The sequence below is a fragment of the Lathyrus oleraceus genome, chromosome 4, assembly GCF_024323335.1.
Source record: "Lathyrus oleraceus cultivar Zhongwan6 chromosome 4, CAAS_Psat_ZW6_1.0, whole genome shotgun sequence".
NCBI lineage: Eukaryota > Viridiplantae > Streptophyta > Magnoliopsida > Fabales > Fabaceae > Lathyrus > Lathyrus oleraceus.
This window is the reverse complement of record NC_066582.1, coordinates 35,476,083-35,548,171: the sequence shown is the minus strand read 5'-3', so window position 1 is coordinate 35,548,171 and position 72,089 is coordinate 35,476,083. Positions and strand designations below refer to the sequence as shown.

The window sequence follows — 72,089 nt, the reverse complement described above, 5'->3', positions numbered from 1 at the left end:
TACATGAAGATTTAGAAGTATACCTCAATGCAAATTGCTTATACAAGCAAAGCAAAGCAAAAGTTCACAAGGAACTGAGCAACTAAAAGCACCTGAAATAGTCAAGCAGACATTAGTATACAACTTCAAAACAAAGCAAAAGGAAACAGACATCAACAGTTAATCATAAGCAAGTGAATGTGCAAGGCACAAGGCTCAAGGCATGTGAGCCAAGCAACCTACAAAAAATAACATGTTAGTCATGATAAACAAGCAAGTTCAATCAAAAAGAATTGGTCTCATTGGCCATTTGTTGGTCAACCTGAAAACATGAACTCAAATGTGAGTAACAGGACCACTAGGGCAAGCCTAAGGTCAAAAGTGAATGAGAAAGTTAAAACAGCAAAGGGCAAGTATCCAAAATCATGTTCAAACAATCAAGAAACAAAACCAATTGGGTTCACATTCATATCAATCATCATTATCATTTCATAAGCAAAAGAAGTCAAAGCATGGCAAATGAAAGCTCATAGAAGTCAACAGCAAGACTTAGCTCAAAACCAATCATAATCAATTCCAAAAATCATCAAATAAATCATGATCAAACATAATCCATAACATGACATGCATATAAAATTTCAGCTCATTTGGATCATGGGAAGATGGTCAATGAAAATCAGAAAGTCAAAGCAAGTTTAAGCATGCTCAAAGAAGTCAACCAAACATGTATCAACTTGAAAGAATCATAAGTCAGTGATAACATATGAGAAATGAATGGGATCAACACCATGGCAATGCTTGAGATGTCTACTAATCACATGTAAAATTTCATGTTCATCCAATTAGGTATGAGAATTTCACAAATGAAATGGCAACATGTATCACACAAGTCAACATTTTGGTCAAACAGGGGAGAAAATCTCAAACAATTAGGAAATGCCACAATTAATTCCAAGAAAAATCACATGTAAACTAGACATACACAAGTAGGTTCATGCAAAAATTCAGATCAATTGGAGGTCAAGAAGCATGGTAAAGAAAATCATGAAGTTGCACATCAATGGTGTGACACAAATTGTCACACCTTACTTCAAAAATTCACAACTCACAATCCAGAAATGAGAAATTCACAAACTCTACATCAAAATAAACATGAATGTGTCTAGTTTGTGCTCAAAAGGTTTCAAGTCCATAGGATAAGTCATGACCATTTCACAAAGGTTTTGGTGGAATGTGCAAAAAATGAACACATGTTACAAATCAATATGCCAAATAAAATCCAATGATCATAAAAATCTGGAAAAAATATGATAAAAAAGTAGAGATCCAGATGAACACAATGCAAAAATTCCCATGACATTTGGATTTAAAATGAAGATGTTATGATTTTTACAAAATGATGTATCAATTGAAATAAACATTGAAGAAATAAACATTATTAATTAAATAATTTGGTCACAATGGCAAACTTGTAATTATTTGGACCGGTTATTGAAACGCGGCGTTTTGCACATGGAAAGGAAATGTTTTGATTGGTTCATGTGGATGGAACAGTAGCAAGGCATGCAGCACACGTGAACAGTTCTGGGCAAATATGGAAATTAGGGTTTTTGAGGCTACAGTGATCTTCATCATTTCCAACAATCGCTTATGAACAAATTTCCCAGATAATGAAATTAAACACACCATTCAACTCATATAATCATGTACAAACACAATCCAACCCTAATTTCTATCAAATCGAGCTATTAAACAAGAATCAAGCAAAAACATATTTCAATATCAATCTTGTTCAAGAACGATTTTCCCAGAAATGAATAATAAGCATACCATCCAACTCAGCAAACCACATACATTACAAATCCAAACATCATTTTCTATGAATCAAGCTAATGAAAGAGAATCGAACAAAAACTCATGTGAACACCAACTTTCATTACAGCATAACTTCATAAATACTCAACCATTTTTAATGATTTAAGTTTCAGAATGACCAGCATAGCAAGCTCTACACAAAGCATAGCATCATTTCAAGAAATGAGAGAATCGAGTTCTTACCAGAAGTGAAGTGCAGTCGTGATTTAGAGGTTCTTTGCTTGCAAATGCTCAAAACAGATGTACATGAAGCTTCTAAAAGATGGATGGAGGAAGGACTTTGGCTCAGCAGCGTGGATTCCAGCTCAAAACATGATCTGCCATTGTTGGAAGCTTGAAGCAACAGTCATGATTCCTTGATTTCAGTTGAGATTTGTGCTTTGAAAAAGACTCAGAAATGAGAGGAATGATGAAGCAAACCAACCAAGCTCGGGTTCCTTGAGGGTTTTTGGCAGAATTTCCAAAATGAAGAAAATGGGATTTTGAGAGAAATGATTTTCTATTTGTGTAATGTTGGCTGCTAGGGTTGCATACTGACCAGAAAATGAGTTTTTATTGTCTGTTTAAGGTTCCCTTAATGAAAGGTTAAGCACACTTAACTTAATGAAGCAAATTGCTAATTGGTCATTTTGGTGCACATGGTGAGGTGTGGTGGTAGGAGCACGAATTTTGGGCCTTCCACAAGTCACAAATAGCATTTTAAATCATTCCCAATTGGCCATTCTGATGGAAAGTGCTTAATTCAAAAATTCAATTTTGTACCACACTTGAAATTTAAACATGATAGTGAAAAAATGCCATTTTGATCCATAGGGTTTTGGTACATGAAAGTTACATTTTTGGAAAGAGGAGGTTAAATATGACTTGTTGGAAAAAACCTCACCAAATTTGGCCAAATGGTTTGAGAGATATGGCCTTTTGAAGTTCAAGAATATTTGAAAATGAATTGATCATATCTTGCCAACCATACATGGGAATTGAGAGTTCTTGGACTTTTTGGAAATGGGAGAACAAGATCTTCAACTTTCATGTTGGGAAAAAATTCATTTGAAGCTTGTATCATGATGTAAGTTTGGGATCAAGAAGTTTCCATTTTTGGCAGTTAAAATTACAGGTCCAGTTTCTATTTTTGGAAATTTCTGATTTGGCTTCAAATTCTTCAATGATGATGTTTGCCATGATATATGAGGCCTATTTGGACATGAATAAGCTCTCTCAAACCAAATCCATCCATCAAAACCATAAAATCAGTCACAGTTGACCAAGTTTGACTTTTTAGGGGTTCTGACTGATTGTGCATTGAATGATGACCTCTGAACATCCAATCTTTGACCTAAACACTTCAAATGGATCCCCAAGTCATGTGAACATGTTGTACCAACCCTAGGGCCTTGGCTCAATGGAGATTGTACTTGTTTGCTTGACTGACTGGTCTCCTGATCAGTTTGACCTAATTCTCCTGACTGGCTTGCACTTGGGCAAAAGGGACAATGCAATGTTATGCAGTGGACCATGTTATGCTATGACCTAATATGAGAATGTATGTACAATGATAGGTGCAAATTTGAGGTGCTACAGCTTGAAACTCAAAGTTAATCCAATCCACCCGCCAAGGTGATTTTTCCTTATACACAAGAACTTAATCCACTATGATCAAAAGATTACAATAATCACAAAGAATGACCCTCTTTGTCTTCTCAAGGATCCAACTAAACCTTAGTCTCCTTAAGGACTCACAAAGAACAACCTTATTTGTCTTCTCAAGGATAACCTCTTTAAGGAATCAAACAAACAGTTTGAACAATATTCTGTGTGTTACAAGATGCTTCTATACAAGCAGATTTTACACAAATGAATAACAAACACTTAAAGAAAAATTATGTACAAACAAATGATAGCTTTTCACAAAGAAAAAGGGCTTCTCAAAATATTGTGTCACCAGCGCTTTTCTTCAAGTCTCCAAATCTTACTTATTTAGCATAAGTATAAGACCGTTGAAGGGAAAAGGGGGGAAAACTCATTTGAGCAGTTGTCCACTGTTGGATGGGAAAAGAGTGATAGTACGTATTGTTCTTCACCCACAAAGTCAGTGACAAGTGTGATGTATAGTAATGTCCTTGCCTATGAAATCAGGTAGTGGAAAGGATGTTCAATTTGTACTATGTACTATTTGATCACGTTCCAATTTTGATCTTATCTTCAAGTTCATTGGCTTCTGATGAAAGTTGATGAAGCATGAAATGAAGAAACTTAAAGTTGTATTCAGAAACTTCAGAACCTTTGGTCAGAACCTTGACAGCGTTAGTAGTCTGGCTTGAGATCTTCAGAATCTTCAGAGTCATCAGAATCTTCAATCAGAATCTTGATAACTTCAATCGTCTGGCTTGAGATCTTTAGAATCTTCAACTATATAACACAACTTCAGAAGCTTTCCATTCTTCAGAAGTTTGGTGATCAAAAACATGTATAGAAGCATGAACTGAGAGAATATTAGAGCAACAACATAGTGTCTCCTCAAAAGCTTCTCATGATTGAATCATCACAAAAGCAGAAAGATCATTGCAACAACAATATTGAACATCTTTCACAACTTCTAATAGCTGGCGTAGAAGTAGATTTGGAACACATAGTTCATAAACTGATGACATTGCACATTATATATTCAGAACCAGAACTGGCTATTAAAGTTACACAATAGTAAACCATTAGGGTATTAAAATTATTCTCACACAAATACAATATTGTTATCATCAAAACTCAAGGTATGGATGCAAAACCAAATCTTGTTCTAACATTAGTTTCATGATCATACAACTCAATCTCCTCCATCATCCTTTCCAAATCTATAAATTCAGCCATCTGAACCTCAGTTCCTCCTATTCTATCAGTGACCTTTAAGATATTACTAAAGTCTCCTATAATTATCCAAGGTCCTTTTATGATTTTCTCTCTTCCCTTTATCTCATCACACATGACTTTTCTCTTGACAAGTTGATTGTGTGCATAGATCACAGACATGTGATGGGAGAAGGTTCCATTTGTCTTATAAATCTCATTATGTATAACTTGCTCAAATGTGCAAATTGGTTTCACAATCCAAGGGTTAGGTTTTCACATCAGCCATATCCTTCCATTCAAATGGTTATTATAGTTGTCAATATAGCTCCAATAAGTATCTAATTTCTTTCTAATATGTTCGACATTCTTTATTTTGACCCTAGTTTCTAGTAAAGTAATACAATTTATCTGTAACTTTATGAGGTGGGCTCCAAGCTCAATACCTTATTCTTTTCTATTGAGCCATATCACATTCCATCTTAGTATCATGGGACTTTATTGTCAAACCCTTCAGAGAATTCTCCACCTCTGAGAGCCTCGAACCAATTTGTACAGTCAATTATCTAGTTCTTGAACATGGGTTATTTTCCTATATTTTTTCTTACAGACCTCACTTGTGTCCAGGCTTCTACTTCATCTTCCCCTTCTTTTGTCTTCTCATTTTTATTTTCCATGTTATTACTGCTCTCTACCTGTTTTGTTGTGGTTCTATTCATGTTGTTATCTTTTTTGGCCTTCCATGTTTTCTTCTTTTCTTGTACTCTTTTTGGAGGTTCCTCCTTTCTTTTGCATTGATGCCCAACTTTGTTACATGTGCTACAAAATGGTGGTCTCCACTCATAACCCATATGTTGTATCAATTTGTCTCTTTGTGGATCTCTAATTATGATCTGATTTTTCAGCTCCATGGTAACATCCACCTCAATCAAAACTCGAGCATATTACACACTCAATTTTGTTATTATGCATCCATTTGTCATCAAAGGCTTTCCAATTTCACTTGTTATTCTTCCTATGCTCTTGTCCCTCCAATATATTAATAGTAGTTGAGGGAAGATAACTTATATTGGCAGAACGCGTAGCACATCATCCTTCAAAGTAAAACTAGGTCCATTCATGTAATAACATTGATTTCTTATATATAGTGTATGGCCCCCTCATAAGGATTACATCCCTATCTTCTTTCGACCAAAATCAAATGACAAATTACCCATCTTCATTATAATATAATTTTGGTAATGTGACAAAATTCCATTAATTAATCATGAATTTTCTTACCGCATTCATAGACAGTTCATCTCCTAGGGCATACATTATGAGTGCATTCTCCTAAAATTTCATCTCATATGCCACATTTTGCTCTTCAATCATGACCTATACTTCACCATTCACAATCAGTGGCATGGTGTATGCAATTTCGATGCCATTAGATTACCCTTTATGACATCCATCCATAGTTGTGGTTGTTCCTGGTTTTCTTCTTCCTTTTGTCCATCTATTTATATTTTCGCTTCAACTATTGTCTCTAAGACTGGTATCTCTGTTGTGAGTTCTTCCCTTATGTTACTAGTGTTTCTATTTTTCTCGTTAGAGTTTACTCCTGGCGAGAAAACCCTTACTCTCGTTAGTGGTGTCATCGCCACCTTTTTCCTCGGTCGGCCGCGCCCATCACAAACCCTAGAAATTTTGATTTACCTTTAATCATTTGCTTCTCCCACCGATTTGGTCCCTAATTCGAGGATTAGGAGTTTAAACCATCTCAGTAGGGAGGTTGTCATGGAAACCTTAGTGTTTTTGCCAGAAATCGCCTTCGTCGGAAATCGCCCTTGTCGCCACTAACTATTAGTTTTTATTGGATATTGTGATTATTTAACTAAAATAATGGCGGGACAAAGAGAAGAATTGTGGGAGAAAGGCCAGAGAATTTTTTTGAAAAAGAAGAGGTAAAGAAACTGGAGGATGAAAAATAAAGAGAGAAAAACAAAGATATAAAGTCAAAATGAATAAATAAACAAACTTTAAACTCAATCTTTTTATGTTTCTTAATGTTGGATAACTTGGATTACAAGTTATTTTCAAATTGAAATAATTTAGAAGAATAAAGAGCAATCGAGAGAGAGGAGTATTATTGGAATGACATTAATGGAATTAATTTTTACAAACATGTGTTACATTCTTTCTATAGGATCATACTAGTAACTAAATAACTTCTAGTTAGTAACCACATACATAGTTAGCATTAACCACATGTATAACTAGCGTTAAACACAGGCAAGTTATCAATAACTATATGTTGGACTATTAGTAACCGAAGGTTCAAAAACACAAGAAATTGGGATTTGAGTTAGGTTTCTAGGTTTAAAACTCTTTGCAACCCAAGAACTCAAACAGCAAAGATAAGATAAAGATAAACAACACGAATATTCTTATCCTAGTTCATTGTTAACGAAGCTACATCCAATCCACCCACCTGAGTGATTTCTCCTTCTCAATAAGGATTTAATCCAATAATCAAAATGATTACAAAAACTCAAAGATAACATGTCTAAGACTTCTTGATAATTCTGACTATAACCTAGTCTCTCAAGGAAATACAACTCAAAGACTAACTGTCAATGACTTCTTAAGAATTCTGATTAACCTAGTCTCTCAAGGAAATTAACCAAAGGTTAAGATAACACAAGGATGTGCTTACAAGATGATTCTAAAACGAGTAGATACACAAGTTTAATACATATATTACACTTAAGAAATATTTCAGAAAATGTTCTAAGTGATAGAATGATAGAGTTCTTAGTGTGAAACATTTTTCTTTTTATTTTCTCATGTATGGGTGTTTGATCAAAATGTTTCAGTGTTGTATTGTGTTGTTGTTTTCTTTCCAAGCTTCCCAGACTTCTTTATATAGGGAATAACAGATCTGTTGGAGAGTGAAGTTGGAATATTGTAGATGTTTGATTGGCTGCATTTTATATTAAAACACTAACTGGACTCTAATGTCTTGACTGATGTCATGACATACTTTGGAGATGTTTGATTGGCTGCATGTTGTGTTAAAACACTAACTGTACTCTGATGTCTTGACTGATGTCATGACATACTTGAGTAGTATGCTGCAGGTTTAGCTAATACAAGATTCACTGAATGTCAAACTAGATGTTATGACATTCATCCCTGACAGCAGATACTGAGGTATAGAACAGTTGGTAGTCTGTTATAACTCAGTATTTAGTTCAGTCTGTTTATCAAGGGAATAACAGACCTGGCATAAGGCCTATTATTTGAATGTCAAACTGGATGTTTTGACATTCATCATTGTCAGCATATACTGAATAATAGGCAGGTTGGTTTTTCTGCTACAGTTCAGTATTCATGTCAGTTTGTTTATCAGGTGAATAATAAACCTGACATAGGACCTATTGTGTAAATGTCAAACTGAATGTTATGACATTTATCTCTGACAACTGATGCTGAAGTATATACTGGTTGGTCTCTCTGTAACAGTTCAGCATTTAGTGCAGTCTGTTTTTCAGGAGAATAACAGACCTAGCATATGGTTTATGTTTTGGACGTCAAACTGAATGTTATGACATTCATTCCTGACAGCATATGCTAAATTGTAGGATGGTTAGTTTTTCTGTTTCAATATTTTTCTCAGGCTATTTTTCAGGAATCCAACAGCTGAGCTAAAATCCAGGAAACTAACAACTGAGCTACATTTAATGAACCTAACAAATAGCCTATTTGTTAGCACCCTAATATGTGGGAATTAGGTTAACTTGCTTAACCTTAATTTTAGGGAATACAAGTACAAGGCCCAAGTGCTGCAATATAAAAGGATGGCAATCCTTCTTTCAGAACTCAGGGGTTTGAGGCGTGAAGATTTTATTGTTCCATCATACTTCACTGCTGTATTTTTGTGTGTGTCTTGTATTAGGTTTATCTTGTGAGCCAAGCAATTATCACCTAGATGATTGCATTGGACTAGGGTGTTCATTGAGTTGTAAGTGTTGTGTCACTCTAAGCTTTTAAGCGTGAGTGCTGTGTATCTTGATTAAAGTTGTTAAGCACAATCAAGAGTTGTTTGAAGTATAACTTCACCATTAACTTTAATCTAATTAAAGGTTGTAATCACTGAGGTGATTGAGAGGGAGTGAGTAGGAACGCTGATCTTAGTTTAAGATTGAAATTGCATTGGGTAGGTATTAAGTGATAGGATTAAACAGGTGGTTTAAGGCCTGAATTAATACTGCTAATAGTGGATTTCCTCCCTGGCTTGGTAGCCCCCAGACATAGGTCTGTGTGACACCGAACTGGGTAAACAATTCATTGTGTTATTTACTGCACTTACATTTACCTGTTGTTTACATTCTTGTCTACACAGAATCGGATGTCATAACATCTTGTGTGACATCGATAGTCTGTTAACTAGAATTTCAATTGACATCAGAGCAGGTACCCTGCCTGTTAATTTCTGGGTGAGATCTAGGGACGTTACTTTCTAGTACCATGGACAAGGATGTAGGATACTCAAATAGACCACCCATGCTGGATGGTTCTAACTATGATGATTGGAAACCTCGTATGATAGCCTTCTTGAGGTCTCTAGATAGCAAGGTCTGGAGAGTTGCCAACAAAGGATGGGAACATCCAACGAAGACAGGTAAAGATGGAATTATTTTACAAATTCCTGAAGAAGAGTGGGACAAGGAGCAAGAGGCACTAGCCCTTGGAAACTCTAAGGCCTTGAATGCACTGTTCAATGGAATAAATAAGAACATCTTCAGACTGGTGCATCATTGTGAACTGGCTAAAGAAGTTTGGGATACTCTCAAAACAACTCATGAAGGTACATCCAAGGTGAGGATGTCTAAACTTCAGATGCTGACCACCAAGTTTGAAAATCTGAAGATGAAAGAGGAAGAGACTATTCATGACTTCCACATGAATATTCTTGAAATTGCCAACACTTCTGGTGGCTTAGGAGAGAAAATGGCTGAAGAAAAAATTGTAAGAAAGATTCTCAGATCATTGCCAAAGAGATTTGCCATGAAGGTCACCGTTATAGAAGAGGCTCAAGATATCTGCAATATGAAGGTTGATGAGCTTATTGGTTCTCTCCAAACTTTTGAAATGGGCTTGTGTGAGAATGTTGAAAAGAAGAACAAAAGCATAACTTTTATATCAAATACCGAAGAGGATTCAGAAGAGGGGGGTACTGGAGGTGATGAAAGCATATCAGAAGCCATAGCCATGCTTGGGAGACAGTTCAACAAGTTCATAAAGAAGATTGATCAAAAAGGTAGACCTAATGTCAAGAACATTTCGTCTGACATCAGGAAAAGATCAACATCTGAAGAAAAGTTCAACCAAGGCAAGGGAATCCAGTGTCATGGATGTGAAGGTTTTGGACATGTTAGAGCTGAATGTCCTACTTACCTCAAGATGCAAAAGAAGGGGCTATCTGTCACCTGGTTTGAAGGTGATTCTGAGAGTGAATCTGAAGGAGAATCTGCTAAACATGTCACTGCACTAACCAGTGTATGTGCCTCTGATGATGACTCAAGTGGAGATGAACTGACTTTTGAGGAACTTGCTGCTTCATATAAAGAGCTATGTGTCAAAAATGCAGAAGTGTGTGTACAAGGAGAAAAGCAGAAGAAACTCATCAAGGAGCTGGAGGATGAGAAAAAAGAAGCATCTGACAGTCATATATGGTCTAAATGGTGAGATAACCTTGCTGACCTCCAAGCTAGATCAAATGACAAAATCCATCAGAATGCTAAATAAAGGAACTGACACGTTGGAAGAGATCCTAAAAGTGGGACAGAAGTCAGGAACCATGTCTGGTTTAGGCTTTGTGAAGAAATCCTCTGCTGAACTCAAACGCTCAAAGGCTGAAGTTCATAAAGTCAAGCAGAAGTCATAACCAATGTCTCAACATCAGGGAAGCAGGATGAGTAACCATCAGAAGAAGAAATTTCAGAGATGGAGATGTCACTACTGTGGTAGATTTGGTCATATAAAAGCCTTCTGCTACAGGTTGCATGGTTATCCTAACCAAACCCCTCATGTCAGACCTAAGCATAAGGCATATAAGCATAATGCCCCCATCAAGAAACGACAATGGGTTGCTAGGTTAGCTCACACAGCTCTAAGGGCATCTACCAGAGAAGACTGGTACTTTGATAGTGGCTGCTCAAGACATATGACGGGTATGGAGAATTTATTGGTGGACATACAACCTCACACTACCAGTTATGTGACCTTTGGTGATGGTGCTAAAGGAAGAATCAAAGGTGTGGGTAAGTTGGACAGTTCTGGAGTTCCATAACTGAATAATGTGTTGTTAGTAAAAGGACTGACTGCTAATCTCATCAGCATAAGCCAGCTGCGTGATCAAGGGTTCTATGTTCAGTTTACTAAGGAGCTATGTGTTGTGACGAATGGAGATAATCAGGAAGTTATGAGAGGATCCAGATCCAAAGATAACTGCTATCTATGGGAACCTAAAGTCTCAAACTACTCCACAATTTGCTCCTCAGCCAAGGAAGAACAAGAGGTGAAGTTGTGGCATAGACGTCTTGGTCATCTTCATTTAAGGGGAATGAAAAAGATCATATCCAAGGAAGCAATTAGAGGAATCCCAAAGCTGCTTATTGATGAAGGAAGAGTCTGTGGAGAATGCCAGGTTGGCAAGCAAACCAAGATGTCACATCCTAAGCTGGGACATCCTACAACATCCAAAACTCTGAAACTTTTTCACATGGACTTAATGGGACCTATGCAAGTTGAAAGTCTGGGTGGAAAGAGATATGCATATGTGGTTGTTGATGACCATTCCAGATACACATGGATAAGCTTCATCAAAGAAAAATCAGATGCATTTGATGTCTTCAAAGATCTGTGCATCAGACTTCAAAGGGAAAAGGATAGTTGTGTTGTCCGAATTAGGAGTGACCATGGGACGGAGTTTAAAAATTCCAAGTTTGATGGGTTCTGCTCGTCTGAAGGGATAAGTCATGAGTTTTCCTCTCCTATAACTCCTCAGCAAAATGGGATAGTTGAAAGGAAAAACAGAACTATTCAAGAATCTGCCAGGGCTATGATTCATGCAAAGAAGCTTCCTATGCATTTTTGGGCCGAAGCTATGAATACAACTTGCTATGTTCACAATAGAGTTACCTTGAGAAAAGGAACCTCTTCCACTCTGTATGAAATATGGAAAGGCAGAAAACCCACTGTGAAGTACTTTCATATCTTTGGAAGCAAATGTTACATTCTTACAGATCGTGAACAGAGAAGGAAAATTGACCCCAAAAGTGATGAGGGTATATTCCTAGGATACTCAACTAACAGCAGAGCCTACAGAGTGTTCAACTCCAGGACCAATGTCCTAATGGAATCCATAAATGTTATTGTGGATGATAAAGAGGAAGGAGCCAATGTCATAGAGGATGTTGGAACATTCCTTGATACTTCAACAGACATACCAGTCAAGACTGAAGAGGTACAGGAAACTCCTCCTGAATGTGATGTAGATGCATCCAACAAGGTGCCTTCTATCAGAATTCAGAAAGATCACCTTAAGGATCTTATCATAGGGGATCCCAATAGTGGTGTGACTACCAGATCAAGGGAGAATAGCTCAAATTCCTGTTTTGTATCCAAGGTTGAACCAAAAAATGTGAAAGAAGCCCTGACTGATGAATATTGGATCAATGTCATGCAAGATAAACTGGAGCAGTTTAAAAGGAATGAAGCGTGGGAGTTAGTTCCACGACCTGAAGAGACTAACATCATTGGTACCAAGTGGATCTACAAGAACAAGTATGATGAGAAAGGAGTAATCACTAGAAATAAAGCAAGACTAGTGGCACAAGGATATACTCAAGTTGAATGGATTGATTTTGATGAAACTTTTGCACCAGTTGCAAGGCTTGAGTCAATAAGATTGTTGTTAGGTGTTGCCTGCATTCTGAAGTTCAAATTGTTCCAAATGGATGTGAAGAGTGCCTTTTAAACGGCTACTTGCATGAAGAAGTCTATGTGGAACAACCTAAAGGGTTTTGTGATCCTAACCTGCCAAAACATGTGTACAAGTTGAGGAAAGCTTTGTATGGGTTGAAGCAAGCTCCTAGAGCTTGGTATGAAAGGTTGACTGAATTTCTAACCTCTAATGGGTACAGAAAAGGAGGGATAGATAAGACCTTGTTTGTGAAGGATGAAGATGGCAAAATCATGATTGCCCAAATTTATGTGGATGATATTGTCTTTGGTGGAATATCAGGGAAAATGGTGAAACATTTTGTTCACCAGATGCAATCTGAGTTTGAAATGAGTATGGTTGGGGAATTGACTTATTTTCTTGGACTGCAAGTTAACCAAATGGAGGATTCTATGTTTCTCTCCCAAAGCAAATATGCCAAGAACATAGTTAAGAAGTTTGGTATGGATAATGCTAGTCACAAAAGAACTCCTGCACCTACTCATTTAAAATTAACTAAAGATGAAGGAGGTTCTAGTGTTGATCAATGCTTGTATAGAAGCATGATAGATAGTCTACTATATCTAACTGCCAGTAGACCTGATATTGCATATGCAGTTGGTGTGTGCGCTAGATACCAAGCAGAACCCAAAGTGAGCCACTTAAATCAAGTCAAGAGGATTCTCAAGTATGTCAATGGGACTTGTGACTATGGTATGCTATACTCTCATGGCTCTGAGCCTGTCTTATCTGGGTATTGTGATGCTGATTGGGCTGGGAGTGCTGATGACAGAAAAAGCACATCAGGAGGATGTTTCTTCTTAGGAAACAATCTCATATCATGGTTCAGCAAGAAACAGAACTGTGTATCACTATCCACTGCAGAGGCTGAGTACATAGCAGCTGGAAGCAGTTGTTCCCAACTGGTGTGGATGAAACAGATGCTGACTGAGTACAATGTCTCTCAGAATGTCATGACATTGTTCTGTGACAATCTCACTGCCATCAATATTATAAAGAATCCCATCCAACACAGCAGGACCAAACATATTGACATTAGACATCACTTCATTAGAGATCTGGTGGAAGACAAAGTGATTACCTTGGAACATGTAGCTACTGAACTATAACTTGCTGACATATTCACAAAGGCTTTGGATGCTACTCAGTTTGAAAACTTAAGGGGCAAATTGGGAATATGCCTTTCTGAGGATTTATAGCAACCAAGGATGTTTGGAATGTATTGTTTAATAATTCTAACTATTAAACAATTGAAAGTGTGCTTTGATTGGTCAACAAATCATAGCTATTTCACTTGCTGCAAGTGTGTTAACAAGATGTTAAGGGGATATCCTAACATGAGACAACCTATGTACCTGCTGAAGTTCAAGCAGGAGTGGTTCAAGATTTCATACACAAAGTCATGGAATTTGATATACCGGCTGTGAAGGCAGAGTGTGTGTCTACTTGATCAAAGTTGTGAAGCAAGATCAAGTAGATGTTGTCTTGATCAAGGCTGAGAAGCAAGATCAAGATTGGGTTTCTGACAAGTTTGTGTGTAATTCTGTTTTATTTTGGTCTGTAATTTTAAGTGTTGCTTTGGCAACATTTTTGACAAAAAGGGGGAGTAACACCTGTGGTGCCCCAGGACAACAGATTTGCTATGTGCTTGAACATATATTGAAGATCCTCTAATCCAGAGGTTGTGCTGCAGCTTGATGTTCAACTCCTATGTGTGATGAATGTGAGTGTGTTGATGTGTGCATTCTGTATGTGTGCTGCTGTTTGAAGTTTTTATTTAACTTCTGTGTGTGCTGCTGGTTGAAGTTTTTAGTTAACTTCTATGTGTGTTAAGTGTGTTGCTGCTCTGAGTGTATTAGCTAGGTTAACTTCCCTGCTAAATTTGTGTTTTCCGCTGCTGTGAACTCTGTTGTGATGCCAAGTTGTTTTAGCCAAAAATTTGCCAAAGGGGGAGTTTGTAGATGTTTGATTGGCTGCATTTTATGTTAAAACACTAACTGGACTCTAATGTCTTGACTGATGTCATGACATGCTTTGGAGATGTTTGATTGGCTGCATGTTGTGTTAAAACACTAACTGTACTCTGATGTATTGACTGATGTCATGACATACTTGAGTAGTATGCTGCAGGTTTAGCTAATACAGGATTCACTGAATGTCAAACTAGATGTTATGACATTCATCCCTGACAGCAGATACTGAGGTATAAAACAGTTGGTAGTCTGTTATAACTCAGTATTTAGTTCAGTCTGTTTATCAAGGGAATAACAGACCTGGCATAAGGCCTATTGTCTGAATGTCAAACTGGATGTTTTGATATTCATCATTGTCAGCATATACTGAATAATAGGCAGGTTGGTTTTTCTGCTACAGTTCAGTATTCATGTCAGTCTGTTTATCAGGTGAATAACAAACCTGACATAGGACCTATTGTGTAAATGTCAAACTGAATGTTATGACATTTATCTCTGACAACTGATGCTGAAGTATAGACTGGTTGGTCTCTCTGTAACAGTTTAGCATTTAGTACAGTCTGTTTTTCAGGAGAATAACAGACCTAGCATATGGTTTATGTTTTGGACGTCAAACTGAATGTTATGACATTCATTCCTGACAGCATATGCTAAATTGTAGGATGGTTAGTTTTTCTGTTTCAGTATTTTTCTCAGGCTATTTTTCAGGAATCCAACAGCTGAGCTAAAATCCAGGAAACTAACAACTGAGCTACATTTAATGAACCTAACAAATAGCCTATTTGTTAGCACCCTAATATGTGGGAATTAGGTTAACTTGCTTAACCTTAATTTTAGGGAATACAAGTACAAGGCCCAAGTGCTGCAATATAAAAGGATGGCAATCCTTCTTTCAGAACTCAGGGGTTTGAGGCGTGAAGATTTTGTTGTTCCATCATACTTCACTGTTGTATTTTTGTGTGTGTCTTGTATTAGGTTTATCTTGTGAGCCAAGCAATTATCACCTAGATGATTGCATTGGACTAGGGTGTTCATTGAGTTGTAAGTGTTGTATCACTCTAAGCTTTTAAGCGTGAGTGCTGTGTATCTTGATTAAAGTTGTTAAGCACAATCAAGAGTTGTTTGAAGTATAACTTCACCATTAACTTTAATCTAATTAAAGGTTGTAATCACTGAGGTGATTGAGGGGGAGTGAGTAGGAACTCTGATCTTAGTTTAAGATTGAAATTGCATTGGGTAGGTATTAAGTGATAGGATTAAACAGGTGGTTTAAGGCATGAATTAATACTGCTAATAGTGGATTTCCTCCCTGGCTTGGTAGCCCCCAGACGTAGGTGTGTGTGACACCGAACTAGGTAAACAATTCATTGTGTTATTTACTGCACTTACATTTACCTGCTGTTTACATTCTTGTCTGCACAGAATCGGATGTCATAACATCCTGTGTGACATCGATAGTCTGTTAACTAGAATTTCAAATATCCTCAATATAACATTTGTATGAAGGTCACTTCATTTTTCAACATTAGAGTGGCACTTACAACATAAAGTTGGTGAGGGTGATGGGACATGAGTAACCTACAAGGTATAAAGTATAATCCTTTTCCTACTTTTCAGTGGAAAGGATATTTGCTTTTGTACTTTTGTTACATCTTTCAGTCGTTGACTTATAGACAATAAATTCTAGTCAGTGGCTTTTAATATAAGTTGATGAAGTTTGAATACAGTTCAAAGCATGTCTTCATAATCTTATGAGAATTAGACTTCAGAGTCTATGGGTATCATAACCCTAAGACTACAAATACTTGAATTATCATATTCAAACAGGATAGTTTCTGTACATAAGCGTTGACTTGGTAATCCAAATGCCTGACTTGTTTGTTCTCTATACAAAATAAGCTTTGTTATTATCAAAACTCAAGGATAGTTGCAAAACCAAAAACTTTCCAATAGTAACCATATGTTTAACTATCATAAACTACATATTGAACTATCAATAACCATATGATGAACTATCAATAACCATGTGATGAACTATCACTAACCATTTATTGAACTATCAATAACCACATGTTGAACCATAAGAAATCACATGTTGAACTATCAATAACCACATAATGAAAACTGAATTGCACATCTAACACCCTTCTTAATTTAGATTTATTAAGTTCCTCATTTTCATAAATCTTTTGAGGCCTTCAAATCTTACTTGCTTCAAGGTCTTTGTTCAAATGTCAACCAATTGTAATTCAATCTCGCAATACTCAATTCTTAACCTCTTTGTACTAACTTGGCCCCTAAAGAAATGGTACCTCATTTCTATGTGTTTTCTCCTACCATGGCTCATAGGATGATTTTTGCAAATCAATTGTTGACTGATTATTCACTCTTCACTTGACTTGCTCACAGTTGCTCACATTTAACTCTTCACACAACATCTACAACCAAATTGCTTGACAAGTAACAAATGAGGCTGCAACATACTCTGCCTCACATTAATACAAAGCCATAATTTCTTTCTTCTTTGAACTTCGTGAGATTGGTGATGATCAAAGCATGAACAAGTAACCAATTGTGCTATTTCTATCATCTTGATCACCATTCCAATCAGAATAATCATACCCTTTGTATCACCACTCCAAGGTCTATTGCACCTTTAATGTGCCTTAGGATCCTCTTTGATGCAAGTAGATTACATAACTTTGGTTTCTCCATGAATCTACTAACCAACCCAACATTATGGCAAATATCATGTCTTGTATTGCAAAGATACCTCAATAAGATAATGATTCGCTTATACAAAGTGTTATCCACCAATTCATCATCTGTCTCCTTATTCAATTTGGTGTTGGTCTTTATAGGCGTGATTGCAGGATTTGAAAATTCTCATCTTAAACCTTTTCAAGATGTCTTATGCATATTTCTTATGATGCATGAAAGCTCCATGGTTGGTGTTCATAATTTCCATTCCTAGGAAGTAGGCCAAATTTCCTAAGTTTGACATCTTAAACTCATTCTCCATGCTTACCTTGAGCTTTCTAATTCATCTTCATTAGACCCCATGATTAATAGATCATCCATATAAAGACATATGATAACTTGGTCTTCCTCACTTGAGCCTTTCACATAAAGGTGCCTTCAAAATTTATGGTCTAACATGTTGATCATGATCTTGAATGTCTTGTTGGTTGATAAAGGTGCCTTTAAAATCATCTTAGACATTTCATCAAACACCTTGAGCTCCCTTTCTTATAACCTCATTTTATAGTCTTTATCAAGCAATTAACCCAAAATGATCAAGTTGCTTGCCATAGAAGGAACATACAAGACATAAAAAATGATTGCTTCTTCTTAATTCTTTTTCACAATAATGTTTCTTATTCCTTCTGATGTAACAATGCTTTTATCAGTAAATCTGATGGATCTACTCACTAATTCATCAATATTGATAAACCAGTTTTTTTACCTGTCATGTGATTGCTACAACTAGTATCAAGGTACCACACATTTGCTTTCTCTTTAGTCAAACGTGTTACAACCAATAAAATGACCTCTTCTGAATCACTACCACCAGCATGTGCAAACTGAGCCACACCCTTGTCACCACCATTGGACTCTTTATTGAAGTAGAAATCTCAAGCATATAATGACCAAACTTCTGAAGACAATAACATTGAATCTCCTTCATATCAACCTTCTTTTTCAATTTCTAATTCTGAGTTGCACCATTCTTGTTTGCCTCACTCTGAATTCTTAAGTTCTTGCCTGCATTGTCACCTTCTTTCCACTTCTTCTTCTATTTGTCTTTAACTTTGTTGTTCTTTGAGGAATCTTTTTTTGTTTTCTTGAAGATTTTGAATTGCAAAGCTTGTTCAGACACCTTCTTTGAATTTCTCTATTTCAACCTCAATTCATGCACTTTAAGAGATGCTTGCAATTCTTCAAGCTTCATCTATGAAAAATCTCTAGACTCCTAAATGGCCACAAAAATGTAATCAAACATGGAAAGAAGAGCTCTTAGAGTCTTATTACCTTTCTACAATTCAGAGGTCTTCTCTCCACACGACTTTATTTGGTTTTGTCAAAACGACCAACTTTGGAAAGAACTCATAAATGGATTCACCATTATTCATCTATATATTCTCATACTGTTTCCTCAAAGATTGCATATTTACTTTCTTCAATTTCTCATCCTCACCATACAACTTCTTGAAAGTATCCCACACATATTTAGTAATTTATTGCTCAATGTTCTTCTCAAAGATATATGAATCCACATAATGATGGATCAAGAACAAGACTTTCTCATCTTTCTTTCTCATTTCACGATGATCATCTCTTTGCGCCTTAATTACATTTGCCTCTAATGTCAAGAAACCATCATTCAAGATTTTAAGCACGTCTTGAAACCTGAATATCACTTTCAGTTGTGCACACCATCTATCATAGTTTCTCCCTTAAAAACTAGTATATTGGTTCTGAACTAATTGGAGGTTGTGGTCCCGTTTGCCATGGATGAAGAAGATCGAACATGGCTCTGATATAATTTGTTGGAGAAATTGAACTATAAGTTATTTGCAAATTGAGAAAAATAGAGAAGAATAAAGAGCAATTGAGAGAGATAAATATTATTTAAATGGAATTGATGGAATTATTTTTTTTACAAACATTTGTTATATCCGTTATATAGGATCATACTAATAACTAAGTAACTTCTAGATAGTAACCACATACATAGTTGTTAACCACATGCATAACTAGCATTAACCATATACATAATTCTCGGTAACCACGTGTTGAACTATCAATAAACACATATTGAATTGTCAATAACCACATATTGAACGATCAATAACCACATGTTGAACTATCACTAACCATTTACTGAACTATCAGTAACATGTTAAACTTTCAATAACCACATGTTAAACTATCAGTAACCACATGCTAAAAATTAAATTACACATATAATACTCAAATTAAAAAATAGAATATATATTATGCAGTATGGATGCAAATCAAGAATATTTTATTAAGAATTTAAAAAATGGGTTGTAGTGTACAATTTGACACAATATTATGTTATAGAGCACAATGTGTTAAAGAATATTAGGTGTTACTGTTTAGTGAATTAATTGATTAAAAAATTTACTAAATTAAATCTTCATCTTCGATGAAAATCGAATTCCTTCCTTTTTTTTCTTTCTTTCTTGATATAGTAACTATTTAATTAAGAGAATTGCATGGTCTTTCTTCGGCTAGTTTTTACTTCATCTTCTTTGATTTCTTGGCAATTAAGCAATTGTTGATAGAATTGCATGGCAATAACAAGAAATATGAACTTTTTAGTCACTCACTTATATATAGAGAATGTAGCATGCTTTCTATTGCTTCCAACCTCCGTCGTAACAAATTTGGTTTTTCTAAGTTTAGATTTAAATAAATTTTAGAGATTGTAGATAATTGTTCTCTTTTTATACATATATTTTTTTAGTTGCATGTTTCTGCCTCCTAGTTAAAGAAAAAAAGAAAATGATCAAAGATATAAAAAGAATAACGGTGGAAAATATTGAAAAAATAATTGGTGAAGAAAAGAAGTAAAAGGATGAAAAGTAAAGAGAGAAAAATAAATAAATAAAAAGTTAAAATAAAATACTTTAAACTACATCTTTTTATATTTCTTAATATTAAAAAAAACAAGTTTTGGCGCAAGACAATTGTTTTAAAAAGCTATTTTAAAATTCCTAACTAATCTAGAGACCTACAAATTTATTAAAATTCAATAGTATTGCCTTTATTAAAAAAAAGTACTTTCTATAAGTATTTGTAAATGTAAGACACAAAATAATTAACATTTTTCCATTTCAATGTAATAATGATTGTTATTTTTAATTATATCATGTAATTAATATTATATATATTATTTTAATGTTTTCCATTTGTAATATTAAGAAAATATTTGTGAGAGAGAGTATAATAAATAATATAATAAGAAAAGGAGATAGTGTTGTTGACCAGAATAATTCTAGATATTTAAAATTGATTTAGACATTTATTATTTTTTAAAAGTAGAATTACATTTATTTGAAAATAAAAAATTACAGTTTCTTATTTTAGTATTGATTTGTATAAACAAATTTGTTATTCAACTTATTTTTATATAAATATATTCAAATATAAATCATTTAATTTTTAATTCGGACTTTATCAATTTCACTAATTTAAAATCCATTTTAATCATCGTAAATTTATATTGACTCATTTAATGTAATAATAGTTATCTAATAGGAGTTTTATCTTTATGTGTTTAAATGAATTTGGTGCGTGGGAGTTTCAATTAAAAATTAAAAAAAAGACACGCGCGGTAGGTACGATTATGTAAGAAAAGAACAGAGTGTGTAAAAAGTTGTACGTACCGCGCGTGCGGGTGTTCTTTTCAGAACTCACTTAACTCACCCCACATATTTATTTATACACCAATTATTACATGAAATAGCTTTATACACTCCATTGCCTTGAAGTTAATAAAACTACTCTTTTCAAAAATAACATTGAATTTATTTCATGATGGATACCCCTCTTTTTATGTGTCATTATTGAGTGATTGATTCTTCAGAAATGGTTGTGTTAAAAGGTTTTTCGTGAGGTCGATCACTCTTATAAACGAAACTTTTATGTGATTAGTTTCATGTCTTGAGTCCATTGTATATGATCGAATTGAATTAGTATTACTTGTTGATTTTGATCCAACATGCCGATGACTATCTTTCATAAACAAATAAGTAATGTCTTTTTAAATCCTTTTCATAAGAATTTAGTTGAACTTTAATGAATTTGATTAATATGTTTTATTGATTTGGAACTTTGTTAATGTTTAGATTTATTGATTATGTGTGTTTAATTTCTTTCTAACCAGCAAAATTTGTAACATGTTCAATTTTTTGGTATTAGCTTATGAGATTAATACATAAAAGATATGTCATTATGAAAGTGCAGGCATGACAACAGAGTGGGTCAGGGACAATTTTTACCTTTTCCAAATCCGAATTTCCAAACAATTTTCGTTCTCCACCCCAAATCCAAACGGAGATGGAGAATTAAAACTCAAACTTGTTCCAAACAGGTCCGGGTTGGATTCGGGTATCCCCGCCCCGCCACCATCCATTTAGTGAAATCAATTTTTTTAAATAGAATTATTTATTCTTTAAAAAATAAAATTACATTACAAATAATAAAATAAAACAATCTAAAAAAATTCCTTTCATACATTTCAAATATTTAAATAATTAATACAAATCAAAATATTAAAACATTGGCAACTTATTTAATATTCTAAATCATCAAAAATAAATAATAATATATATAATAAAATAAACGTGGCAGGTTCGGGGTGGGTACTAGTGTCCCCATTATCCGATTCATCCCCATATTTTATAATCGGGGAAAACTCAAACCCAAACCCAAACTCAATCAAAGTGGATTTTTCCTGTCAACTTCGGTGCAGATACAAGTTATGTTGTCATGCCTAGTAATGTGGATATGAGGTAGATATAAGTGTTTAATGTAGGTAGTTAAGGTATGTCTTTCGACACCAAACCACAAGATTCGATAAGAAATGTTTTTGAAAGAGGCAGTTAGAGAACTTGAAGACACTTTCGAGTGTGATAGCAATTTGAGGTAGTTCAAGAACCAAAGACACGTGGAAGTACATCACAAGACAGAAGCCAACGTAATAAGATACATGTGAAGGAGTAATTGTTTCCGATAGTTAATAATGTACATATTATATAAATAGATTTGGTATCTGGTGCAAGGGTTTGCATTTCATTTTATTCTATAGAATTCAAACATCTGAGTCACAAAGATACATAAATTCTTAGAAATGTATGAACTTATGTCCAACTTTTAAATTCAAACATTTTTATCCAATTGCATTTGTTCTTCATTTACTTTATTTTTTTAAGGACTTATTGTTTACTGTGGATTTTAGTAAACAAGAACAAGTTTGATTTCACTTAAGGGATTAAACTCGGAAATATCCTAGGACATATTATGCAAAAATTGAGTTTGAAACTTGTTGACATTTAAAATCGAAAATAAAGGATTTGAAAATAAACTTCAAGAAAAACAATAAGTGACTTGAAAGTAAAGACATTAATTCATAAAACAACATACATTCTCAGAGCACTATTTTCTCGCTGACACTTGGATACTTTGAGTTTTCAGAATTTGTATACAATTGTGGACCCCTAAAACTACAAGTGAACACTACTTATATACCAGTCCTAACATAATCGTCTGTAATGGTTGACACAGAAAATCACGCTACGTATTTGATTCCACGTAATCTTCGCTCTCGAAAACCTTCCACGTGTCCTTAAATAACTGTCTGATCTTATCCACTCGTTTCGTTCGAGCGTGGTAACATCATGTGTAAAAACTTATAATTTCACTAATTCCAAAAACTAATAAATACACGGTCTCTAACTGCTTGGAAATTCGACCAAGGTTAGCAACATCATCCGACATAAATCAGTATTTGTCGAAAAACGCACGCTTGATCTCATGGTCAAATGGCAATTTCGACCTAAGAAGAACCCAAATCATCAAAGTGTTCAAAAACTTCCAAATTCTTAAAATCTATGGCAAACTCAAATTCTTTGTGACAACAAATCACGAATGTCATTTGGAAACACATATGAAAACTCACACACCACCGACAGATCAATAATCACATCTTTAGTCTCGACTTTCAAAGAAGAAAACATAGCAAACACTTGAACCTCATCTTTCAATAACTCATCCACTTGGTTAGCAAATATAAACCTTGAATCTTCCTTTTTACCAAACTCATGAAACAACACTGACTTGTTGAAACAATTGATATGAACATGGTTGAACTCCAATCAATTTATTCCTAAAATAACATCAAGTTGACTCAAATGAAAACATATTAAGTTAATCACAAAGTCCTTACCATAAATTGTCAAAGGACAACTCAAACATACCATCATAGTAGTAACTGAACCATTAGTTGGAGTATCAATAAACATACTAAAAATCATAAAAGACACCACAATATTCAACCTTTCCACACAGTCAAGAGATATGAACGAATGTGTCGTATCTGTATCAATAATAGCAATAAAAATGACATCATTAATGTAACACGTACCTCGAATCATGTTATCGGACCCATAAGTTTAGCCACTCAAAGGAAATACATTTCCACTTGATTGAGCTTGCTTTGGTTTCTGGAACTGAGTACGGATATGACCTTGTTCTCCATAGTTGAAACATGTCATAACCTCACTCTTGAATTCATTAGCATGATGATCCACTTTACCAAACTTAAAAGACTTCACGACAGTACATTCTGAAGCATGTTGTTTCCCTGCTTCAACTCAAGGAACTCAACCTCTTCATTACAACAAACATCTGCCAAAAATTACTTCTCCAAAAACTCGCACTTGAATTTCTCCCAATTGATCTCAATACCTCCAGCTTCCAACCTCCGACAGTCATTATTCCATAAATACTCAGCCTCCTCTGACAGCATATACGTCCCGAACATAACCTTTTGAGCATTCGTGTAAGCCATAATCTGGAAGATCTTCTCGATTTCCTAAAGCCAACTCTGAGCACCCTTCGGATTATACCTCCCCTTAAAGGTATGCGGATTGTTCCTATGAAACTTTCCCAACCTATAAAATTCATCAGCTACACCATGTTGATTCTGACTCGCCTGCAAAACTACATTTTTTGCGTCATCACATGAGCCATTGCTTCCAAAGCATCAACAATTACACGGTCATTCCTTCCAGCCATTTCTTTCTGCATAATTAGCCAAGACAGGTGAACTAATCATAAACAATAAAGCAAACAATGATTAACGAAATAAGTATTGACAATGTTCACACACATGTCACTTACAAGGGAACAAATTAGTTACAACCTAGGCCGAATGGACCAACCTGCTCTGATACCAACTATGTAACACCCTAAAACTCAAAAACTCTTAATTAAATAAAAACATACAATTTTCATATTTATACAGCAAGGATGTCACACATCTCTCTCAAATAAACATGCTTCTAAAAAAACTTTATAACAAGGCAGCAAAAATTCAAGTCATTTTATATCAATTGAAAAACATCTCAACATAATCAAATAAATCCATAAATATCAAAAAATTACAAATCATGAAACTCATCCCGATATTACACTATCAGAGCGACACCGTAGAAAACTAAATTTAAAACAGTAAATTTAAATAAGTCGACATTTCCACCAATCCTTCACAATAAGTAGCAAATAGTGCTCATTTACCCGAGTATCTGCAGTATCAGCATAACGAACAACACATCAACAAAAAGGGAGTGAGAATAACTTCATAGATGTTATCGGTGTATTAAACAACAATGATAGTTTTCAAATAACAATAACACCAACACATATATTAATTCACACCCATAATCAATTACAATGCGAATGAAATGATGTATCATTCTCCTCTAATATGCATGCGGTACCAAAGTTTGGATGTCAGAGGTATGTTACTAAACTATCCATGTCTCTGGTTCCTCTCTGAACCTGAAACTATCATTGGTTCCTCTATTAATCGTGACCTCGTCAGACCGAAGTCCTACCTAACTCCTATATACATGAATGCATGAATACCAACAAGCAACAAGCACAACACAAAATTAACAAAAATACATGCATATCTCATACTCAACAAGGTTCCTCTCTGAGCCCACAAGTTTGCCAATGTAAGGCCAACTCTGTAGTTCTTCTCTGAAATACTCAACGCAAAATATGTTATCTAATTATATCTCAATCACATAATCATATAATATTCAAACATACTTATCAACATAGCAAAATTATTACTCATGTAAGGCCATCAACAGGGTAAGAAAAACAATTACTCACATGCAAACTCTAGCCTTAACAAAATAACTCTAAACCCATCAGATGACTCAAATTTAACTCTAGCAACTCAAAATTTAACCTTTTTAGTTGGGCACCCTTAAACAAATAAAAATATACTCAAAAAACAACTCTAACTCAAGTGTATCATATACTCTCAACTTCAACTCTAAACAACTCAAGCAACTTTGACAACTCTATAACAACTCTAACAACTCTAATGTAACAAATATGACTCTTAAACTTATTAAATAGGTAAATAAAGGTCACCAAACTCGAAATTGCTCAAAAACTCGCCGAACTGGACAACGAACCCGAAACGCCAACCCTATTTTCTGACTTTTTTGACCAAAAACACGTATCATCAGCCACAGATAAATTATATACCATATTCCGAATTATTATAATTTCACCACAAGACATAATTACAATACATTATACAATAACAATTCATCAACAAGTTAAAAAGGCACAAAAGAGAAACATACACATTTATATGAATTTGCCTTATACAAGGTATAAAACATTCTACAAGGATTCAAGTGAAACAATACAATAGTACTCAAGAATCAAACATAAGGGTTTGAGGCAAACCCTTTAGCCACAAACATACGCTATTGATACATAATAGAGAATAAAAAAGATAGAAGGGTAAGAATCCCTCACTATCTAACTGTCTAAACCCCCACATGTAAATAATTTCCCCTTTACCTTGAAATTGCAGATTAATGAACTTTTTTTTGCCTTTTGGGGATTATTCCTCTCTCCAAGGTTTCTCATAGACCTGCCTCTTTCTGACTCTTCTCCAACTTTTCCATGTGCAATGCATAAATTATTTCAACTTAACTATTGAAATTAAACTAAATATCCCAAATGCTTCTCTCACCCCTCAAATCTCCCTATACCATATTCTTGTTATTTCTCTAAAATTCCAAATTCTATTATTTAATTTAAATAAATAATAATCTAATTTAATTATTTCTTCAACTCTCACCACACCCTTAACTCTTACTTAATTCATCCATCATTCCTTAATTTTAATAAAAATTCTATTTTCTTCCAACTCTAAAATATCTCTAATATTAATTAAATTAAATACATTAGCAATAATTTAAATAAAACGCATACATCACTCAAATAAATAAAATACCATAATATAAATTTAATTAAAAATAAATAACTAAAATTGGGGTGTTACAACTTCCGTTTGATTCGTCCCCGAACCATATTGTAATGGGAGAAGTCTGCTCTGATACCATTTGTAACACCTCAGTCTGCTTTCAAGATTATCGACTGGTCCCACAAACCAACACGAGTCTTTTCAGCACGTTTTGTCACCCATCCAAATACTACTCAAAGTCAAGCACACTCAACTATGTAATTCCTATTTGTTAGGCTACCAAAAAGAATATGAATCTTTTGGTATATGTAGTACCAATAAATCCTTATAATCCTTCCTTCAACCATGAAGTCCCATACTTGCACATCCTCAGAATCCCTCTCATTTCGTTGTGAATTCATTTTTTGCCTAGAAGCTTCTAGGAGCTGCTCATTGTCATGTCTTGTGCACCGACGACCACTCTCTGTCCTTGTCGGCCTCGGTGTTACACTTTTGGCGCCTTCTCGTCCGTGCATGTTACGCTTTTCCGCCAGTTTAGAGGGTTCACCCTCCCATATTTCTTGAGGTGTCCCTCATGTATCAACTTTTCTATTTCTTTCTTAAGTTGGTAGTGATCCTTAGTATGATGTCCCTTGATTTTATGGAACTTGCACCACCTTCCGAGCTCATATCCCATCACCTCGTCCTTGGGAGTAGGCGATGTTAGGATGTTATGCATGTGGAGTACCTTGCGCCAGATCTGTTCTCAATGGGTATTTACAGGCTTGAAGCTTTCCACCACCTTCCCCACTCTTTTAAATATGGACTTGTCCTTCACAAGCAAGGTGTAATTGTTTTTCCTCTGAGGGTTTAAACTCTCGACGTCAGGGACACACTCCTTGACATCGCGAGCTTTCTTTTTGGCATTGATATCCTCGCCTTTGACGTAGCATTCTACCCTGATGACCAACTCGGCCAATGTGAGTGCCGACTTTTGGGTGATGGACTCATTGAAGTGTCCCGCCTTAAGTCCATTTTAGAATTCCCCCACATACATTTCTTGTCTCGGAGGGACGACCCTGATAGTTGCTTCGTTGAAGCGGGTGAGGTAGTCCCTTAGTAATTCCGACGAACCTTGGCGAATGTTAAACAGGTTGTTGGTGGAAATCTTTCTATGGTGAATGGTGGGGAATATGTGTACCAGTTTTCTTACCAGTTCTTGGTAGCTATTAATGGAAGCACTGGGAAGACCCATGTGCCATATGAGGGCGAAATCTATTAAAATGCCTGATAACAACTTGCATTTCAGAGGGTTTAACACTCCTATGATGGCCATCTGCGTGTTGATGGAGGCTATTTTCTCGTAGGGATCGATACATCCATCAAAATTAGCCAAGAATAGGGGTTTGAAACCCTCAGGAATATGCGTTCCCTATATCTCGTCTGAGAGTGGCCAGGATCTAACAGTTCAACCTCTTTCGGAGGATTGACCTCTTGTTGGTGCTGTCTGATGTTATGGATGTCATCTTCCAACATCCAGTTATGGCGTCGTAGTTCATCTATGGGGGCCCGTATCTCCGTAGTGGCATCAGTATCACCGCTAATATTGGTGCCTTTCAGCGTTGGGGATGAATGTCTCCTAGAACCCATAGTTGAGGGTGGCTAAATGGAGGAATAAAGTATCACAGTGGGAAGGATGACAATGTCGGGAGAAGGTATGCCCCATGTTAGTTTTACTGGGGTCCCACAGTGGACGCCACTGTACTGTTAGGTAGTATAAGATGAGTATGACTTATAGTCTGTCCCCCTTTCCCTTTAAGGGGCGATGTATTTATAAGGGTCTTTAGGACCTAGGGTTTCCTCGAAAAAGGCCACCGTTCACTTAGTCAATATAGCGAACACTTGAATTACAAGGGAGATGTGAGTCAATAACGACTCTGGCTTTCTCTTTATCCAAGACACGTTATATCCCACGCTTTCCCCCGTATGTGCGAGGGAAGACTCATAAAAGAGGTGATACCACCCTCTGGGCAACCTTTCGTCATCGCCTCTCCTAGGGCGGTCCTAAGGCATCACCCTAGACAAAGTCTTTGTAAATATGACACTACATGTATAATATTAACTAATTCCATCACAATATAGGTGATGAATATTATTTTCTTTTCAAAAAATATTTGTATTCCCGCCGGCCCGGCCCGTGCACCCGCCAAAAAATGGCGGGTTGGTTGAAATTTTTTGCTCGCCTACCCGCTCAGCCCGTTCCACTTTAAGCTCCCTCCGTCTTAAGTCAGCCAAAAAAAGAGGCGGGTTACCCGCCAACCTAGTTATCAAACACTCAAAATATAGTTTTTATATATTTATTAGTGAATATGCAATATTTTTTAGTGATACTTGTTGATGATTCTATTTTATATTTATTAGTAAATATATGTAATATTTTTAAAGTAAAATTTGTTAAAAAGATGCTTTATAAAAAATTATTCTAAAAAATAATTAAAAAGTCTAATTAAAATGTAAAAATAAACATATTAGTTTATTAAAAAAAATAAAAAATAGAAGGATAAGTCCTCCGTCCGTCAACTCGCCATCTTGGCGGAATGTAAGGCCAACCCTATGGATGTGCAAGGAGTGTCACCGCACAAGACTCCAAATTTTAAGACCTCAAATTTGATATATGGCTTAATATAAATATAATATTTACTAATATATAACACTAATTGCAAGAATGATTGCAAAATCTAATGTAGCTGAACGATGCTTATTATATCTTGATAGTAAAACAATGTGGATTTGATCCCTTCCAATCCACACTTTATATGTATATTATTCATTTTAATAAAGAAATGTCACTATATCAAATCCGTTTTGAAATTTATTATGATCCACTTAAACAATTATTTTTCCATTTTTATAATATTATCTATTTTATGTACATTTTCCATTTTAATAAAATATGCTACCACATTAAATCCGTTTTGAAATTTATTATAGATTCACTAATCAAATATATATATATATATATATATATATATATATATATATATATATATATATATATATATATATATATATATATTAAAGTTGTATTGCTTAATCTTAGTTTTGAATAATATTTTAAAATATAAAAAATTATTATTATTATTATTATTATTATTATTGTTGTTTTTTATTTAAAATATTATTAAATAGATAACAAATTAAATTATTAGATTTAAAAGATTTCTTTAACTTATTTTAGCCTAATTTTTTAAAAGTTTTTTCATTAATTTAGATTTTTATTTTCCTATATCAACTCTATATATTAATAAATATGAGTAAGTACCAAAGTCTATTTTGTTCAAGTGCAATCGAATCCATAATATAATATCTTAAAATTTTAAGAGATTATTAATGTATAATAATTTTTAAAATGTAAATGTGAAAATATTTATATTTCTTTATCATCGTGTGTTCATTAATAAATTTGGCATGTTTTGAGACCTCAAAAATTTATAATTTCACATTGTTTTTTTTTATTAATTAACACACTTCGTAATTAATATGTCAAAATTGTTCTAGAAATTATTTCATTTTAGCGAATAGTATGAATTTTTCTATAAATTGTGAATTATAATGGTAGAAAAATGCGAAAAATTAAATTTTAATGAGTCAAACTTCTAGAATATATATATATATATATATATATATATATATATATATATATATATATATATATATATATATATATATATATATATATATATATATATATATATAATTTAAATAAAAATATGATTTTTTTAAAATTTATTGTGGTTTTATCTTTTAAAGATCTAATTTAGAAAAGAAAAAAAGAATAGGGTCTCTAAATTGTTTGAGCCGATCCAGATCGGATGAATTAGATTTTTGAACCCAATTTTCATTTGATAAATTTGTCTATTCCGACATTTTTTTTAACAGACTTAAAGTTTGTAGGAACGGGATGGGACGGGAGATCCATATTAATATATTCGGTGTAAGGACCGGAGGTCTGTATTAGTATATTCGATGTAAGGACGGGAGGTCTGTGATAGTATATTCGGTGTAGTTATGTTTTGGAATAGCATGTTTCAAAAATATTATACCATAATTGTAAAAGATTTTTATTGACCATGTTTGTGAAATTGGAAAATAAAAATGATTATTCATATTGTAACCTTAATGTGTGTAAAAGAAGGACGTGTTTTATTAGTAGTAGTATGGTAACTTTAACATAAACTACTCCACCGTTTAACAGTCCCACTTGACTTTTGGAATTTCGGCGAATACCGACGCTACTACGGTTTAATCAATTTCAATTTTTTAAACCCCAAAATCTAACTACCACTACTCACTTTTCCGCTTAACCCAAACGCGCTTATTTTCAACATCCACAAAATGGTTTCGTACATTAACATCTTGTTCTACGGTGTCGGAGGGTTAGTCGTCGCCGGCATGGCATTGCTCGTGGCGTTTCAGGAGAAGCTTGTTTACGTTCCGGTGTTGCCGGGACTCACCAAATCCTACTCTATCAATCCCTCTCGTCTGAGACTCACTTACGAAGATGTATGGCTCTCTTCTTCCGATGGTGTTCGTCTTCACGCTTGGTTCATCAAGCTTTTCCCTGACACCAGAGGTTCCGAAAATTTTCATTTTTTTTTTCTCTTTCTCAATTTCGATCTGGTTTTAAGTTTCGGTTATTTGGTTTTTTCATTTCTATGAATTGTTATTTGAATTGGAATTAAAAATTGCTTTGGAGAAGTATAGATCGAAAGGGGATAGGTTATCATTTGGTGAGGATTGAATGATTTGAACACTTTAATAATTGAATCGAGGTTCATCTTTCAAAAGTGTGATACATTTGTAGGGTAATTCAGCAATTTAGTCCTTGAAATTGTAATTGTTAGTCCTTCAAATTTGTAAAATAGTAACTTACTCCCTCAAACTGAATAATGTCAATCAATTTAATCCTTTCTCCAAATTTAGCACCACAGTTTTAATCCTTTATGTTTGTCTTTTGATGGATGTTTACAAAAGATATATCTTGAAAGAGGGTTTAAGCTTGGTATCATGCAAGATCTCACCGTCCACTTGCGGGGTCCCCAAGCTCCGTATGAACTGGTCAAATAAGGACTTGTTTGTACCTAGTGGGATTTTAACCTGAGACCTTGAGAGAAACACTCTCAGAACCTCTGGGAGTTTTGAAAGAGGGACTAATTTGCTATTTAGTAAACTTGAGTGGCTAAATTGCTTGACTGCTACAATTTTGAGGACTGAAATGATGATTAATTCATTAGTAGTTGTGATGCTTATTTGCTAATTGCTATGAAAACACATGTTCTCTTTGAACTGTGTAATGTAATTCATGTATGTATGTTGTTCTAATGTAGTTTTTCTTTCTTATTTTCCATTGGCAGGACCGACCATTTTGTTTTTTCAAGAAAATGCTGGAAGTATCCTGGTTGTTGTAGATATTAGGGGTTAGGTTGTGATTATTGTTTCATGTTATCTGTATTTACATGATCAGGTTCAATATTGTTTTGAAGGCCTTGACCACTGACTTTTAGATATTGCTCATCGCCTTGAAATGGTTCGCATTATGTTGGACAAGTTACAATGCAATGTTTTCATGCTTTCTTACCGGGGGTATGTATCTGCCTTGACACCTTAATCTTTTTAAGTTTTATGTGCAACTTTGTGTTATCAGGTTATCAGATTCAGGCATTTGAATGAAATTTACATGTCACTTTATGACAAAGTTGGCACTAAGGCGTCATTTGATTTTACAGTTATGGAGCAAGTGAAGGCTATCCTTCTCAGCCGGGAATTATTAAGGATGCTCAGGTATGCTGTTTGATTGATATCCTTGTGTATCTATTGGTCTTCAGACTTCTTTATTGCAATTTTTTCAATTTTATTACCTCCTTGTGCCCAGGCTGCATTGGATCATCTTTCTCAAAGGTCTGATATCGATACATCTAGAATAGTTGTATTTGGACGATCACTTGGGGGTGCAGTTGGAGCTGTACTAACAAGAAATAATCCTGACAAGGTACCTTCGGTGTACTATGTATATCAGCTTTTGTGCTCTCCTTGGAGAAAATTGATAGTTTTTTATTTATTTTATTTATTTTTAAATTTAAGTTGTCTTCCTGATTAGGTAACATTCCTTTAGAATGTCAATACTATATGAATTAGTACAGAAAGCATTATATAGGTAGCTAGGTTCACAAGTAAGTGGCTGTATATATCAAGGTTGTATAATGTAACTCCAAATTTATAGTTTTCTAAGTTGTCTCTTGTCGTAGATAGATAACTCAACTAAAGATAATAAATATGTGAGAAATAATTTTGGACTTGTTGGATCAATCAATCTTGTTTTAGATTATTGAGTGTGCCAGTTTTATTGTTCTCTCTCCAGTACACATGCCTAGGAAAAATATGTTCCTATAAGATTGTAGATTTGTTACTATAACTTTGCTTTTAAAGAAAATCACTGCTATCAATCAATTTCTTGAATAAGAGTATGGATTAGTTATAAGAGTAAGAAAATCACTGAATCAATTTCTTGATAAGCCTATGTCTGTTGCTCTTATGTTGCAAAATTATAAAGGAATCCCTTACTTGAGCTTTTTTTCTTTATGTCATCTTTATATCATGAAGCATTTTACTTACAAGCATTATTCTCTTCGGCTTCCATAAAGCATAAATAAGTTTCTTTGCACAGGTTTTGGAGAAGTATGAGCATGATTTTTCTATAAAGTTACATTTTTTTTTTATGTAAAATTAAAGAGCTACAAAAATGAACTCTAAAATTTTGTTTTCAAAATAATTCCATATTATTTTCCTGGTTTGGGTATGGAAAATTCTCATTGATTGTTTTGATATGTATTTGATGAAGTGACACTTCAAGCAGAGTCTTTTACCTGCAACATGTTCAGAGCTTTCTTATTTTGACAACTTTCTTATGTTGAACTACTTTTGGAAATTGAAACTAGTTTAGGGCGAGTAATCAAAATGAAGACTGATTTGGTGCAACCTTCTAGTCAGAAATATAGCTAGACATCGCCGTAGTGTTATTATTGGCAATTGTTTGCTTGCGAACCTTTTAATCTACAATTTTTTGTTGACCTTTCTTCATTTTAGGTTGCTGGACTGATACTTGAAAACACTTTTACGTCTATATTGGATATGGCCGGAGTTTTGTTACCTTTTTTGAAGTGGGTTATTGGAGGTAGCGGTTCAAAAGGTCTGAAGCTACTCAATTTTATTGTACGTTCTCCATGGAGTACTATTGATGTTGTTGGCGAGGTGAGGGATGATGGATACTATTGCCAACTTTTGCTCTTTATTTTTCTGCTCCTCTGATTAGGATTATGTTACTTGGGCATAATGAATTAGATTTTGTATAATCAACACAGATAGATGACTTTTAAGGATATTAATTTGAATCTTTTCATTTATTTTGACTCTAGAAAGAAAGTTTGCGTTGTTTTATTTCTTTTATAATTCTGACCGGATTCATGGGTTTGAGCATTACCTTTTTATTATTGGTTAATTGCAGATCAAGCAGCCTATCCTTTTTCTTTCTGGATTGCAAGATGAGATGGTCCCCTCATCACATATGCAAATGCTATATGCTAAGGCAGCTACTCGTAATAACCAGTGTCTTTTTGTGGAGTTTCCCACCGGCATGCATATGGATACTTGGCTGACTGGTGGCGATCGTTACTGGAGTACAGTTCAACAGTTTCTTGAACAACATGCTCCAGAGAAAAATGAAGACAGATCATCCCCTAATGGAAACGGTAATTTTTTTTTCATGCCGTGTCTCCAAACTAAAATGGATGGGTTAAGAAAAGTGGAGTAGCTTCTGCTTAATTAATTGCACAACTTTTATTTATTTTGATCTGGTTTTCTTTCTTTTTTGTCTGTTCCTCTTTTTATTGGATCTCCCTTTGTGATTTGTCCATTGTATCATTCACACAAACTTCATCCTGCCATTGTTTCGATAGTTTATCATCCCCTTTTTAGCATAAACTGCTAACAATTTCCTTTGATGCTCTTGCTCAATTCTTAATTGATGTTTTAATACTGCTGCCAGATGCTGGGGCTAGGTGATTGGCTGACATTAGATTATTGCAATGATACTAATTGGCTAACTAAGGATTCAAACAGTTTCTGCCCTTTGAAGTTGCAGCCCGTAAGAGCCTTCTGTGAAAAGATGTTTCCTGCTGGGACATGCCGCGTCACTTCAGGCTATTTTATTGGACAATTTTGGTTAGATTGTGGTTTTCAGAACTTGGAAGATTCTCAAACAATTTGCAGTTCCTTTTGCTATACTGTACATCATTCACATTTTGGATGCCTAATCAAATTCGACAAGTGTCGTGTAGAATAATAATTTATTAAAGCCATATATACACCTGTATGTACTGTTATTTATGCTGCTATTAAAGAACGGGTTCTTTTCTTTCTTAGTAATCCAGGCTGAGACAGTGATGTCGATTTCTGTTTATTGATTTCTAATTTCTAAGATGTTAAATTTTCAATTCTCTATATAGAAAGTTTGAATGCTGGACATGCTATGCGATATTTCTAGATAAAATACATGACATTGGTTTTAAAATAAAGACCAAGCAACTTCAAACCCTCTCTTAATTCACTAGTCAACCTATTCTTATAGACTCATTTTGGTATAATGATATTGGGATTTCTTGTATGTGGATTGAGTACTCCCAATTCCTTCCATTTTGCGCCAGTACCAAAAATTCGAGATGATAGACTCCACAATGTGTCTCCAGGTTGCACTTTTGTGGTGGTGTTGACCTGAGAACCAAATTTAGAAGCAGCCTTAGACTTCATCAATGGATTCTTATTGCTTTTGCTCATTCCATTAGCAATCAACCAACGGGAACCAGACTTTTGCTGATTTAGAAGCTTCTTTTTACGGGACTCAATCTTAAGACCTGCAACATGGACTTCTGTAATCTTGAACTGAGCAATGCCGCTTTCTTTAGTACTTGCCTTGTCGTCGTTGTCTTTCATCTCTACCTTTGCTTTTATTCCACACTCATCATCCTCATCACCATTGTTTCCTACCTCGGACACAGTCAAGTAAATCTTTTGTTTTGGTTGGACTAACACTCTCTCGACTTGTATAAGAGCAAGCATTGGTGTTCCGACTGGTTCATAATTTCTTAGAGGATCACGAAGTTGCACCATTAGTGCTACTGTGAAATTGTTTCCCAGCAAACCGCATTTCCTGCTATGACCTTTGCCCTGTTTCTTCCTTCCCATTGAACTCTCACGAACTACATCGAAAGAGTTGGCATTATGTGCAGCAAGAAGTTTGCGAGTATGCTCACTGATATCATCTATATCATCAATCTCACCCGAATCCAGTCTCATCCATTCATCGAGAGTTAATGATAATCCCATTATCCCATCAACTTCATCAACACACCATTTAATATCCAACAACTGCAAAGCAGCAGCTCCATCCAGGCCAGGAGAACCACCAATGTTAACCCCCTTGTGTTGTTGGAGACCAGGAGGATCATTAAAGGGTTGTTGTGCAATGATGTTTGATGGCGCATCCTCTTCCGACATCCCAGATTGTATTTTTAAACCCTCCATTGAAAGTGCTTCAATTTTATCCATAGCTAAAGGAGCAAGATCTTCTAATGAAAAAAAACCCGAACCTCCCTGGTTGCCAATTGAACTAGAAATAAACTCATCAGACTTTAGTCTAGACGGTGATCCTTTCATGCCCCTTTGCACGCCGGTAGAACCTTTCTGCGTCACCAAATCATGCTGCAAATGCCATTGCCTACATAGAGCCGTGAAAATTTGATCAGTCGATCAAACATTTTAAAGCAATGATTATGATTATCCATAATCTAAAACAAGTTAACTAATAAAAAGTAATAGACAAACCTGTCTTTTCCCTCTAAGCTTGGCATGGCTTCCCATGATATTTGTTGCATTGTCTTCCCTGTGATGTTTTCCAGAGGCATATACTTGTTTGCCTGCATCGAAAGCTTTTCAATTCCGACTGATGCCAAATACTGCAAAGTCTCCATTATCCCCGAACCCATTTCTGCAGGCATAACAACAGGGTTTGAAACTTGCATGATTAAGCTCCCACCACTTTTAGAATTCATAAAAAGTAAGGGACTCATAGACCTTAGAAATCCCCCATCTTTTGTTTGGAGGAAAGGACCAAACCCTTCTGCCAGAGGAGGTAATCTAGATGGTTCTTCAGGTAGATGTATTGGACTTCCAAAACCAGCAAAGCCTTTTGGTGGAGAATGCTGAAAAGCTTCCTCATTGAAACCCCATTCGCGCATTAAGGCTTCTGTTTCCAAGTCTTCAAGTATCTGGCCCTTTGGTTTTCTCCTCACATCATCAAATTCAAGCCTTTCCCACGGTGGCGTAATACCTGTAGAGAATTCCCCCAGCTCAAATTCAAAAGAAGGACCATAGCCGCCATAATCTCCTTCTTCGTCTTCATCATCATAACCTATGCCTACATCAAATAAAGAGAAGCCATCAGATCCAACCTCCTTCTCAAACTGTCTTAAAAGGCGCTCTCTCGGAGATTCAGGCTCACTTTCAGAACTAAAGCCTGTTGGGCTATTGTCTACTCCTAGCATACTCAAAAATTCGTCGGCAACTTGTTCGGCGGCATCATCCAAGCTGAGTGACTGACTGAATTTACATTCGGAGGTGACTTCCATAATTTTAGGAGATTCCAGAGCCGCTGTCTCCAACTCCGAGACACTATTTAAAGCTGATTCTATTTCTTGCATGAGAAGTTCTCTAGTGCATAACTCAACCTTTTTGTTAGAAAATTCATATACCACAGAGCTTTCCTTAGAACTATCAACAATAGCTTCTACAACAGATTCATCCACTTTAACATGTTCATTTGGTGAAAATTCAACACCATGATCAACAACAGAAAATCCATCATATTCACATTCATAAAATTTCTCTTTTAAAGACTCATCATGTAAAGGATAACCATCTGACTCAAATTTGACCGGCTCGAGATTCCCTTTTAGTCCAAGTTCATCTTTCTTGTGCAGGGGACGACTACACGTGTCTTCAACACCAAGTTTCTTACTTAAGGTATTCGTTGAACTGGCCATTGCTGATTTTGGCAATGTCAATACCTCATGAAGATCCTTCACCTCATCTATAACCCGAGCCGGATACTGACACAGATTCACATCCGTTTCGCTCAAAACCAAACAATTTTGCCTCGAAGTCAATACATTAGGAGCCAAACTATTCCTATCACCAACCACCATATACCCAAAACTCACATTCATCACCGCACCTTTCGCATTTCCCGATAATCTAAAACTCGTACTCCATTTCCCCGAGCTTTTCTCCTCTTCAAGATCGTCCAACGAAAGCGGAAGCAACCTCGTGATATCCAATCGATGACTCCCCAAATCAAGTTCAGGAACACCAAGCACAGAAGCATAGAGCAAAAAATGCTTAGCTTCATACTTAGCAGAATGGTTAAATCCACTTTTACTTCCAACAATCGAACAAGTATAGTTCAAAATATCTTGAAACTTAGCAACACCTTGAATCACTTTCGCAGGAGGAGTAACCGAATGTTCATCGCGCCTCTTCCAATGAACACAAAGCATAGAATCATTGAATCTCAAAGGTAATCCTTCAATCAAATGAACTTGAAGAGAAAAACAACAATTGAATTTCTTACTCTTGGTAAAGGAAATTGCTCTCAATGACTTCCAACTCCATATAGATGATTTCTTATCCTTTTTCAAATTGTTATCTTCTTTATCAAGCTTTGAATTGGGATCATTTTCTATGGATTTGAATAATGATAATGATGTTGAATTCCTAGAAAGCCTTTTTGCAATAGTTTCAACATCTTTTAACAAATTGTTATGAACTCCTTCATCTCCTTCAACATTCGGCAACATTATCTATTTTTAGTGAGATCAATCCAATCGAATCAAATCAAATCAAACAAAACAGAACACAAAATCGAAAATCAATAGAAAATAAATATACAAACGATTCATGATTCATGAAAAGGAAAACGCAAGAAGAAAATGGAGGAAGAAGACGATGGATTACCGTGTGGCGTTTGAAAACATGAGAAGAAGATTCGAAATTCAAACTCTGTAACAGAAATGATTAACAACGTGAAATTCAGAGGAAAAAACGGAAACCGTTAATTTTTATTAATTATTTAATAAAAAATGTTGTCTCTTATTTGAAATTATTTCTAACGGGCAGCATTTTTTTCTTTTCTCTTTTATCTATACTTTTATAGGTATAAACTCTCCTTCTTTTGACCTACTATCATTTCTTAATTTTTTAAATAATTTTTTTATTCTGATGATTTGTTTATAAAATGCTATATGCGGAAATTCTAGTTCTGTTTCTCGGTGTTTATCAATTATTATCATTATTATCTTATTATAAGAAAAATATTACTTAAGACTAAAGTATTCAATGAAAATTCCATATCCTTTTTTGTTGCCTCTTAGGATTAATTAAGAATTTCAGGTTTTAGACTTTATTGGCCTTTGTAATATTTGAAGACTCTTAAAAAAAAGAAAAATATATTAATTAATGAAGAATAATTGATCATTAGGTACAATGAATATTGGTGAAATACAAATCAAAGGTCTTCCACGTTCAAAACTGGTCCACTCGTTAACAAATTCTCATTGCTGTCTCTTCCACTTTAAAATGGATTAACTAGTGCTACATTCAATCATAAATTATTATTTTGCAACCATCTGTTTTAAGTTATACTATGCTCTAGATTAATTAACTAATATAGATATACTAATATATTTTATTTAAATTGTTATTTTTTATTAATTAACTTATTAAGATAATTGTATTTATTTAAATATTTGATAGACGAATATAAATAATTAATTTGTTTTGAAAGGGAAATTTTGATAGCAGTAGATATATAAATCTACACAATCACATATTATATTTTAATATTGGGAGACCGCCATAAGGATGTTCAATGTTCTAGAAAGAGAGAGACATCATATTTTTATTCAAAATCGTAAGACACTAGATAAATAGATCTCCTCTCTTATAAATCGAATATTCTTCTCCACAAGTATGACTCCCCCACAATCTATAACAAGATCCAACATGCATCCAGCTTTCGCTCCTCCTTCAAGTCAAACCAGACTTTGATACCACTTGCTTGGGAGTCCCGGAAGTGTCGGAAGTGCCAATGAGCTAAATGAATTTGACATCACATATTCATCCAAAATCCTAATTCATTAGAGGTATATGTTATTTCTCTTATATATCCAACATATCCTTCATTTCAAGTCAATGTGGAACTTAATAACTCACTTAAATTCCAATAATCTCCCCTGCCAGTGTGAGTCACTGACATTACTAACCTTTATCCAAACTAGGATCCACTCCCGCTCCCCCGTCAAGGTTAACCATGACTCTGATACCGGTTGTTAGGAAAAACCGGTATATAGAAAAAAGAATAACATAATCACCACACAAGGACATAACGTAGAAACTCTAAAACTGGAGAAAAAACCACGAGCATTGTTAAATGACAACTAGAGCATAACACTATATAAAAATTATTACAACACATAATATACCATCAACCACCTGCAGGCCCCCGAGACACCTCCACCCTTCAAAACAAATATTTAACTACATCTCACAACATTCTAACATAAGAATATAAGAGAATAAAAAAGTCAAATACAAGCTTAAAGTGTTTTTGACTGGTGCATCTTGTAACGAAGAACTTGAATCCTTTATATAGCCTTGAACTCTTTTTTACTTTACAAAACTAAGCGATACGAGACTTTTTCAACATGTATATTTTCAACAAACTCCACCAGTCTCCACCTTGATTGAAAATAATACATCACGTTTCATTGTCTTCACCAACAATCATACTTCATCATAAAGAGTATAGACACTTGAAGCTAAATCACTCCAAGAATATTCACATTGTCTTCACCAACAATCATAGTTTAAAAAAACTATCACACTCCACCTAAAGAAGAGTATACTTCACTTGAAGCTAAATCACGACAAGAATTTTCACATGTCAAAAACTAGATTGAAAACTTATGGTGCGACTTCCATGTTGGTAGAAAACTCTTCAACCATCGACATAATCTCACACCTTGTGTAATCTTGATTGCATCTGTAAGATCCCAATTTTGACCATAAGATCCCTCATGTTATCTCATCATATGCATTAGCTTTGGGATCACACCTTGGAATCCTCTTTACCCCTCATTCATTGGGTTTGCATTGGGAGAGATCATCAAGTAAATTTGATTGTATCATACTTTTTTTTCATTATTTACTAACCAAAATACCAAAATATGTCAATGTATAATTTAAGTCTTTTGTAGGTAGTTTGTGCGCTCACCTATGCTCCATCAAGCTCATATCTAGGGTTTGAGACCCTCAATGCAAGGAGACTAATCAAGATATGGTTCACATTGACTTTAGACCTCATATATGGGTCCCCATGATCTTCACATATCATTTTGATCAAGAAATCGTTAAGAGTTTGAAGTTTGTTTGTCTTGGAAACCCTAATTCATCTGGGTATCTTGTGTGACTTCCTCAACAAGTTTCTTCATCAATTGATCAAATATTTCAAGGGATAGTTCATAATACATCATATTACACATATATGATCCCCCATAAGTCCCAAAAGTCAAGAGAATGTCAAGCTAGCAAAATGGTTCATGGTGGTTGACCAGAGAAAGTCAACTGGTCAAAACTGAGGTTCCCTTGACCCTATCTCCTACAATTTTTGTCATATGAAAATTATTCTAATAGACGTTACTCCTTATGATTCCAAACAACTTTTATGTAGAATCCTAGGACTAGTTTTGCTTGGAAAGTCATTTTTTATGGTGAAAGATTATAGGTTATTTTGTCTGAATCCTAGTTAGAAGGTCAACTTCTAAGAACCATAACTTGCTCAATTTTTATGAGATGAAATCCATTCAAATTCCATGATCAAATTAAAGATGCCTACTTCAACTTTTATGTTTGGAGAAAGTTCAAATTCAAGTTGAAAATGCATGGGCCAAGAGGAAAGATTATAGGTCATTTTGGGCCACTACCATTGAACAAGTGATTTTCCTCAACTTCTAAAATGCATAACTCCTTCATGCCAAATACAAATGAGTTCAAATTGAAGATGTTTGAAATATCTACAACTTTTATTAAGGAACTTTTTCCATTTGAAGTCCATAGCAAAAGTTATTCAAGGTGGAAGAAGTGAACATTTGGCTTGGTACTTAGAAAATTTTCATATATGTTTGATTTCCCAAACTTCCACCTCAAAATTCATCATGATCCAAGATTCAAATAGAATAGTGTTAAACATGAAAGTTGTTACCCTTGATCTCACATTTCCAAAAAATCCAAAATCATCTCATTTGGATCAATATTGAAGGACTTGCGCATGGGTGCAATGCATGGTACCATTTGAAAGGATTTCATGATCAAACTCATTTCAACATTGCATGGCTTAATGCAATACTTTCAGCATGACCTATGCACGATTTTGGACCTTTTCAAATGATTATTTGGGATTTGCACATGCCCATGCTAGCTCATGAAGGAACTTGCTAATTTTGGATATTCAAATGGAAGTGTGTGAAAGGCATATGCATTGGCTATAAATACAAGTGCAATGTGATCAGCACATCAACAACACCTTTCCCAAGCTTTGCCAGAGCAATCCAAACCCTTCATCCCATAGAATTCTTGAAGATTTCATTTGAAATCGAGCTTGAACTTCATCTTATGTTTGGAAGTTCAAACTCAAAGAAGTCATTGCCCTCTTCATCTCAATTGGTTTATACAAGCAAGAGGAAGAGAAAGAAAGCAAATCCAGATCAAGATCAAGTGAATTTGAAGCAACTCGAAGGTGATTTTTCAGAAACTTCATATCTTCGATTCTCTCCCAATTCTTCACCATTCTTTGTGATTTTTAGTTGACTGAAGTCCTACCAATGTAGGCAACAAGATTGAGTTGTTTTGAGGTCAAATCGAAGCAACTCAGATCATTAACCTCAAATTTCACATCCATGTATCTTTCAATATACGTGGAATTGGAAAAAATGGAGGTCAAATTCGTGCTCCTGGCATTTTTTTCTTCAAATTAGTGTATTCATTTTCCATTTTTCATGAAGTTTTGGTTGGACTAGTCCGGCCAGAGAAGATGATCGGAGCTAGGGCTCTGGTGGTGTGCTAGCATTGTCCAGACCATCTGATCTTGGTTCCACGTTTTAATCAGGGCCATTGCTTTTGAATATCATGCGTGTACACACATTGACTGCAATGTTTGGTGGAAGCGCGTGCTTGGCCATCAGATCTGCCACCTCAATCAATGAGGAAGATCTGATTGCCCTTGTTTTTTTGAATTTCTTTTTTATTTCTGATTTTATGTTTAATCCATTTATTTTATTTTATTCATATTAAATTCATTTTTAATCCAAAAAATATGGGACTTTCACCAAAAATCTTAAATATTTTCCTTTTTCATTTTCTAAATTAAAATTATTTTTTGGATTAACTTTGATATTTTTCATGAATTAATTGTTTTGTGCATAATTTTAATTGTTTAAAAATACTTCTGACTTTTCAAAAATCATGAAATTTTTTGCCTAAGGTCCTTTGACCTTTATTGACCTAGGATAAATCTCTTGGCCATTTACTTGGTATTTTGAAGAGGTTTTCGATTTTGGCCAATTTAAATTGAATTTAAATTCATTTTTTCATTTGATTTTTAATTGATTAATTGTGTAAAAATTATGTTGAGCTAGTGCCATGGTCTTATGATGTTTGACTATTTGTTTGGGCCTTGGTCAATGTTGATTTGACTTTTGTTGGATTAAAATCATTGGATTTAGGGGATTGATGAAATGTACATTTCATCTCCCAAAATGAATGGATGATTTTAATTTGATAAAATTCCTCTCATGACCAATTTGTGTTTCTCTCATCTCCCCTCCCCTTTCATCTTCATCCTTATTCTTTCACATTCCTTTCATTGACCAAGGAAGTCTCAATATCCTAAGGCTAATTGGTTCATCAATGACTTTGCGTCAGATGAACCAATACAAATATGGATGAGATAGGTCCACCCCTTTTGATCCTTTTCTTTTAGTGTGTGGTATGTTTTAGGAGTTTGACCCATTATACCAAATCTCTAACATGCATTAACATCTAAATTTTTATTGCTCGGCCTCAGATAGTTATGACTTCTACATAAGTCCAATTACGATTGCTTAACATAGAGCTAAATTTTGACCTTAAAGGCATAACATTCTAGTTAGTGAGATTGTAATTCTCCCCTCTTTCATGGTATTGTGTGAAAACTTGACATTTTTTCCTTCCTATGGAAGATGTCTTAGTTCAAGGATTCATGCTTGTGAATAGAGGGTTGAGTTTTCTCCAAAGAATGACTTAATCAATTAAAAAAGCAAAACCAACTAACACCTAATTAACTTTGACTAACACTAACTATTATTAACTTTGCTTTACTTTCAAGCCATTTAAATTATGCAATTTAATTTCTAGTCCTTTATCATTCATTTTCCATTTACATATCATTTAACTTGTTTATGTTTATGTCATTTTCACTTTGCTCATTTGAGCCATATATTGTGATTGTATATATTTGTTTGTGAATTTTGTTTGTGCTTGTGGTCTTAGGATCTTAAAATACTTAATAAACAACAAAAACCCCTAAAAAATGTTTGTGTGGACTGTTGAGTTTGATCTGAACTTCTGGACTTAGGATTAGGTGACACTCTCTATGCAAAAGGACTTGGCCAATGCCAATATTTTGAGACCAAGTTATTGTGAATTGAGCCTTCATCTGGTGCAAGCATTGAACTCTGTTTGAATTCATCTGCTACCTTGTCTTGGTGCTAATTATTATTTTGATCTTGTGTTTAATGCTCTATTATGAGTTAATCAAGGAGTATTTCATCTAATACATGAGAAGACAAAGAAGATTTCTAGTTGTGGGACTTGCCTTCTTGGATGTGGCCATTTTTATTTGATGCCTTGATCTTCATGATGTCTAATACTGCTAATTGCTTGTAGATTATTGCCTGATTCAAAGTCCAAAGGGAAAGTGGGATTTCTATATGACATTCTTGTCTGTTGAATGGCATCTCATTGGTCAGATCTTTTCAACTATTAACTTTTAATTTTATGCTTAGGATTAGTCTCTTCATCTCCTCCCACTTCTTAAATTTCAAAATCTCTTCCCCTTTTCAAAAACCTTCTTTGCTTGTGATTTCAAAACTTAGACCTTATTTCAAATTAGAAACTTTGGCCTTATGTCATTGCATTTTAAACTCTTTTCTTAAATCAAACTTGTAAATAAATCTAATCATATTGACTTAAAATTTCAAAAGACAAAAAAGAACTAACACGCATTCAAACTCTTGGGCCCTTTGTGCCTCTTTTAACTTTAATTTTGATTAAAAGCAATCGACACATTTTAAAATTGATACCATGAACTACGAAGTTTTGATCCCTCATTTTTATGTTGGTACGTAGGCACAAGTCCGAAGGTCTTGTCAAACACAAAAATATAATCAATGAATTCTTTTCTCATCCCCATACTCTATTTTTCTCAAACATCTTTTATACCAAAAACACATACACACATAAAAAAGGGATCTCTAGGAGTATCTAGGACACTTTGGGTGCTAACACCTTCCCTCTGTGTAACCAACCCCCTTACCTGTAATTTCTGGCATTTTATTAGTTTTGATTTGAAAACTTCTTATCTTTGGGTTTTGTTCGTACTTTTCCCTTTTCCTTTGGAAACAATAAAAGCGCGGTGGCGACTCTGGTTTTATTGACGTTAAGTTTATCCATAGCTTGATGGTCATGAATTTACCGCTACAGTATCAACACATCTTTAGTTTGAGCTTTTCATAGGTCAAAAACAATTCTTTCATCAATTTTCTCTAGCCCAAACTGCATAGTGGAACTTGTGACTGTAGCTTAACAGTTCTTTCACAACATCACCATTCTTTTTGATGCAAAAGATTGAAAAAAACTACAACCACAAAAGATACTGAGAACTCTTATACACGGATAAAACCAAAAGCTCTAATACCAGTTGTTGGGGAGACCGAGGGAGGCGTGAGCAACAACAGACGCCCAATGCTCCAGGACCATAAGAGAGGAAGACGTCACATCTCCACACAAAACCTTAAGGCATTAGGTAAATGGACGCTCTCTTTTATAAATCCAACATTCCACCCATTCGTACTTTTCCCTCTTCCTTTGGAAACAATAAAAGCGCAGTGACGACTCTGGTTTTATTGACATTAAGTTTATCCATAGCTTGATGGTCATGAATTTACCGCTACAATATCAACACATCTTTAGTTTTTTCATAGGTCAAAAACAATTATTTCATCAATGTTCTCTAGCCCAAACTGCATAGTGGAACTTGTGACTATAGCTTAACAGTTCTTTAACAACATCACCATTCTTTTCTGATGTGAAAGATTAAAAAAAACTATAACCACAAAACATACATAGAACTCTTATACACGGATAAAACCAAAAGCTCTAATACCAGTTGTTGGGGAGACCGGGGGAGGCGGGAGCAACAACAGACGCCCAATGCTCCAGGACCATAAGAGAGGAAGACGTCACATCTCCACCCAAAACCTTAAGGCATTAGGTAAATAGACGCTCTCTCTTATAAATCCAACATTCCACCCATTCATAGTCGATGTGAGACTTAACCACTCATATTTGCATCCAACATTATCCTTCACAAATGTGAGTCTCCACAACCTATAACAAGATCCAACACCGGATCTAACTCCCACTCCTCCATAAATTAAACCAAACTTTGATACCACTTGATGGGGAGCCGCCTTTACGAAAGCAATAATGGACATACAATGCTCCAGGACGTCAACTATAAAAAGACATGGTGTGACACTAAATTGAATGTCACTATAACTTTTAGTTATGGAATTGTTTTACCTACAATGTCATTATATGTTATCCTAATTTTATAAGCAATAAAAATTATGTATACAGTTTTATAGGTATCACTAAATCTTATATAAATATATTTATTTTTTAAAATTATATTTTTTAAAATTATTAATATTAAAATCAATTATTCATTAAAAATAGTTTACCATACATTTTCAATAATGACAAAACTAAATAACTAAAATTAAATATTTATACATTTTTTTATTAATTTCAAACATATATATTTCATTTCATATTATACAACTCCGCAATCGACTCATTAAAAGATCGTTGACCAAATGACAAACTCTTAAGCATGGTCAATTATACATTATACAATCAAACATCATTAAAGGATGTTAACAATTTTGCATTGTAAGTATGGAAGAATCAACTTTGGGAAGAGAGACGCCATAAATAACTTAGACCTCAAAGATATAACAAACATCAATAGTAGACCACCTCTGAAGAAGGGGAAACCAAAATTCTAAACATCATGAAACAATAATTTAAAGCATGTATGGAAGAGTATTTTCTGATTGAACTCAAATCAAGTGATGAGCAATTGCAACAAGAATCTAGAATCCAGAGTGTAAGTGTCATTAGGCAAACTTCTATAATCAAATCAGTCAATTGAACATATGACCAAATTGTCAAATTAATCTTAATAAATGTAACTTTGTTCATTCTTATTATAGAAATGATAGTAATTGTCATAAGTCTTTTAGAAATCCTAAGTCGATCAATACAAGTCCTCAACAAGTATCACAATCAATTCAATCATTCAAATTGCATAAGTAGAAAACTAATTTAACTAAATAAATACAAATTAAGAAACGTTCGACTCATTAGACTGAAACAAATGCACGGAGAAAAGCATAATCGCTAGTCAAGAGTTATCATAATTTGAATGATCTAACTATTAATAGCTCTAACAAAAAAATCAAAGAATCATTAACATGTGAAGCCTCTTAGTCATCTATTAGTCATCTACAATGTCAGTATCGCATTCGCATCTCCTATCTAGTAACAAAAAATGTAGGAGATATTTAGATCGCATGAAAATAGAATAATACTCACAGTTATGAGTGGTTAACATGAAAGTCCTGAAGAAGATATCATAAAGAGCTTTATTATCAAGAATCATACACTCATGGGTTTTCTAAATATGTCCCTTGCAGATGCAAATTGGTCATCTATCTAGACAAATAGTTGTTTTACCTGGCTTTAGTGGAGAATTTACAGGTAACACTGTGGATAATCCTAAAAATGAGACTTGCAAGGTTGTAGAAACATGTTTTTAGGTGATCACCAACAGGGGTGAGGATGAAATAGTGGAAGTAGGGACTGATAAAGAGGAGAGTAAAAATCGTGACCAAGCTGAGAATGGAGTCACCATTGAACAATTAATAGACAAAAACTCCATTTGAAAAAGGACTAAGAATCGGATCCTTAATGACCCCAATCTAGAACTACCTGATTGTATAAAACTGTCATATCCTATAATTAAGAAGAAACCAATACAGGAAGATGAGGCAAGATTCTTTGCCAAGTTCAAAGAGATGTTGACCACGCTTCAGGTAAGTATTTCTTTTCATGAAGTTTTAGAGTTAATGCCCAAGTTTTTTAAATTTATGAAGGCAATGCTAAAGGGTACAAAGTAGAATTCGGTCAAAGAACAGGTAAACATGACTGAAAAAGGCAATACGGCAATGCCACAAACACTACCACCAAAGATAAAGGATCCAGGTAAGTTCATCATCTCTTGTACCATTGGTGGAGTAAAGATCTTGCACGCCTTGTGTGATATAGGATCTAGTATCAATGTAGTTCCACTGAATAAGGTTAAAGGATTGAAATTAGAAGAGATCATAATGAGTAATATGACTCTCACTTTGGTTGATTCATCTGTTACGTATCCTCATGGTATCTTACAAGATGTGTTACTACACGTCAATGGTTTAGTTTTTCCTACAAACTTCGTGGTGGTTGACATGAAGGGAGATACAGGAGGTTCGGTTATTCTCGGATGCCCATTCTTGGAAACCGGGAAGGCTTTAATAGATGTGGAAATCATTGAACTTAGTTTGAAGTTCAACAAGGAAAATGTGATGCTTAATGTGTATGAGCGGACACCGTATGTAGATGATTTGGAGACATGTTACTAGCTTGAAGACAAAAGTAGCAAATTTGACAAAGGAAAGAATGAACGAGGATTAACCGGCATGAGGGTGTCCCTTGCGTCTGACGTATCCTAGGCACGGACTGTCAAACTAATGACGGAAAAGAAGCATTGGATGGGAGGCAACCCATCAGTAAGTAAGACTTTAAATTTTTAAGTTTAATTTTGATTATTAAAACATGTCCATTTTGTGTGTTATGTTGCAAGAAAAGAAAGCAGATGAAAGAAAAGAAGTAAATAAAGCAAAGGAAAAGAGAGCACATGCGAGCAGAACGGACCAGGAATAATAACGACTTCAACAACACTATGAATGATATGTATGATCTATTCCGCAATGATAACATATGAAAGATCATGTAGCTAATTTTTATTTCTAGGAAGATTTTCTTTTTATCTTCGAATGTATAACTAACGAGGAGTAATAGCACTCATAAGCATTCTTCCCCTATTGTATTAATTCAATAGTGTTTGTCTTTAATAAACAAGTTTGTAGTTGTTGTTTAGCATTGAATAAATGAACCAAAAGTACCATCTGAGAAAACTTGATCATCAGAAAAGAGACTTACAACTTGAAGGAAAATGATGAAAAAGGAATTAAGGGACTTGTACTCAACTTTTATATACCTCAACTAGTAAGGTTTGAGCCAAATAAATTTCATTGTTTACTATTCCTTTTATTGAGTGTATCCATGCATTATTGTTTCATCAAATTTGAACTATTTTTGATTAAATTGTCTGGTTTGATTGATAAACACGGAGGCATTTGTTTGTTTTGAACTCTGAGTCTTTTTAACCACTCTGTAGTAATAGGATATATCCATTGCTAACCAGTTTGAGTTTGACCTTTCTTTCGGTGACTTAGTCTTACTTCTTAGCCTTATGACTTAAGAGATTTTATGTTTCCACATTCTCTTTGGAGTTAGGTAAAAATGTTCGGTTCTTAAGTTGTATGAAAAAGAATAAGTTTGTGGTTGCTCTTGGAAATGGGTAAAGTTTTAAGTTTGGGGTTGGGGTACTAGAGATAAACAGACAAAAATTCAACATTTTGAGAAAATAAGAAGTTGGAAAAAAGAACTTCTGAAAAAAAAATAGATAAAAAGAATGCAAAATGCATGTTGAGGACCACATTAGAAATACCTCTAGTACCATAATTAAGGAACAAAGTCGTATAATAAAAGAAGGAGAGTTAGGCACCTAACTCCAAAGGTTTAAACCTACTTTCCCAATAATGTCATACCTGAATATAAGCCAAGATACAACCGAAAAAACCCTCAAATTATGTGTTTTGATTTCTTTGACGAATTATATTAGAACATAATCAAACTCAGTATAAACTATTTTACATGTTGATTGAGATATTGCCCTATCATTTGAGTGAGTCAAGATAAGATGAGAGACATGTTGAGTAGTTGTCAAAGCTTGAGGATGTTTTCTGAATTTATCGGATTGAAGTTGGAAGCTAGAATGATGGTCAGGTAAAGAAAATTTCATATGGTGATGTTCAATTGTTATTGTACAACTTGTTTTGAAATTGGAAGTGCATGCAAGTTACTTGAGGACAAACAAGAATTCAAGTTTGGGGTTGTGATGACTTTCTGTCATTACATGTTTTTGATCGAAGAAACAAATCAAAATAAATTAAAGATGAGTAAAAATGAGGAATAAAAGTCAAAGAAAGATGAAAAAATGACTAAGTATAAATAAATAAGGACTTAGTGAAAATCAGGTGGAAAATGAGCAAAAGTGTGCAGCTACTGGAATAATCACATCAAGCATTGCGCACATGATAGAAAAGCATACCCATCATCGTGCACGCGGTGCAAATTATAATGTGCGCGATGGTACTTTTTTTTGACTTTTTCTGACGCAATTCTGACCGATTATAACTGCTTAAAAGGGAAAGTTTGATACTTTTTGAAGGGTTTGATAACCACAAAACACATCCCATTTCCAACTCGATTCACGTGACATTGTAGCTTGTTTTGTCTCCTTTTTATTGCGTTATGCTGGTATATTGTGTTTCTTTTAGGTATTTGTCAGATAGGAGCATCGGTGCGAGAAAGTTGGACGGAAACGACGAAAAACTGATAAAAGACCAAGATTCTGCACTCATGGTGTTTGTCATAACGTGACAGCCATGGACCTGAAAAAACCATGTTCTCCATATTTGCACTCAGGATGTTCACCATGAGTCCATGGCGTCCCTAATGAACCTGAAAAGTCATACGCTCACCATTTTGCACTCATGTCGTTCGCCATGAGGCCATTGCGTCCTCCATGGACTTTGAACTCAAAAAAATAGCAACAACGTAGATTCAGTTTCTCCCCATTTGCATATTTTTCTACCACTCCTCCAACATGATTACATGATACTTTCTACAAATTTTAGCTCTATAAATAAATTTAGTTTTTAGTTTTTCAGGATCCAAGTTTTCCTAAAGTAATTGTAAGCAAAAATTCATTTTTATAAAGTAGTTGTTTCTCACATTGAGGAACTGGTACACTTTAGCATCAGATTTTAGAGAGTTTTTATACGAACTTGGATTGTTCGTGACATAAGCTTGCTGGAATAATTAAGCCCGCCAATAAATCAGAGATCATATCCCTCTCATTTACACCAGTTAGAGTGGGGTATCTTGACTGCACTCCATCTTCCAATTATGATACTACTCCATCTTAAGGCAAAGAAATTCAAAGAACCACAAAATAATGATTGATCAGAAGACCCCTCAGCATGGTATTTAATATTTTGTTTTTAATTCATAATAAGCAAACATGTATTATTTCTTGGAATACGTTTGATAGAGGTAATTCCAAATTGCTCATGTGGTATGGATGAACATGAAAGTTATGCTAATTTATTCAGATATTGAGCTCCAAATTCAAGTAATAATAAAATTATCATATTTATCTAAAAGAAGAAAGTTATGGCTAGTTAGCATAGGAGGACGGACTTCAAGATGGTTAAACATATCAAAAAAAATTAGTGTTTAAAGAATCAACTAAGACCATTGAAAACAATTTTTTATGTTGAGTTAATAACCTTTTTTACTGATAAAATTCTTGAGAATGAGTGTTAGGAGTTATTTGAGAATGAGGTTACATGTGGGGTGAAGAAGTATCATAATTAATAACATCTTCCATTTAAGGGGCAAGAACAAGGGATGTGTAGAAGAAATAATTGAATACAAATTTGTGGAAAAAAAAATAGCCGATCAATTTTAAAGACGGCATGCAAGGGAGCTGGACTAGATGTTTAGGAAGCATGGGTACTTACCGATACCGAATATGCACTTGTATCGGATATTCGTGGTACTTAACTTTTTTTTAAAAATTATGATTTTCTCAAATATTAATATAACATATTTATGTGTTTTAATTAGTTTTTTCAAATTTCTATAGTAATATTTTGTAATGAACCAAACAATTTAAATTTAATTTTCTATCATATATTTTACAAAAAAATTCTTATTTCTTATTAACATATCCATACATTGACTTTTTAAAAAATAACGTATCCCGTATCGATATCAGTACCCGGTACCCGTACCTATTGTTACTGTTCATTGATCAAGAGTTTTAATGATCATTTGTATTCACTATTGTTGCTTAATGGTGAAGAAGATCAACATGTGTGTGTTGATATGTGTGTGTTGATGAAGAAGAAAAATATTAAAAAATTCTATATCTCTAAAACCATAATGCAATGTCAATTTGATGAATGAAAGTAATATTAGTGTAGTACAATACCTTTGCCCGAAGTTCTCCCTCAAATGTTTATAACTACAATAATATAAGACAACAGTTTTACATCATTTTTTTTCTATATCAGATGAGATGACAAAAATTGAGACAGATATCATAGCAGTTCCTTTAGTGTTGGATTATAACGAGTGTCTTTAGGACATTGTCTAAGGGAATAAAATGACAACTTTTGTATGAAAGATAATGTTTATAAGTAGCATAATAGGTTATCACTTATCACTTCCAACCAGTAGCATCAATTACAAGTATGAGGTGACTACAAGAAATCAGCAACTTCCAGTTGCAAATTGCAAATTTTTAAGTCCAAAAAATAGCTTACCAAAGTAGCTTGCAAAATGGTAATATTTCACGGTACAGTTTAAAAAATATAAATGAAATTCAAATAAACTATCACACGTCTGTACAGGTGCACTGAGCACTGAGTCATCTTATTATAACTCAGCCTTCAAAAAAACTAACTTATGTTTAAACTTAATGAAAAAAGATTGCACATGCAAGTACAATAGCAGCCACATGAAACAAATATGCCCTATAAAATACATGGAGTCGCTAATTGCACCCATGTATAAGACATGCAAACCACCAAAATGAGAAGGACAAAACAAAACCTTAGGCAGGTTTGACAAAAACAATGACTGGACACCAACATGTAGGGCTGTACCTATGATCGGCATTTGTCACGTGCCTTGCGACATGGCTTAATAAAACCCCTCGCGTTGATGAAACTTGAAGGGTAAAAATGAATTAACCCAGGCAACTCACCAATATTAGAAGCCTGAGTTGGTGAAAATATTCTACTATACACGTGAGGACAATAAAATTATATGCACAGCTTGGCACCTGCATCTTTGTGCAGTACCCAGGGATACCCACAAAATGGAGCAATAGAGGCAATAATCAACAATCATTTGTGTATTACTCTGCACGAGCTAGTAAGAACCCGAACCCTGAGTTCTCACGTATCAACGGAGGAGGATCCACGTCTGCAACTTCTACTTGTTGCATGGATTTGGAGATGTCGTCCACCGAAAATGGAATGCTGCATTCATATCAAAAGGTTAAAGAAAAATACCAACGTCAAAAACAATCAGAAAATTATAAGTTGTTTCCTGAAGTGATACTGTACCTTGAGTCATCGTCTAATAGGAAAGAAGTGCTGACAGCATTACTAGAGTCCTCCGCGACCATAGCTCTCATGGTTGTTGTAACCTGCATAATCCATAAAATTATCAGCAACTTTGCTTTGAGATGATTTATCACATCGCAGATGTTCCCAATTCTCAGAATTTGGGTTGGGCCTAACTCAACCCTACAAAACCGGGCTTGTAAGGTAAGGATTGCTCCCATTTATAAACACAACACAGGCCACCGTATCTCTAAACAATGTGGGACTAAATCCACCCCTTCAAAGCCAACACAGTGAAGGTGTTGGGGGCTGCAATTAAGGCAAGCCAAAGTGCCGCAATTAAGACGACTAGGGGCGGACCGCAATTAAGGCAGAAAGTCCAACACCAATTGTACAAAAGATGTGCGATTCAACCGAAGAAATATTACAAAGAGATTAATGCTAACATACATCCGTAGACACACTGTGAGTGCCGTATTTGTCATCCCAGTACATTGTACTTATCCTATATAACTGTTGTATACTGAGACCCTGCAACACCAAAATATTATACTTAGCAGTAGAATCAAAGCAAATTTTAAGCTCCTGAATAGTTAATAGAAAGAGAGAAAGCACTCACAGGACAAAGCTCCTTTGTTATTTCATTCAGGGACTTCTTGGGTTTTTGATGTATCACCTGAAACGGACAAATGCGAGTTTGTCATTAACGCAATAAATATATATAATGAATTGAATTTCAAAATGTATGACAACTGAACGTTACCAGGAATCCAACTGCCTGCCTGATATGTTTTAGTTCCTCCCACGCCGAGCCAGTGTACTGTACACAATAGATTGGGGTTAAGATCCTAAAATGGAAAAGTAAACAATCAGAATTAGTTGCTTGGTGCTAACCTCTTCTGTTGCCTCGATGCACCACTGTTCTAATTCAGCCAAACCTGTCTTCACATACTCCCCGTTGCTGAATGAACAACACTCGCGACGCAGCAGAAGACTGCAAGCAATGACCAGATTAAGTCCGTAAAAAATTATGCATGCTGCAATATGACATAAATGTGAAGTGGGAGAACGAGATTACCTGTTGAATAACTGAACATCGATGAATGAGAATATTTGAGTGAACACTTTACGGACCAAGAAAGGAGGCGCCTGTTAAACCAGATTTCTAACAGGTTAAGATCAAACTCAGGCAATGGAAATGCGGAGACTGAAAGGGAAACTCACATAGTTTGCTTTCATTATCTTTAGCGAGTTGTTCAAGCTTTTCACAATACTTTGCCAGTGAGCAATTAAAGCTTGCTGAGCAACCGCATTGGCATGTGAGCGTCCTTTTACTAAACCTTGGCGGGAGGTCCTTGGAGCCTGCGGTTGTTTTATCATAAAGATAAAGTAAACAAATATAGACAACCAGAGAATTGAGCTTATCAGTTACTGGATAGCCTAACCCTAGTGGCTGCTACATATAGAAAATAAGCGAAAGAATATGTAAGATGCTATTTTACAGAATATGTTAAGATGCTATTTTACCTGTATACACAGTCCAAGTAATGGGGATATCTCCTTTTTCAGGTTGTCTCGTATCATTCCATATAACTTCTCAAGGAACGCAGTAAGCTGTTGCTTAAACAGAAGTGCCGGATATTTTGCTTCTACTTGTCGTAAACCATCAAGTCTACTAAGACCTCTTCCATTTATAAATGGCAACCCAGCACTTTGAGGAGATGCCCTTAGCCCCTAAAACACAAAAGGGAATCAAAATCGAAGTACATGAATATAAATGAAACCTACATAAAGTGACCAAATTCATTCAGAAAGGAAAGCAATTGCTTCTTACTTGAGACATCCTTCCAAACAGAGAAGATGATGCTGTTCTCCGTCGCTGGGGTGTTAAGCTAGCAGCTCCACTTGCTTTGAGGGTGCGTTGGAGCAGCATCAATAAAGTAGATGTATTAGACAACCAATAGGCTAATACATCGGTATTATCCTGGGCCTTCAATGACGCAGAAGAGTGTTAGTAACATATTTTGGTCATTCAAAAATTGATGTATTGCAAAAGCACTATATCGTGAATATTATACAAGTAATCTATAAGTGTTTAAGTTACCTCAACAGCTGAAGCTATTGTTTGAATGATACGGTCAAAGACAGTTGTTCTTTCAACTTCAAATGACCTCCAGTGTAGAAGGCATTTATATATGACGCATGCAGCAACAGGTTTGCCACCAGAAAATCCCAAATCTTGTGATATGCACTTGATCAACAAGTCCTGGTTTTCCTGAACCAGAAGAAAGTGAAAATTTAAAATAAGAATGAACAAGAAAACAAGGGAAAATATATTTAAATTGAAAATGCAATTTAAAGCATGTATCACAAATTCATTCTTAAGTGCGTGTATGTAGCCACTCACTTGTTGTTTCTCATTCAGAGATTTCTGCGGTTTTCCTTCAGATTCAGGCTCACGCACATTGGATAGAGCAAGAGTCATATCCTAAGATATACGAAAGGTAAGAATTTAACAGATTATAAAAATGTCTAATTACCAAAATGAATTATTGATTCATATATTCATAAAAAATAACAGTGTCCTCCCTCTTACTTGTCCAGGTTTTACTTCCCCGTTTAGAGCATTCCCATTTTCTGGTGTCCTCTGCATATCATTCACAAAATCTCGTTTAGAGTCCATGTTCATATACATATCATTCACAAAATCCTGTTGAGAGTCCATCTTCATACACATAATTTTGAGCAATGACCATATTTCTTACCTGAATAATCACTGTCTTAGGTCTGGTAGTAAGAGCTTTAGCGGTTGGTGAAACAGCCAATGCTTGTTGGCGAAGAATTTGATTTTCTGACTCTGAATTGGCAATTTTTTCCTCCAATCTGCATTGTATATATTTATTATAAAAAATTGTTTTCATTTATATAAATGAAGGTATATGTGGTTATTAATGGGGAGAGGAGGAACATTAAACTATATTACACATCCAAAGCAACGCAAAATATTACATGTGTGAGTGTAATGACTTGGAAGTTGTGCACACTATAAACACACATCCTCAATTAATGTTACAGTGAAAAATAGAACAGAAACTAATTCTGGAACGAAGGGAGCAGTAGAGTAGTAGTAATCGTTGGATGCTTTGCTTTGTAGATTTAAAGGGTGGATGAAAAATCCAATAATTTAAAATGAAAATCGATAAATTTAAATTTTTTATCATGTATCTATCCCAAAAACTTTACACTTTCAGGTGAAAGAACGTGAATGGTGGTTTTATAAAAAACACACACCCTCAAGCAAGAGCTCTTTGACCTTAGAACAGTTAAAGTGCAGAGGCTAGCTAAGCTTGAGCTTAACTTCAAAAGGACTTGGTCATAGAGGACCGAATATCATGTAGTGTATGAAATAACTGAAGTTTAAGCTACTAGGTAGGTGAATGCAGATAAATGTTGTATATCTAAGAACTTGGTTCTTGGCTATTTTATTTTGAAACTTCATAGATTTTCATACAAATACAGTGAAACTACTATACTACTATTCATAACTGTTGATATTTGTAAATATATAGTGTTAAAGAATATTTGCATATAGAATAGTCTCAGATCGACTATATCATGTAATTAATTGTAATCTCTATATATAATAAAGTCTCTGTAATACTTTTCAAAATACAGTTTATTCAAATGTCTCTTAGTCTCTCGTATTACAACATGGTATCAGAGCCCGGTTTAAGATCCGATGGGCCACCTACTATGGTTTCCGCTATCGGGTCATCCACCATTTATTTCCACGCTCCAGTTGTCTAGTCCTGAACATGAGGCCCAATCACATTTCTTAACATTATATCTAGAGCCTGCTAAGAGGCAATTCTTTCTTCGCCGTACTTTACCTGATTTGCCTCTCATTTTTTAAAATTCTCCAGTAACCATCCGACTCGCTACCCTCCGATCCGGCCGTTGCCTTTTTTCCGCCGCTGCCCCGCACGTGCCAGCGCGTCTAGCAGCTGATTCTAGCCGTTTTTCCGCCGGTCCACTCGCCTCTCCCCACCCGTTCCAGATCCGGCCTCCGTTTTACCAGTGCAAACAACCCCGATTTCACTTCGTTATTTTGTTGTCCAAGCTAGGGGAGACACTAATTCTAGTTTCAGTGATTCGTTTACCAAAGTTCCGCGTATCCCATGTGAAAAACTAATTGGCTCATCCAATTACAATCGTCAGGGATATGAAGATGACTTAACCACAAAAGTGGATACTGTTCCCGCAGCCAAACTTGCTAAATGGAATAAAATCGTTGCATCTCTTGGCAATAATCAGAATCGCTTTCAAGGAGGGTCATCCCACTCCAAAGCTTGTCCCAAGTGTGACCATTGTAACCGGCTTGGGCATACTATTGACCGTCGCTGGAAGTTGCATGGCATACCTTCACGCCAAGTAAATGTAGCTCAAATCGATCACCCAGACACTCAGCAGACTTCACCTTCTCTTCAGAACTCTACGCCAAGCTAATTAGAACTCTGGTTCCACGGCTTCAGTTGCACACATCGGTAATCCATTTGTTTGCTTCTCTCACTCATCTCCTCTTGATCCTTGGGTCATTGATTCTGGTGCGATCATGTTACCGGTAATAAAAATCTTTTCTCTTCCCTTTCTACATCTGATTTCTTACCTACTATAACTTCCACCAATGATTCTCAAACCCGATACGAAGGGATTGGAACTGTTCAAATTCTACCTTCTCTTTGTTACTTTTGTCTTCTATGTACCTAATTGTCCATTTAATTTACTTTCAGTCAGTCGTTTAACTCATTCTCTTGATTGTAGTGTCACCTTCACTAACAATAATGTTACCCTGCAAGATCGGAGTTCGGGACGGACGATTGGCGTCGGATGTGAGTCTCAAGGCCTTTATTACCTCTCGGTGTCATCTCAGACATGCTTAACCAAAGATTCTCCACTCACTATTCATGCTCAGTTAGGTCATCTCGGTCTTTCCAAACTACATAAGCTCGTGCTAAATTTATCGAAAGTATCTAATTTACATTGTGAGTCGTGTCAGCTAGGGAAACACACTCGTGGTCAGTTTCCTAATTGAGTCAATAAACGAACTTCTTCCCCTTTTGCTTTAGTTCACATCGATGTTTGGGGTCCCTCGCGTACTGTCTCTACTCTTGAGTCTAGGTATTTTGTCACCTTAATTGATGATTTTTCAAGTTGGACATGGTTATTTTTAATGAAGAATAGATCTAAATTATTTTCTATTATTGAAACAATTATATCAAGAAATAAGAACTCAATTCGGTGTGTCTATCCGTACCTTAAGAAGTGACAATGCCCGTGAATATTTATCCCAACAATTTCAAAATTTTATGTCACGCAATGGTATTCTCAATCAAACATCTTGCCCTCACACACCTCAACAAAACGGGGTAGCCGAACGCAAAAGTCGGCATCTCGTAGAAACCACTCGGACTCTACTTCTCCATGGTAATGTTCCACTTCGGTTTTGGGGGGATATTGTACTAACGGCATGTTACCTTATAAATCGCATGCCCTCATCTGTCATTAACAATAAAATCCCTCATTCAATCATTTTTCCTAATTCCCCACTTCACCCAATTCCTCCCCGAATCTTCGGGTCCACATGTTTTGTACACAATCTCTTTCCTGGTCTTGATAAACTATCAGTTTGATCACTAAATTGTGTCTTTCTTGATTATCATCGATCCCAGAAAGGTTATTGTTGTTAATCACATACTCTACAACGATACCTCATATCGGCCGATGTTACCTTCTTTGAGTCTGTTCCATATTTCGAGTCCAGTCACGTAACTCCATAACCCATTCAAGAAAGTACTCCCACACCTTTTCCGACAGTTATTAATGTCTCGCCTACCATTATCCTCCATCAGTCTATGGCTTCTGACGCCTCCGCCATCACCGGATCTGATCCTGCAACCTGAGTTCGGTCTTCCGATTGCCCTTCAAAAAGGTATACATCAAACACGAAATCCTTCTCCACATTATATTGATTTATGTCATCATCGTCTTTCCCCTTTGCAATTAGTGTGGTAAGTCAGTTCTTAAATTCCCCTTGTAAGGAACACATGGATGTTGTTATCCGGATTCTGTGATACATCAAATGTGCTCCAGAAAAAAGTCTAGTGTATGAAAATAAAGGACATACTCAAATAGTTGGATACTCTTATGCTGATTGGGCAAGGTCCCCCATTGATAGACGATTCACCTTTGGGTATTGTATACATGTTGGAGGAAACCTTATATCCTGGAAAAGTAATAAACAAAACGTAGTTGCAAGATCAATTGTCGAGACAGAGTATAGGGTCATGGCAATGGCAACATGTGAACTTATTTGGTTAAAACAGTTGCTCAAGAAACTTCAAATTGAAGAGGCAAGACCAATGACACTTATTTGTGATGATCAAGTTGCATTGCACATTGCATCAAATTCAGTCTTCCATGAGAGGACCAAACATATTGAGATAGACGGTCACTTTGTCAGAGAGAAAATTGAGTCAGATGACATCGTCACAAACTTTGTCAACTCTAATGATCAATTGGCAGACGTGCTTACAAAATCTCTGCGAAGTCCCAAAATTAATTATATATGTAACAAGCTTGGTGCAATTGACTTATATGCTCAAGCTTGAGGGGGAGTGTTGATATTTGTAAATATATAATGTTAAGAATATTTGTATATAGAATAGTCTCATATCAACTATATCATGTAATTAGTTGTAATCTCTCTATATATAATAAAGTCTCTTTAATTCTTTTCAAAACACACGGTTTATTTAAATGTCTTTTAATCTCTTGTATTTCAAGAATAACTATTATATTTTTACTCCTCAAACATTACTAACCTCTGAACCAATTCTTGGAGTTGATCCACTTTGCGATCGGAGTCCTCAACTTTTTTAATCAGCTCCTTATTTCTAGCTTCAGCCTCTTCCTGAGCTTTTTTGGCCTCTTCTTTAACCTCTCTTTCCAATAGCAGTGAATCCTGTATCAGGTATTAAATAATGGGATCCAATAAGTGTTATGTTGCTATTGTATTGTATACGACAATTAAAGGTAATTTCTTTTCTTAGACCCTATAAGGCCGGGGATGCTGGCCTGAAAAGAACCAACACGAAAACAAGCAGTTGTTATGTTGGATGTGAGGAGGTTCTCCAAAATATAATTAACTAATCAATATCTTGAAAAAGGTGTAATAAAATCCAAGGATGCCTTGAACATTAATTTGAGAGGATCAATCAGCTTCATAGTTAAAGGTTAAGAAACAAAAAAAAAAGGTATTAGTACTCTTTGGATTAAGTTGAAGAAAGCATACATTTTCCCTTTTAAACATTTTTTCCTACAAGAAACTTACAAATCACTCATTAGAAAATGCTATAAATTATTAAAATCCTGGTGTATTGTTAATAGAATTAAGATTACCTTTAAACTATTGATTTCAGACAGTAAAGAATTAATCTTCTCAGTATCTTGAATTATAACAGGAGTCTCTTTAATAACTGGAGGTGCTTCTTTAATTGCTTTCTGTGCGGCTTCACGCTCTTTGATGACCCTGGCATTTGCTTCTTCAACTTGTATTTGCATTGTATTTAAAGCATCATGTAACTTGGTAAGCTCTTGTGTTTTCTCCTCTTCTAAATCGGTCTATAATCAGTTAAAATCGTATAAGTTTATGCTATTAAAAGTTGCAACAATATGCCAGCCATCAAAACAACAATAGATATATTAGATAATGAAGTTACTCTCAAACGCTTCTCGATTTGCAAACGCCATGTAAGTTCTTCAACGCGCTTTTCTAGCTTGTCTTTGGCTTCTTTAAGAGCCCCTGTATCTCTTGCAGCCTGGATTGAATAAACAACTATCAATACATTAGCAAATAAAGCAAAACGTAGAGGACTTATTACACAAGCATCGTGAAAGAGAGTATCATCCAAACCATTTTAAGCATTCTTAGTTCCTTTCTAGCAACCCTGCTCCTCCAACCACACTGAGTAACAACCACAGCCTTTTGCAATTTTTTATAATATGAATATGTAACTTGCCGGCGAAAATGAGCCTGAAGAAACAAACAGAAAAGATGTTATAGTAGGTAAAAAGACTGCATGATTTCCTCTTCTGAATTTAACAGTCTAACTAAGAAGATCAACAAGAGCACCTGGATTTGAATTGCAGCCTTTGTTTGCTTTCTAAACCTAAATTCATCACGAGCCTTCATAGCCCTTAATCCTGTCTGCAATATGATTGCAGATGATCGTGCTTTAAAGTAAGATTTCCTGGCAATGTATCCTTTGAAGTTCTTTTCTATTTTCAGAGCTGCTGCTTCACGTCGCAACTGCTCGTAAAGCTTCCGAGCCAATATTCCTATTTGTTATTGAAAAGCAACACATTAAGGAAACTTGTTTGTACATATCAACTATGAGAAGGAACAAAATGTCTGCCCATGTGAGACACATGTTAATGTCTGACTTTGTGAACACATCACATCGAATATTAATTGCTGCATTTTAAAACTTTTCCTACTTTTATGCTTTGATCTTTTATGCCAATATAAACGAGAATGCCATAATAATAAAATCAATTATAGCATTTTATGAAGTCCAAAGAACTCGTGCTCATTTCTATAACCTGAGCTTTCTCTTTTGATTTAAGATTTTTTATTTTTGTTATTTTATACTAATATTATAGCCATGTCATGTCCTATAATATTTTTTAAAAATAGTATATCAAACTAATACATCTATGTCCTGCCATATGTATCAATTTGTGCTTTGTAGTCAGTAGCTAAAGCTATTTATACTTTTCGAGAACTGATAAGTGAAAACCAGTCTACTATAAAGCATGTACAGAGAAAACAGGGGATACCTCGCAAATTAGATTGCAAACTAATTGCAGCACGACGCAATCCAATAAATTCCTTGCGTGCAATATGGGTACGCGTTTGCCTCTGAATGACTCTAGCTGCATTTCCAAGGACCTCGGATCTTCTTGCATCCAACTCAGCCATCTGACCTGCTCTTAGGAAAACCTTTGTCTTGCCTATCTGGTAAACCATCAAAAACATTGTATGACTTCATTGTTTACAAAATCCATTCATATAGATAGAATTCTGTATAGTTCACCAGAACACTAAGTGAAAATGGTACTGTAATAGTCGTGACATAAAATAATAAGCAAATTTTCAACGCAGAAGTTCAGGAGTCACCTGATAGCCTTTCATACCCATTTTACCCAGGATCATTTGACATGCAACCTGGTCATCGTAGCTGAAAAGGAACAAGTAAAAACAATTAACAAGTAAACAGGCACAACATGCAAAAATGCAAGCAGAAGAAGCCAATAGTTCATCAATAAAATAATAACTGCTCTAGAAAACATAGAAATATGAGACAAATAAGTTTGCATGAAAAATTAAAAAGGCATTTTCCTATTCAAATATAAAAACAGCCGACCAAGGAGATGAGCTTTACTTTCCATCCAGAACTTCAGGGGCAAGAACGCCAAATCGGTTGAGAAATTCATAAAAGGTCCGTCTTGTAGGATATCCAGCACAGCTGATTCTAATCGCCTCTAGAACACCCTAAAGAAAATAAAAATGCAACAAACAATTATCAAATGTAAACATATGTCAAAGATATTTACATTACATGCTCAATTATGTAAAGCAGTTGAAGATTAAAAATAAAAAGACTGATAATATACTCACACCACAGCGCAATTGTTGGATTATATTGAGATTTTCAAAAATAGCAGGCTTGAGAACATTATTTGGCTTCACGCATCTAATATAGTGAGGTTCTGTTGAACTTAGGGTCTCCATCAAAGACTGAAGTTGTGACTGCATTTTTCAGAAACGTGTCATTTACTACTAGTAAAACAAAAACAAAACCCCAAAAACTTGAGGTAGGAATTAGGAATGTCACAGAGACTGTATGATAATGAAATACAATAGAGCTCCGAAAAGGAGTGGTATAAATTAATACCTTAAAGCGAGATCCTATTGAAGAAAACTTTGATGATTTTGAAGACTCTTCTGGAGAGCGGGGGAAAAGACCTGCCACAAAGGAGCATTTTGAGGCTATCAGCAGATCCTGATGTTCTGCCACCACATAATCCTTGTTTTTATCCAGAAACATATCAGCCTGATATGTCACCTAGACAAAGGAGAAGAAATAATCAAGAAGAATGCAAACAAAATATGACAAGCAACAGTTTAATATAAATAAATAAAAAGTTGTGAACGGAAACATGCAATAAAACAAAAGCAAAGATACCTCCCCCGCATAATGAGATATTGTGAAATTTGTTCGAGAAAGTTTCGGTTTGATAAAGCGCTTGTTGTTCTTGAATGTCTGGTACAACTTCTGAGCGAATGTTTCATGTGTAGACTTAGGAAACATACTGTTTCACACAACAAGGCTAACATGAGTCCGAGCAGAACTACAGAGTTTCAAATATTAAGTCTTGTATATATCCTACTTTCAAAAAACTGGAACAAAGAATACAACCATAAAACTAAAATAGTAAAATAAAGTAGCATCAGAAAAGACAATGCATCTAGCTTCTATAAAACTAAAAGCAATACTAAATGAACGGTGAAACCGCTGACAGTCGCATACCAGGCTTCATCAAGAAGTGAAATTATTCCTCCAGGTTTCTGCAAAAGAATTAATACTAAAATCATCATTACCTGAATTTATTGTGTAGGAAATAGACAAAGTGTTCATCTAACTAAAGCAAGTATTTCCCATCAATAACATTTGATTTGATACGCTATACATTAAAAAAAAACATATTTTTATATGCAATAAACAAGCAGCAGTGAAATACCTTCTCAATTAGATCCAAAACATCTTGGTTGTCAACAAACTCTATGTAACTCCAATCGATTTCTTCTTTGGTGTATTCTTCTTGTTCCATTTTAAAGACATGCTGCAACCATTCAGTAAGAATAAACTCATTTATCTGGAAGAAAATATTATATGATATAAATCATAAATTTTACAAGAAACAACCATACCTGATTAAAATGTTGCTGTAGCTTCTCATTTGTAAAATTAATACAGAACTGCTCAAAACTAAGAAATCGGATTTTATCAGATACAAGGCTAAATTCTGAAGTACTAAATCATTAATGTTGGATGAAATCGTTGGCTTACCTATTAAACTTAAAACTTTCAAATCCATAGATATCAAGAACTCCAATGATAGATTTTGAATTTGGATCTTGCCCAATTGAATTGTTAATCTTCTCCACTAGCCTGAAACCAATGATGAGAATTTGTCAGAATATGAAACCTTTAAGAAAGGAAATTTATATTTAGAAAAATTATGATCCAATCACATAACGTGTTCCTGGAGACTATGGATAGGGACAGTAATTAAAGTTTGTTAGTCTATATTGTCCTATAGATATTTTTAAGAGTTTTTTGTTCCTTTGAACATATTGTTGCAAGAGAGAAGATCTATAACATTACTTACAATATTGTGCATAAAAGTTAGTGATTAAGGTTTATTACCAGTCAAACAAACGACAATAGATAGTTTTAGCTAATGCATCCCTGCTACTGAGAGCTGCAACAGGATCAAGTGTTCTTGTAATAACCTCCTCAGGAGTTACCATGACACGCTGAATCAGTGCATCTTCCAAGCTCTTGGCATCACACCTACAATTATTCCATGGTAAAATATTCAGAATATCAACAAAATGATAATACAGTAATGCATAGAAGGATTATGTTTGCCATACTTGAGAAGCTCAGCAGTCGTATTAAGATGGAACCTAGACTTCTCATCCTTAAGGACAGAAGAATCAATCTCCTCCCCTTTGGCAAATTCAATATTTCCAAGATGCAAAACTGCTGCTACAACCCTAAAAATTGCATCCTGAAATATAGATCTATATCATTAAAACAACATTAAAAAAAAATATCATTTTGTTAAAGAAGGATTCAGGAAGAGTAACCTGCTCCTCCTCACTGATTCCAACAATATCCATTGCCCTTCGAGTTGCAAGATATTCTTCTGCATCGTCCACTCCATCCAGCCCATAGCATTTGGATTGGTTTAGGTAATGGAAGGAGTTAGCACTTCCCAGCTTGTACTTTTCTTTTTCCTGCCGAATAAAGAGTTATAATCAAGACATAAAATATTAATATAGAACTCGGTCTTTATGACAAAGATACAAGAGGATTTCACTATAACAAAACAATGTTTTTACCTCAGCTGGTGCTGCACAAAGAAGGTAAAAACAATGGTAATTTCTTTCAGGATCTGAAACTTGACAAACACGGGATCTCTCAAGTAGATAAGTCCGTATAGCTGCCCCGGAAATTCTTCCCTTGTTGTCAAATTGTATCTCAACAAATTTACCAAAACGACTGCATCATAAAATCAAGAACAACATGAAATATACATCTTATATCAAATTTGAACAAGAAAACATTTTTATGTTAGTGTAGTAATTAGGGCAACATGTTGCTGGCAATCAGAACCCAAAATTCAAAGAGTAATAGATTTTAAGCAATGAATAACTGAACTGGAATATCTCAAATCTTTTATGAAATAACCATGTCACGGACAATCACTTTGCCAAACCATTTTATGACAATTTTCATCCAGCAGTCAGCACTCACCTTGAATTGTTGTTTCTCACTGTTTTGGCATTGCCAAATGCTTCAAGAACTGGATTAGACTGCAAAGTAATTAATATAGAAGCGAAAATGAGAAAAACAGCTTCCACTTCTTTTAACATCCTACATATCTAACAAAATCTGAAATAAAGTGAAATAATATAAAGAAACTAAGAGTGATAAAGTAGTGTGCATAATAAAAAAGATACGGCATACAAAACAAAACAAAAAAACCACTACATCATACTTCTAAAACTTGCTGTTCAACTGTCCGCCCTTCTACTCCAGATCGGCCCCCAAGGTAAGCAAGATATCGCATAAGCATTTTTGTTGTCTCTGTCTTACCAGCCCCACTTTCACCACTAACAAGAATTGAGTTGCTTTTTCCCTCAACGATCATTGCCCTGACACAAATAAAAACATAAATATGGTCATAAACAAACTACACAAAAAGAACATATGAAAATAAAATTATATTGACATTTATCACCTGTATGCAACATCTGCAACTGCAAAAACATGGGGACTCAACTCTCCAAATGCAGCTCCTTTGTATTGTTCCATCATGTGAGTATCATATAGATGTGGTAATCTTTGAAATGGGTTTATCGCAATCAGGATATTTCCAGTATATGTCTGCAATGATGATGGAGGAATGGCATGATTGTAGTATTCACAAGTTCTAGTCTTACTCAAACAATCTTACTATTAAATGAAATAATAGATTTTTTACAATCTTACATAGATTTCATTAAGTTCATATCTAGTTGCCAAGTTATTCAGAACTCCTGGCTCATGCAAGTATGACAATTTTGTCATGTCATCTACACCACCAGGAGGGGCTTCGTTATCCTTGGGAATAACTTTTGAGATACTTTTGACAACCTGCAACCAGATTCCACAAATGTTAATTTTAATGTAAATTCTAGTCACTCTTGTTTAACTGGTCAAAGATGGAAGCTCCGTAACTGAGGATATTGAATACGCATAAATGACACGACTTAACAAGATTGCATTGTAGTATAAGAAAAGTAATTCCAAAAAGTGATTCAACGCTGCTAGAACCACAGAGAAGAACTAGAAAAACAGTTGCAATTTTGCAATAACCCAAAAAAGAATATATGCAAACAATTTTCACACAAAGTACAGACAGTTTGACTCACTGTTTTCCCATCTCCAGTGCGAACATGGACATTTTCACCACTGATTTTAGTAACTTCACCACCAATCCATGCTAGTGCTGGATCTTCAACCCAGACATGAGAACCAACAATAATGTTCACTGGTGCAGACTGCAAAAACATATTCAGCATTCAAAGGAAACAGGTGAGTTCACAGAAACAATACTGATATTCCAAATAGTCAATCACGTCTTCACAAGGAATGCATTAATTTTGAAAATTAACATTTTTAGATTGGTATTTAACAAAATTTATCATCTGCTAAAATTTATAAAATTTCTCATTGGAATATAAGTTAGTTTTCTACAGTAAGTAACTATAGCCACTAAAGCCATATGTGTAATGTAATCGAGATGTTAATGAAAAATATAGGAAATGAATGCAAACACATATGCTTCTGGCCACAAAATGGCATCATCAACCCTAACGATTTAGTTATGCACACCACTTAAACTTCATTTTATTTAACAGAATGAAGAATAATTGATGATGATGAAGAAAAAAAAATCAAACAAAAATTTGAATCAATAGACAAGAATATAAAGTAACAATTGTTAATTCCATAGATAAGTAATATGGAAATAATATGCACAAATTACAATCACGTGTGTGCTTTGGCTTTGTCATTATATGGTGGTGACCGAAACATTGAACATCATAGGATGTGTTGCAAGTATAGGTTTCAAAACATAGAAGTGTTAATATCATTTTCTTTTGATTTTGTCAACAATTATATGCAAAGACAAGCAACAGAGTTGGTATTCACCAAAGTTATTGCCATAGCCTTGAATGTAGCTTGCAATATGCAGCTTTCACCTAGCATTTACAGTCAAATGCAAAAGAAAGAAAATCTGACTAAACTACATCTTATCAATATACTTACAACTTTTATAGTTTGAAACACCACCACGATTCCATGAATTAACAATTTCATGCAAATCTATACAACATTTACAGCACATGGCTGTATATCAATGTTCGTTTTAATTTGGGTGCAATCACTCTTTCCTTGCTATCAAATCACTATTGCTATGTTTATTTATTAGGGGGGAAAATTATTCCACATCGACGTCATTTGCAGGAACAGAATCCTCCCAAGTTCAAACTGTTTTCCACAATAACGTACAAGCCAACCCTTCTTTGTATCGTGCAATAGCCATGATAATTAGTATTGAATCAAGGATAATATTTGCCAGTACAAAACGCAATTAGTAAATATGGCACCATTGTTAAGTTGCAAATGAATTTTCACTTTTTTTCTATTCTCATTAATTCTGTTTCTCTCTCTCTCTCCCTCTTTCCAACATTCATCTCATAGAAAATACTCCCAGTTATTTGAAATCAATACTAATTTTCTCCCCCTTTAACCAAACACTTAAAACTATCCAAGCAAATATATTACAAGGGAAAATACATGCCAAATAAACTCAAATCATATTTTTCTTAGGCTATGTTTGGATATCATAAAATAAAAAGAACGGAGCGGAGTAGAATATAGTGAAATGGAGCGGAGCAGAATGAAGATTCCATTCCATAGTTTGAAAATTTTAGGACGGAACAGGCAAATTTTTAATTCCACCCAAATAGGAGGGGAAGAAATATGGTGGCAAGTGATGAAATCAATCCCACTCCATCCCGCTCGGCTCCACCCGACTTTAAATGATCCAAACTGTGGAATCACTTGGCTCCATCCCATAACACTCTGCTTCATCCGATTCAATCAATCCAAACAAAACCTTAGGGAGCAGTAAGACTAAATAATTAAATCCATGGAGTAGTATAATATTTTCAAGCTTCTAAACCATCAATAATCGATTCCGTATACTACCAATCCAAATTAGCTATGTAGCACCGACACCTCTAAAATAAGGCGTGTCTGTGTCAGTGTTAGGACGTATTTGGGGTGTCAGTGCTTCATAGCAAATTAGCCCCAATCTTATCTATCACCAGCTCATATTGACCAAACTTCATTTCACACGATCAATGCACGGATCGACTATCATAACTCTCATTTCTAAAACATCAAAAATAATCAAAATTCCTAACTCAAAAAACTAACTACAACAAAATCCCCAAATATATGAGTCACATAGAGAAGAACTAAAAAAATAATAATAATAAAAACAAATAAAATCGAAGTCAAACGGATTCAACGAAGCAGGTAAGAAAGTCAAAGAAAAATCAAAGGCGTAAGAGAAAGAATGAATTTACCATGGCGATTAATGCGGAGCGATCTTAGAGAACAAACTCATCCGAGTGGAGCGGGAAAAAGTAACTCAGTGAGTCAGATCGGAGAGTAGAGAACGATAGTTTTGAAGTTTGAAAGAGAGATTAGAGAAAGAAGAAGCTAAAATTAGAAGCTGGAGAAAACGATAAAGAAGATGAAGAAGAAAACAAAAGGTATCAAGCTTGTGTTCTGTGCTGGTTTTTCATTTCTCTCAAAAAGCTTTTTTCTTTTCGAAGAAAACGTTATTATTTCATTTTAATATTTCATTATATAGAAAACCAAAACAGGTTTTATTTTTATTTTTATTTTTATTTCATCTCTCTCTTCTAGTTTTTTAATTCGATTTTTAAAATTAATTAATTTTTTTTAAATGAGGTTTCTTGTTTGCTGAGTGGTGAGGTGGGGTCCAGTGAGAAGGAAATGAATGAGATTGGCTGGCGTTTAACATTTTCGTGGTGTGCACAACATAAACATAACGTTCGTTGTCTTTGTTTTTATTTTTACTTTTTATTTTTGGTTCTATACAAATACAACCAATTTTACACGCATATAATATAAATAAATATAATAATGGACGACAAAATTATTAATTTTGATTCTCCCTCCTACTTTAAGACATGCATTTGATGATATTTTCGAAACTGCCATTCATCGGTTTTTATGTCCTTGTTTAAATTTTTTGAGTTTAGTCTAAGGCAAAGTTTAACATGCATGCACGGTCTAAAAAAGTGTGGTTTAGGGGTGTGGATCCTCTCCGGTGAGGTTTTCATCGGAGGGAGTGCAGTGTCAATCTCCCCCATTCATTTTATTAAATAATAATTTAATTAATATATTATATAAAAAATCAATGATTCAGATTTCACTGAATCAATTTATCATGGAAGAGAATCTCCTCCCATGGTTTAGTGGTTATTATGATAGTGTAACCGTTATTACACCGTTAACATTTGGATAATAATATTTTAGATTTTGTTTCCCAACAAATATTTTGGGATAAAAGAGATGGATTTCGATGCTTTGTAGAAAGACTAGTATCCGAGTTTGTCGAAGTTGTTAGTCGAAGGAGTATGAGTTAGTTGTATTCTCCAGAGTCAAATAAAATATATAGGTATATCTTTGTAGTTTTCAAATAACAATTTTATTATGTAATCACCTTAGTTTTATTCAATAATATTTTTATGCATCTTTTTTCTTCTTCTTTTTTAAACCCTAATTGTTCCATGAGCCCTAAAAATTGGTATCAACGAGTACGATTATGATTCACAGAGAATCTGTAGTCGCAGACGGAAATACAATATCTACGGAATTTTTCAGCGAACCTATCAATTTTTCAAAGGAGAAAACTATGAGAGTTAGGTTGCGCAGATGAAGGTCATATACATATTTCAAGATGTGCTGAAATCGTGAACGATGAAGTACCTGCATTTGAAGAAAATTTGAATGGTGTTGAACAAGTTGCACACAAAGAACGAAGAAAGAAAGATGGAAAATTTGTGTTATTAATCCATCAATGTATGAATCCTAGCATGTTTGAGAAGATCATTGAAGAAGAAACAGCAAAATGAGCGTGACATAAGTTAAAGAACTTGTACGACGGAGATGAAAAGTTGAAGTGGGTGGAGTTGTAAACGGTGAGAAAGTAATTTGAGATGACCCAAATGAAAGAAGATGAGTCAATTTCAGGATTCGTTATGCGTGTGGTATCGCTAACAGCCCAGATGAAGACGAGTGGTGAATCAATCATTAATCTGCAAAAGATTGAGAAAGTATTGAGATCTCTGACTACAAACTTTGATTTTATTGTCGTGTCCATTGAAGAGTCCATGGACCTAATTGAGATGAAGGTGGAAGAACTTCGAGCTTCATTGGAGGCTCATAGGATGAGACTGAAGCAGAGGAATTTAGAGAGGGAGAAAGTGGCCGAGCAGGCAATGCATGCAAGAATTCATCAAGAAATATGGGGAAGAAAAGGAGAAGCAGGGAAACAATATTGCTAATGATAAGAAGTCAAGCAAGAATTCAAAGAATCACTTTGATTCAATCGAGAAAGTCATGGGCAACAAATATTCGGGGGAGAAAGCTGACATGAAGGAGGTGTAGTGTTACAATTGTCAAGGATTTGGTCATTATGCTAGAGATTGTCGAAGAAATAAGGAATCTATAGAAAAAGATGATAAC

The 72,089-nt window shown here is 34.9% G+C and overlaps 4 protein-coding genes across 6 annotated transcripts; 2 read left to right on the top strand and 2 right to left on the bottom strand.

Annotated features, from left to right (window-relative positions):
• Nucleotides 1-30,942: 30,942 nt before the first annotated feature.
• On the top strand, nt 30,943-35,181 carry LOC127138665 (alpha/beta hydrolase domain-containing protein WAV2). 2 transcript variants are annotated; one of them, XM_051065154.1, is made up of 8 exons: nt 30,943-31,337; nt 32,119-32,154; nt 32,269-32,347; nt 32,491-32,545; nt 32,637-32,753; nt 33,848-34,012; nt 34,266-34,509; nt 34,902-35,181. In XM_051065154.1, the coding sequence occupies exons 1-8, from the start codon at nt 31,100-31,102 to the stop codon at nt 34,919-34,921; spliced, it is 954 nt and encodes a 317-aa protein (XP_050921111.1). In that variant the 5' UTR covers nt 30,943-31,099; the 3' UTR covers nt 34,922-35,181. The 2 variants fall into 2 exon arrangements, with proteins under 2 accessions (XP_050921111.1, XP_050921112.1); XM_051065155.1 differs by having other exon boundaries at nt 30,945-31,337; nt 34,806-35,181.
• Nucleotides 35,182-35,353: 172 nt separating this feature from the next.
• On the bottom strand, nt 35,354-38,971 carry LOC127138664 (protein PLASTID MOVEMENT IMPAIRED 1-RELATED 1). Of its 2 annotated transcripts, none has more exons than XM_051065152.1 (3): nt 38,828-38,971; nt 36,641-38,673; nt 35,354-36,533 (listed from the first exon to the last, which is right to left on the bottom strand). In XM_051065152.1, exons 2-3 carry the CDS (start codon nt 38,668-38,670, stop codon nt 35,390-35,392), a joined length of 3,174 nt encoding a protein of 1,057 aa, XP_050921109.1. In that variant the 5' UTR covers nt 38,671-38,673; nt 38,828-38,971; the 3' UTR covers nt 35,354-35,389. The 2 variants fall into 2 exon arrangements, with proteins under 2 accessions (XP_050921109.1, XP_050921110.1); XM_051065153.1 differs by lacking the exon at nt 38,828-38,971 and having other exon boundaries at nt 36,641-37,232; nt 37,317-38,815.
• Nucleotides 38,972-48,453: 9,482 nt separating this feature from the next.
• On the top strand, nt 48,454-51,079 carry LOC127135868 (uncharacterized). Its single transcript, XM_051062497.1, has 2 exons — nt 48,454-48,902; nt 50,977-51,079. The coding sequence occupies exons 1-2, from the start codon at nt 48,454-48,456 to the stop codon at nt 51,077-51,079; spliced, it is 552 nt and encodes a 183-aa protein (XP_050918454.1).
• A 1,990-nt stretch (nt 51,080-53,069) lies between these two features.
• On the bottom strand, nt 53,070-67,807 carry LOC127138663 (myosin-17). Its single transcript, XM_051065151.1, has 38 exons — nt 67,667-67,807; nt 67,245-67,388; nt 66,994-67,139; nt 66,751-66,907; nt 66,507-66,565; nt 66,092-66,251; nt 65,837-65,986; nt 65,621-65,757; nt 65,391-65,537; nt 65,031-65,132; nt 64,892-64,949; nt 64,702-64,803; nt 64,491-64,528; nt 64,146-64,272; nt 63,855-64,025; nt 63,578-63,709; nt 63,342-63,451; nt 63,077-63,137; nt 62,737-62,914; nt 62,030-62,235; nt 61,811-61,930; nt 61,617-61,715; nt 61,297-61,518; nt 60,720-60,859; nt 56,604-56,721; nt 56,435-56,485; nt 56,246-56,326; nt 55,943-56,113; nt 55,673-55,828; nt 55,366-55,572; nt 55,063-55,200; nt 54,917-54,987; nt 54,733-54,832; nt 54,602-54,658; nt 54,458-54,514; nt 54,289-54,369; nt 53,839-53,921; nt 53,070-53,751 (listed from the first exon to the last, which is right to left on the bottom strand). Exons 1-38 carry the CDS (start codon nt 67,805-67,807, stop codon nt 53,628-53,630), a joined length of 4,602 nt encoding a protein of 1,533 aa, XP_050921108.1. The 3' UTR covers nt 53,070-53,627.
• Nucleotides 67,808-72,089: the final 4,282 nt, after the last annotated feature.

What these genes read in the sequence shown, in the direction of transcription:
- LOC127138665 (XM_051065154.1), top strand. Translation starts at nt 31,100, where the DNA reads ATGGTTTCGTACATTAACATCTTGTTCTACGGTGTCGGAGGGTTAGTC. An exon ending in TTCATGCTTTCTTACCGGGG is followed by an intron (nt 32,348 to 32,490) that starts GTATGTATCTGC and finishes TTGATTTTACAG; the next exon opens with TTATGGAGCAAGTGAAGGCT. An exon ending in CTATTGATGTTGTTGGCGAG is followed by an intron (nt 34,013 to 34,265) that starts GTGAGGGATGAT and finishes GGTTAATTGCAG; the next exon opens with ATCAAGCAGCCTATCCTTTT.
- LOC127138664 (XM_051065152.1), bottom strand. Translation starts at nt 38,670, where the DNA reads ATGTTGCCGAATGTTGAAGGAGATGAAGGAGTTCATAACAATTTGTTA. An exon ending in AGCTTAGAGGGAAAAGACAG is followed by an intron (nt 36,534 to 36,640) that starts GTTTGTCTATTA and finishes GGCTCTATGTAG; the next exon opens with GCAATGGCATTTGCAGCATG.
- LOC127135868 (XM_051062497.1), top strand. Translation starts at nt 48,454, where the DNA reads ATGACTGAAAAAGGCAATACGGCAATGCCACAAACACTACCACCAAAG. An exon ending in AATGTGTATGAGCGGACACC is followed by an intron (nt 48,903 to 50,976) that starts GTATGTAGATGA and finishes TGTTTCTTTTAG; the next exon opens with GTATTTGTCAGATAGGAGCA.
- LOC127138663 (XM_051065151.1), bottom strand. Translation starts at nt 67,807, where the DNA reads ATGTTTTTGCAGTCTGCACCAGTGAACATTATTGTTGGTTCTCATGTC. An exon ending in TCCAACAATTGCGCTGTGGT is followed by an intron (nt 63,452 to 63,577) that starts GTGAGTATATTA and finishes TATTTTCTTTAG; the next exon opens with GGTGTTCTAGAGGCGATTAG. An exon ending in TTTGCAATCTAATTTGCGAG is followed by an intron (nt 62,236 to 62,736) that starts GTATCCCCTGTT and finishes AATAACAAATAG; the next exon opens with GAATATTGGCTCGGAAGCTT.